Source organism: Pinus tabuliformis, chromosome 1_1 (assembly GCF_031772625.1).
Source record: "Pinus tabuliformis cultivar Carrire ecotype Pingquan chromosome 1_1, CPIR1, whole genome shotgun sequence".
Lineage (NCBI taxonomy): Eukaryota > Viridiplantae > Streptophyta > Pinopsida > Pinales > Pinaceae > Pinus > Pinus tabuliformis.
Window position 1 is genome coordinate 408,661,043 of NC_142297.1, and position 72,089 is coordinate 408,733,131.

The 72,089-nt window shown below is 38.6% G+C and overlaps 1 pseudogene; it reads left to right on the top strand.

Annotated features, from left to right (window-relative positions):
- Window positions 1–32,667: 32,667 nt before the first annotated feature.
- Window positions 32,668–33,583, top strand: LOC149213416 (toll/interleukin-1 receptor-like protein; annotated as a pseudogene).
- The last annotated feature ends 38,506 nt before the right edge of the window (window positions 33,584–72,089 follow it).

A 72,089-nucleotide genomic window follows, 5' to 3' on the forward strand; every position in this document is an offset into this window, starting at 1 on the left:
CTTTCCTATATAACAAAAGAGAGGAGGGATTGAAAGAGGCAAATAGTATCCTAGAGGCCCTCAAACTGCAAACTAGTTTTGAATGGATACCCTATGACCCCAATCATTTTGTTTCCCTCAGGAGGATAAAATACAAATTGGGTAGCTATGCACATATGAGGCTGCTTGAGATTGAACAGTATGCCAATGCATTGAGCTAGAAAAAGGGCACCCTAGAAGAAGAAATTACTAGTGAAGAGCTGCTAGAAAGAGAGGCTAGAAATATTCAAAAAGAAGCTGACTTGGAAACTTGTGGACAGGTTTCCCTCTCATATCAAAGACAACTTAGAACAGCTCCCTCATCCTCAACAACACATCAGCAAGCTGCCATGAATACTCCACAGACATCCAGCAAAGGCAAAGAAAAGCATATGGAACAGCCACCTCCTATGACTGAAGAGCAAATGGAAACACTAGTCCAACGACAAGAAGAAATGATGCAGCAGGAAGTGCAACAACAAACACAACACCAACAGCAAGAAGAAAAAATACAGGAGCAGCCTGTCCAGCAAGAGCAAACAGTGGAAGCCCCTAAATCCACTGAACAAACTGTGCCTCCAAGGCAAGAAACTTCAGCTGAGGCATCAATCCTCCAAACTCCACAAAAGGAGGATGCAAGCACGAAAAGGGACAGAGAGACTCCCCTTACAACATCAACAACTCATGGGGAGAAAAGAAAGAGAATCAATCCCTTCTCAGAGGAAGAAATGCCAATGGGACAGTCTTTTGGTATGGTCCCACCCAACAAAGAATCATCAGCAAGTTCCTTTCAACAGGAACAGGATAGAGCAATGGGAGGAGAAGTGAGTTCCTCAAATCAGCAAAGGGAAGGTGGACTCAGCATTAAACAGCAGTTCATCGACATTAAGAGGAGAAATGAGCCCATCAAAATACAGCTGTATAACCATCTGTTAAACATGGCTCCCACCAATCAACAAAGACTCATGTCTGCATATGATGTGCAGGAAGGAAAAATGATCATGAGTCATTTTATGCCAACAGCAGTGCAGCCCCAATCCGCCTACGACTACTTGAGGACCAACCTGGAGGTCCTTGCCAAGGATATCCACCCAATGGACAAAATAGAACTGCATAAGCAAACGGGTGAGATGGTCTATGTTTCCCTGGCAGACCAAACATTGGATAACTACAGGCTACAAAGTAGCCTTAACAACACAGCTGCTCAGCTTGAGTTGGAGAAAGCATCCTCTCAAGCAAAGGACAACAGAATTAGGTCCTTAGAAGACATCATCATAGAGATTGGGCATGATCCCAAAGATATCAAGGGTATACAAGAGATATTAAAGTTGAGGGATGCAGACATGGCAAATTTGAGGAGAAAGATCAAACTCCCAGCCACAATTCACCCTCAAACAGATGATGTTGCCCAGCAAAGACATGATAAAGAGGCCACAACCTTGTTGGTATCTCTGTGCAAGCAGCTAATCCAAACTCAAGAAAAGCTGGGAGAATCGGAGGCTGCAAAGGCAGCATTACAGGCAGCCTTGAAACAAAGAGAAGAAGGTCAAACATCCCAGCCTCCTCCTGAAGTAATCAATCTTGAGGAAACTGCTCCCATTATTACTCCTCCTCCTCAACAGACTGATCAAACAGCACCTTCTACGACAGCTGCACCAACAACAGAGCAGACTCATAGTCTGGATATGCAGAAGCTTCAAAATGAGATTCAAGCCCTGGAAGCTCAAATGTTAGATCTTAATCAAGCCAAAGAATCTTTGGCTAAAGTAAATGAAAGGTATGATAAGAGCAAACAGAATGTGGCTGAGAAAGAAAGAGATATAAAAGCTCTCAAAAAGAGAATAACTGAGCTTGAGAAAGAGCTCACACTAGATAAGGTGACAACAGAGCTCAAAACAGTCCTATGGGCCAATATTGGCCAGTCCATTACCGATCAGTGGCAATTCATTGAGACCATAGATGAGCAGTCAGTGCTCATTACAAAGGCAAATTGGGAGATACACAGAGCAAGAGCAAGCCTTGGCAACATGCCTGATGCTGCCAATAGGATGATCAACATATTAAATAACAGGACAAGATCTCAACTGACCACCATGGGAATTGCTCACAGGACTGAGACAATCTCAATGGTTAAAAGGGTCCTGACATTAAGAAACCTGGTTGGAACATTAGAAAGGAGAACCCAAGATATGCAGACCGAAATCAACCGGTTCATGGACAGGTTTCAGGTATTACAAAACAGAGGCCTCCCCAGCATACTAAGCAGTGTGGGAAGACTGCTTACCCATGAAAATTATGCTAAAAGGGTCAATGCCTTTGTTGCAAGTCAAATTGCAGGACAGCCCAGCACTTCAGCAGAATCAGGGCCAGCATCAGGGCAGACTCTCTACAATAGGGTGGAAAACCTGTTTTTTATCATGAACGAGATCAATCATCTGTTTGATGTGCCTCCAAATTTCTATAAATATACAGAAGCAGATGAAACCATAGAGGCAATTGTGAAGCACCAATTGCCCACACAGGAAGTCTGGAATAGATTGACACAGCTAATATTATCAAGCCAGAACCTGTAATGTTAAGTTTTTTTTTATAAGTGATCATACACATGGAAAATTTTGGTGGATAAGCATACAAAGGAAAGATAAAAGGCTAAGCCAACTCAGCAGGGCTATTCGGTCACCACAGCAGCAAGCACAGTCACAAGTGGCAAGGCCGAGAAGATACAGCGCAGCAAACGTAAAGGCACATTTTCCAGCATTAAAGCAAAGCGTTCCAACCGACTCAGTGACCTCCAAAGGTCAAAATATCCTCTGACAGACTTAAAGAGCAGTTATGTTGCATTCAAAGCTGTAATAACTTCTTTTCTACTTTTCTGTACGAAATAATGAAGATATTTCTCTCTCAGATGACTCGATGCCTGAGATATTTTGTATAAACATTTCTATAAAGTCCCCTTCGCATGAGTTTGCAAGGGGTTGTGGTTGATTTCATTTCTATATTTTTGTTGCTGTACAACTCTCAGAGAAATAATACAAAAGGTGGATGGAATTTCCAAAGCTCTGTGTTCCTTGATGCACTGTGGTGGCTGGCTGAATGTTACAGGATTCCTGCATGTTTCATAGCACAATAAGTCTTCTTTAAACCTCTGCGTTAAATGTTTTCTAGTCTTTCATTTTCTTTCATGTTTGTGAGTTTTACACTTAATGGCAAAGTAAAAGAATAGTTCCAGGATTTAATCACAGATTACCCTGAACTCAATCTAAGCTGTTATAAATGTTTTCTTCAGATAGAGTAAATAAGGTGTAATTCTTAATTGCTACACTTTTAGGCTATATCTCTCACTGTGATAAATATTTTCAGGAATTCAAGTTTGCTCCTGAAGCATCTATCTCTTTCCCACACCCCAGCTTAGTGGAAAATTCTTGAATGCTTTTCACTGGTTGTTCACATGTCACCATCATAATCTAACTTTGTTATATGAAGTATTTAAATGGCCCTGTAATTTCAGTAAATCATCACAAGGTTTCTAAAACACTTGTAGCCACAGACTCCATTGCCCAATGAAATAAACTCATCTGCAGATTGCACACTTCAAGTACAAAAAGATATCCCTCAACCAAAGCATAAAACTAAACACCCTCATTTCATAACTAGCCTAAAATCTCCACAAAATAGAGACAAAATATAAAGAGAGAGCCCTCTCTGATTACAGTGTGGCTAGGCACTGTAATCCAAAGATTGGTTAGTGGTTACCCCGGCCGTATTCCCTTAGAGTCAAAGGGAACAACCTGGGTGTTAACATAATTGGCGACTCAACTGCGGACTTCTTAGGATTTTCCAATTTCATCTCTCAAAACTACAGATCAAGCCTGAAATAGTCAGGAAGCCCTCAAAACTGTTTTTGTATCACAGTGACAGCTTTAGGGAAGAGCTTTTTCAGTAAGTCTTCATCTCAGCTTTGGAATATATATAGCCATTCCAAAATCTTTATCCAGTCCTTGCAGATATAAAAACTTCCTATAAAATCCTAAAAAACAGTTGGAAGCTGGCTCCCAAGAAAAATCCACGGCATACTAGGGCAAATCCTGACCCTAATCCACCCATCATTGTTGATAATCCAAATACCATCCCTAGAAACCTTAATAGGCAGCAAAGGCAGGAGCAGCCTGCTGATTTAACCTCAGATTCAGATCATCCCAGCCTTATCTCTACCCCATGCAAGGTCCTTTTCTGGTCCACCCCTAGTTCCCCTAGTTCACCATCCACATCTCAAAGTCCTCCTCTCACATCTTCATCCACTGCACATATCCCCTTGACCAACACTCTAGGTTCACCCCTACTTATCACCCCAGTGATACCCACTGTTCCTATTATCCCAGTTGCCCCTGTTAATCCTCAGAACCCTGTAAACATGGCTAACAGATATGCACCCTTGCAAATACCAGCTAATGCTGCAGCCCTACCTCAAGATTACCAAACCAAAATTTCATATTTTGACTCCAATGGCCCTCTGACAACTGTCCAGCATGCCAAAAGGATGCAAGACCATTTTGAGACCTATGAAATAGATGATGACAGTGTGAGAATGAGGATGTTTGTGCAAAGCCTAACAGGGGATGTAAGAACTTGGTTTAGGTCCCTGAATGCAAATTCCATCACAACTCCTGATGAACTGTATCAAGCCTTTACTAGTAGATGTGAGAAGAAGAAGGATCCTCTGCACATACTTGGGGAATATGACACTATCAAAAGAGGTCCCCAAGAGACTGTTTTGGAGTACTGTGCAAGATTTAACAATGTATATAACGCAATCCCACAAAATTTAAGACCCCCTCCTGATTTAGCTTTGTACAAATTCCTAGATGGTTTTGACCCTGACATGGCCTATCAGTTGAAGGAAAGAGATCCTCAATCCCTTGCAGAGGCCCAAAGGGTTGCTGTTACAGTGGAAGCCAACCTAATTGCCAAAAGAAACAGGGCAAGGTTGGAAAAGAGGACTGCTTTCAAAGAAGAACCCTTTGCCTTTGATCAAAAGTTAGATGCAATTCTCACTGGAATGAAAAGATTGGCTGATAGAGTGGAATCGGTTGAAAGAAAATCATCATGGGAAGCACCACAAAATAACCCTCCTAGGAATCCAAATTTTAGGAGAACTCAAAACCCAGGCATTGGGAAAGCCAGTGTTGATCAAGACATAAGACCCCCTTTCCAAGAAAATTATGCAGAAACTTCCACATCAACAGAGCCCAATGAATATCCTGAGATTAATTTAATGGGTCTAGATGGTGAAAGTCAAGTTTTCTTAACACAAGAAGATCATGAGGATGATGAAACCAAACTGTTCCAAACTAAATCAGGTGAATCCTTTGACTTTAAGCAAGGCTATGACACTGCTGTTTATGAGGTCCATAAACAATACAAGCTAAGGAGCAGAACTGTGAATGTAAACCAGCCCGAAAAGATAAAGGATAATCAGCAGCCTGAAAGAGTTACAGTCACAAAGCCTAATGACAAAACAAATTCACCTGCAGAAGAAGTGATTATTGTAGAGATCACTGAACCACTGTCCTCAAAACAGCAGCCTGTGGCCACTTCACCTTCTCAGCCTAATTTGGATGTTACTTCCCAAGAGATGAGTAAAGGAGGCAAGTCCCAAAGTCAAGGTAAAAATCAAGAAGAAGATTTAATGAACAAGGAAAGGACTGTTATCCATAACCCCAAGACCCAATCTGAAAAACCTTTTGACCTAGAAACTGAAATTGGTAAACTAAAAATAGCAATCCCTCTCTCAGAACTAGCCAAGCATGACATCTATAAACTACAAATTAAGAAGTCCCTTCAACTCACTAGCAACAAAGATGATGTCAATGTGCTGGATGACACCCCAGAACTCCTGTTTGGCCCAGAAGTGGATGGAAAAACGGTAGTCACAGGGGTATTACATTTCTATGTCAGTTTACATATTCATGATAAAATATTACATAATGCAATGTTTGACTCAGGTGCCTCTCACAATCTCATGCCAAAAGCAGTCATGGAAAGATTGAATCTAGACATAACAAGACCATACAAGGACCTGTTTTCCTTTGACTCCAGCCAAGTCAAGTGTCTAGGTCTCATAAAAGACTTATGTGTGTCTCTGGTTCAATACCCAAACAAAACAATCCTAATGGATGTGGTAGTTGCTGATATCCCACCTAAGTATGGGATGTTGTTATCAAGATCATGGGGAGCTAAACTCCAAGGTTCCCTACAATTAGACATGTCATATGCCACCATCTCTGTTTTTGGGCAACCAAAAAGACTGTACAGAGAAACACTCATGAAATATATGGTCAGCAGTGAAGAAAAGCCTCAAAACTTTCCCATATATGTTGTCCATTCAGACATAGACTCATACATTCTCTTCAATGACAGCACAACTCCCTCAGAAGGGGAGGTTGAAACCAAGATACTCATACAGGAGGAAGTCTCAAATGAAATAATTACTACCCATGAAACAATAGTCAATCAAACACTAGATACTGCTACTATTCTAAATATCAAGCATACCCAATCAAACAATGAAACTGTCCTAGAAGACAAGCTAGATGAAAAACCACAACTTCTACTCACATTGCCAGCCCATGAACGGATCATTAAATCTCCTTCCCAACAGGATATTCTATGTTTCCTTGAATTTGATGGCTCAGTCAACAAGTTAGGGGCAGGAGCTGGAGTTTGGGTACACAATAAAGAAAATAGTTATGCAGAAGGCAGAGCCTATAGATTGAACTTCAGATGTACTAATAACATGGCAGAATATGAAGCTCTTTTACTAGGCCTCAAGTTAGTAAAGTTCTTACAAGCTGCCAGGGTTTCAATCATGGGTGATTCAGATTTAGTTATTCAACAAGTGAAGGGAAACTTTGTCACCAATGACAAAAGACTAAGGACTTATAGGTCTGCTGTTGCTGAGGTACTAAACTTTTTCTCTGAATTCCAAATCACTAAAATTCCTAGAACCCATAATCTACATGCTCATAGTTTAGCCACCTTTGCAAGTACTTGCAAGCTGCCTTTCGAGCCCCATCATTGTTTTACAACTGAGGTAAAACACAGACCCTCCATTCCAAACAATGTTAATGATTGGCAAGTATTTGAGGATGACAAGCAAATAAACCATTTTTTAACTTTGCAGCAAGAATTTGCAGGATTAAATATTGACACTGATACAGAAAGTCAATCACAAATACTTGATACAGCAAGTCCATCACAAATACAGTTTCAACACATTACTCACCCAATATCACCTAGAACAGCAAAACAAATGCTAAATCCAACTATTTTCAACAAAGACAACATTCAGCAAATTCAATCAATCAAGTGTGAGGAAGTGGCCAATGCTGAAACTGAAATCATAGAGCTGAAAGACAATTTTCTACCAACAGGCCTAACTCCCCTAGAGGACATCTTTGATTCAAATGATATTCCCAGAAAACCAAAAATGCAGCCCTTAAATGCAGCCATTCAAGAATGCAACATAGGTACAATTGACAAACCCAAAATAATTAAATTGTCTGCTTCTTTACCTCCTGACCAAAAGCCTAAATACATTGACCTCTTTAAAGAGTTCCAGGATGTTTTTGCATGGAGTTATGAGGACCTAAAGTCCTATGACACCTCTGTTATCCAACATACAATCCCTCTCAAACCTGATCAAAAGCCCTTTAAACAAAAATTGAGGAGAATCAATACTATGCTTCTCTCAGCAATGGAACAAGAAGTACAAAAAATGTTCAAGGCAGGCATCATAGCAGCAATCAGATTCTCTGAATGGATCTCCAACTTAGTCCCTACAAGAAAGAAGACTGGTGAAATTAGGTTGTGTGTGGACTTAAGGAATCTGAACCAAGTATCCCTCAAAGACAACTATCCCTTACCCAAGATGGATCACATTCTCCAAAGAGTGGTAGGGGCCTCAAGGATCTCATTACTGGATGGATTTTCAGGCTTCAATCAAATCCTGGTACACCCTGATGATCAAGACAAAATAGCATTTACTACCCCATCGGGAACTTTCAAATATGTAAAGATGTCATTTGGATTGAAAAATGCAGGGGCAACTTTTCAAAGAGCAATGGATATTGCTTTTTCCAAAGAGATTCATGACTTCCTTGTCATTTACCTAGATGACCTTACACCTTTCTCAAAATCAGACCAAGAACATATAAACCATTTGAGATAGATCTTCCTAAAATGCAGAAAATATGGAATTTACTTGAATCCCAAGAAATCCCTGTTTGGTTTAGAGGAAGGTAAGCTATTGGGCCACATCATTTCTAAAGATGGCATTAGAATTGACCCAGATAGGATACAGGATATCCTACAAATGCCCCACCCAAGAAATGTCAAAGAGTTGCAAGGATTCTTGGGAAAAATCAATTTCTTGAGAAGGTTTATCCCAAACTTAGCAGAACTAATCAGATTATTAAATAACATGCTAAAGAAAGATTCAAAATTCAAATGGACTGTTGAAGCCAATCAAGCCTTTGAAGGTATAAAACTGGCCCTTACCCAAACCCCAGTGTTGACCAATCCTCAGTTTGACAGAGAATTTATCATTTTCTCTTTTGCCTCCCAGCATACTATTGTTGTTGTTTTATTGCAAAAAGATGACCAAGGAAATGAGAAGCCAATTGCTTTCTTTAGCAAAGCTCTTAGAGATGCACCTTTAAAGTATCAAATCATGGAAAAGCAAGCTTATGCTTTGGTAAAAGCCATTAAAGACTTTAGGATTTATATCCTTTATTCCCATGTTATAGCATATGTGCCAAGTCCTATTGTCAAAGACATCCTCACCCAAGAAAATTTAGAGGGCAGAAGAGGAAAGTGGATTGCCAACATCTTGGAATTTGATATTGAGATAAAACCTACAAAACTAATAAAAGGGCAAGGCTTGGCCGAATTAATGACAGAAGCAAATTTCCAAGCCTTAGACATCAACCAGCTGGACAGTGAACCGGAGCTGGTGACTCCAAAGATCAATGTAGCCTTTGAACAATCCCCTTGGTACTCTGATATATGTTATGTATTGCAAAACCTGTGTGCTCCCCCAGGATTGTCCAGAACTAAATGTAGGTTCCTAAAAATGAAAGCTTCTAAATTATGTGTTATAGATGGAAATTTATTATGGAAAAACCATGAAGGAATATTGCTAAACTGCCTAATTGAGGATGAAACTGACAATATCATAAAGGAATTTCATGCAGGTGACTGTGGTGGACACTTGTACTGGAAGTCCACTATGGATAAAATACTAAGGGTTGGGTACTACTGGCCCACCATGTTCTCTGATGTCAAGAAATTCACGATCTCATGTCATAAATGTCAAGTGTTTGAGGGAAAGAGACAGTTGCTGCCACTTCCCTTAAGACCTATTGCAACAGAGAGACCTTTTCAACAATGGGGCTTGGATTTCATTGGGGAAATTCATCCCTCGTCTTCAGGCCAACATAGATGAATCTTAACAGCTACAGACTACTTCACCAAGTGGATTTAAGTTGTTCCATGCAGACAAGCAAATGATTCCACTATCATTCAGTTCTTGGAGAACAACATATTAGCTAGATTTGGTTGTCCTGACAAAATAATAACAGACAATGTTGCTGCTTTCAGATCCAAGAAAATGGTGAACTTCTGCCATAAATTTCACATCACCTTGGGCCATTCTACTGCATACTATCCCCAAGGAAATGGCCTTGCTGAGTCATCAAATAAAAGTCTGGTAAACATCATAAAGAAAGTACTAGAAGAGAACAAAAAGAATTGGCATAAGAAGCTTGTGAATACCCTATGGGCAGATAGACTAACAACCAAAAGATCAATTGGGACCAGCCCATATGAGTTGGTTTATGGATTAGAGGCCAAATTTTCTTCATCACTAGGAGTGTCTGTTATGAAACTTCTTCAAGAAAGCCAAGCTGAACCAAATGATATGCAAAGAAGAATCGATCAGATCATATGTTTACAGCAAACTAGAGACCAAGTTTTCAGCAGAGTTCAAGTTCTACAAGAAAAATTAAAGAAGGCCTTTGATAGAAGAACTAAGGCAGAAGATTTCAACATTGGTGACAAAGTCCTCAAGTGGGATTCGAGAAGAGAGGATAAGGGAAAACATGGAAAATTTGATTCCCTTTGGAGAGGACCATTTGCTGTACAAGCAGTACAAGGAAACAACACTTATTTCCTTAAGAGTCTCAATGAAACTGATTTGGATGAAGGTCCTGTGAATGGCAGGATGCTGAAGCACTACTTTGAATATCACCCATAAGTGCAGCCTGAGTTTTCCCTTGTACATATCCAGATGTATATATTATTTTCTGTCAACATGTAAAAATGCAATTTCTCAAAGTTTTCTTAAACTGCCAGCAGAAGGTGAATAGAATCAGAGGTCTACCAAGAAGATAAGCACACAATTTTGGCATTTCAAAGTAGCAAACTTCAAGATTGGCAAGAGAAGTCAAGGAGCAAGGCAATCTGACCTGATGTTCTTGGTCTTTCAAATGAAACACCATCCCCATGTGGAGCCACTGTTAGCTACCTATACCAATAGGTTTCATATTTCATGATTGGCACTGAAAAGGTCCAAATATGCTCTGCTTTGATGATGCAAAGATCACATATTTCCATAAGAATACAATCTATGCTTATAGCTTGGTATGGACTCAAATTTTGATGGATGATCCAACAGTCTAATCTGGATCATGTCATGTTTTAAATTTTCAGTTGTAGAATAGAGAAAGAAGTCTGTCCAAACTGTTCAATCTTGGCAGACAAGTAGTTCAGGTAGAGAAGAAAAGGCTCCCAACAACTTAATCTGGGACCTTGGAAGAAATAAGGGTAGAAGTAGATAGAAAAACAAAAGAAAATCCAAAGAAAAGAAAAGGCAAGTAAGGGTCTGCAAGCCTAAGTGCACCCTCCAAGAAGAAACAAAAAATGCTAGGCAAGGTAGCTGGGTAAGTAGATGGGGTTGCAGAAGTGGTATTCATGTCAGATTTAACCTTGATGGTCAAGATGAGAAAAGGAAAACAAAGAAGCATGTCTAACTTCCCAGTTATCCCTTTTCCCATTCATTACTAACATCCCCTCATCAATTGAATTGCTTAGAAAACTTGAGGTTTGATGGTGGTTTTATTCATTGAAAAGCCACATTTCTTGTCTAAAACTTCTTTTTATTTTGATCTACTCCCTGAACTAAGTAAGTTTCAAGTAAACTTAGTGATTTTTCCCCTTCATTCACATATTCCCCCATATTAACTCTAACTCTATTATGTAATTCCCATATGTTACCCTTTCCCTAGTATTATTAACACCATGGTGTATAAAACCCCAAGCATTCTATAAATATCCTCCTTTTAGCATTATAGCTAAATATGTCTATCTAAAGGGAGACTTTAGTCCACCTGGGACTGTGGTCAACCCTGTCCTAGGGCTGCTCTAACCTCTGGTTATGAGCAACAACCTTTCCCCTAAGCTCTCACCTTCCCTCTGCTCAGAAAAAAAAAAAAAAACCCAAAAATTCCCCAAAAAACCTTGCAAAAAACCCCTCCTACCCATAACCCCCTTTGAAATTATGAAATAACCCAAAAAACCCACCTTTTGGCACCTATCCAAAGTTTCGGCGCGTATATTTGATTTTTCAAAATACATTGAAAAACCTTACAAAACACCATACCCCAATGGTCTTCTGCTAAGCACGCATCCCAAAAAATATATTTTTTAAATCCCGCCCCCCTTCCGTATCGCTCGATCATTTCATCAACCCGTCAGCCGTCCGATCGAGCGCCTCTGATCGGACGGCCCTTATGCATATTGGGTTGGTCCCCACGCCCGACAGCTAGCGCCCGAGAAAATGACGAAGGGTTACGTCAGTCCTCGGCCACGCGTCACCTTCTTAGTCTCTCGGAGCACCCTCTGACAAAACCAGGGCCGTATTGTAAGCGGTCCGAGAAAACCGTCACCACTATTGCACTTACCGCTCGGTTTTGCTGGTCCCATGTCATGCCCACGTCAGAGCCACGTCGTTGCCACCCCGCCGTCGCATCACCTCATTCGTCCGTCCCTTCGCTGACATGTCCGCCACTTCAGCATATCCATGGACCAACCAGGACCTGCCACATCACCCGGTGACGTCATGCTGACGTCATTGGACTCCGACCCCACCCGATGACGTCATCCCAAAAAGGCGCCAATATTGCCAAAAATCTATTTTTAGGCCAAAATTTCGTCTTTTTTCTACTTTTGCCGAAAGAGACTGTTGTTGTTCCTGCATGTATTTGACAACCATACCAGCGCCAACCTGCACCGTTCGACTCTGAAACTGCGGGCGCCTCCATCGTACCTGCATTTGCAACTGTCAGTGGCAATCCGCAAGGTATTTCTCGAAATTATTCTCTGCACCTGGTTTTCATCCAAATTTCTACAAACAAACTGTTAAGGGAGTGTTAAAACACTGAGTTCACCGTCTAGTATCCAGTAACCTGTACCTATTCCCCTCTGGCAAGGCAACAAACAGTTTACGAAACCTGCATTTGACTGAATCAACCTGAATTCACAGGTAGCTCGCGCAATCGTGAGCTAGAAACCTCTGCTGGCTAAACTCACCTTAGAAAAGTTCTGGTCATCCCTGCTATTTATTTTTATCAAGCCGTTAAACAGTATTTCAATTGTTGTGTGCTCGATTCACCCTCTGGTCCTTGAAATTCACACTTCCATTGTAAGGAATCACCTCTTTGTTGTTTCGCTTACTTCAACCAGTTCACCTGCAAGACAGAAGCTTAATAGACCATGGAAACTCCAATTGCACTGAACATCAAGCCTCTCAACACCCCTCAAAGGGAGTTAGAATGGAAAGCTCTGGGAGATGTGGATTATCAGATGTTAGACTATTTTCCATTAGGCTCTAAATATAATATTCAGATGCTAAATGAGTTGAAAGCCCAGCACCTTAGTGGAGCTGATATCCTACGCATTTGGGACTCAAACTTGCCCATCTACAACCTCCCCCAGGTAAATCCTATGCCAGAATTGATCCACAGATGCCAGGAGTGCTATGATCCATGCCAAAGAGATGTTCTCAACCCCACAGGCTCAATTCTGTTCCATATCACCCCAGAGAGCATAAATGAGATGCTGCATTTCCACACTGCAAAACCATTGACCCCCCTCTACATGCAGAACTTGATAAAGAAGGGGACTAAGTTGTCAAATGACCAGATCATCAAAATCAATCAGCTGTTCATACAACCAAGCTCTGAAGCCATCAGAACTCCTCCTATTGGATATGCATACTTAAATGAATTGGGCAGAATGCTAGTGGATTTGATCAGCTATGTCCTAGGGTTCAGGGGAGTGGAGGATGTGGATGATAGTATAATGGCAATGCTGTCTATATTCTCTCCTGGAAAGCCTCCAGCTGTACATTATGACTATGCCACATATGTTGCAGATAGGATCCATGATGAGCTAATGAATATGCAAAGGGAAAGAATGTTCAGATACACTTCATACATTTACCATCTATTCTTGTTTTATCAACCAGGCAGCTTCCTCATTCCCTTGAAGCAAGTTAATGCCCAGGGGAATCCAAGGTCAGTTGTGTTTTGGACCTCAGTTTTTCATTGCACCTCTGTATCACCATACACATACTGTGAGTTCATAGACTTGTTCATTCATCCAGCTATGACATTATTGTATGGTGTTTCTCCTCCAAGGTTAACTGATGACATGAAGAGAGTTCTCCATCTCTCCAAAACCTACAGCATTGGTAATTGGTACTTTTACCAACACCACACAGTGATCAGAGTATATGGCTGTGAGTTGAAGCCTTATAGGCTGCCAAGGTATGTCCCTATGAGACTTTTTGCCCTAGAATACTTCAGGCAATTTTGGAATGCCGACTACCTCCACTTCCAAAGCAAGAAAAAGAAGGCACAGTTGAAGGTAAGGAGCCAGCTGGGCCCTTTCCTGTATAACAAAAGAGAGGAGGGATGGAAAGAGGCAAATAGTATCCTAGAGGCCCTCAAACTGCAAACTAGTTTTGAATGGATACCCTATGACCCCAATCATTTTGTTTCCCTCAGGAGGATAAAATACAAATTGGGTAGCTACGCACATATGAGGCTACCTGAGATTGAACAGTATGCCAATGCATTGAGATGGAAAAAGGGCACCCTAGAAGAAGAAATTACTAGTGAAGAGCTGCTAGAAAGAGAGGCTAGAAATATTCAAAAAGAAGTTGACTTGGAAACTTGTGGACAGGTTCCCCTCTCATATCAAAGACAACTTGGAGCAGCTGCCTCATCCTCAACAACACATCAGCAAGCTGCCATGAATACTCCACAGACATCCAGCAAAGGCAAAGAAAAGCAGATGGAACAGCCACCTCCTATGACTGAAGAGAAAATGGAAACACTAGTCCAACAACAAGAAGAAATGATGCAGCAGGAAGTGCAGCAACAAACACAACACCAACAGCAAGAAGAACAAAGACAGGAGCAGCCTGTCCAGCAATAGCAAATAGTGGAAGCCCCTAAATCCGCTGAACAAACTGTGCCTCCAAGGCAAGAAACTTCAGCTGAGGCATCAATCCTCCAAACTCCACAAAAGGAGGATACAAGCAGGAAAAGGGACAGAGAGACTCCCCTTACAACATCAACAACTCATGGGGAGAAAAGACAGAGAATCAATCCCTTCTCAGAGGAAGAAATGCCAATGGGACAGTCTTTTGGTATGGTCCCACCGAGCAGAGAAGCATCAGAAAGTTCCTTTCAACAGGAACAAGATAGAGCAATGGGAGGAGAAGTGAGTTCCTCAAATCAGCAAAGGGAAGGTGGACTCAGCATTAAACAGCAGTTCATCGACATTAAGAGGAGAAATGAGCCCATCAAAATACAGTTGTATAACCATCTGTTAAACATGGCTCCCACCAATCAACAAAGACTCATGTCTGCATATGATGTGCAGGAAGGCAAAATGATCCTGAGTCATTTTATGCCAACAGCAGTGCAGCCCCAATCTGCCTCTGACTACTTGAGGACCAACCTGGAGGTCCTTGCCAAGGATATCCACCCAATGGACAAAATAGAACTGCATAAGCAAACGGGTGAGATGGTCTATGCTTCCCTGGCAGACCAAACATTGGATAATTACAGGCTACAAAGTAGCCTTAACAACACAGCTGCTCATCTTGAGTTGGAGAAAGCATCCTCTCAAGCAAAGGACAACAGGATTAGGTCCTTAGAAGACATCATCATAGAGATTGGGCATGATCCCAAAGATATCAAGGGTATAAAAGAGATATTAAAGTTGAGGGATGCAGACATGGCAGCTTTGAGGAGAAAGATCAAACTCCCAGCCACAATTCACCCTCAAACAGATGATGTTGCCCAGCAAAGACATGATCAAGAGGCCACAACCTTGTTGGTATCTCTGTACAAGCAGCTAATCCAAACTCAAGAAAAGCTGGGAGAATCGGAGGCTACAAAGGCAGCATTACAGGCAGCCTTGAAACAAAGAGAAGAAGGTCAAACATCCCAGCCTCCTCCTGAAGTAATCAATCTTGAGGAAACTGCTCCCATTATTACTCCTCCTCCTCAACAGACTGATCAAACAGCACCTTCTACGACAGTTGCACCAAAAACAGAGCAGACTCATAGTCTGGATATGCAGAAGCTTCAAAATGAGATTCAAGTCCTGGAAGCTCAAATGTTAGAGCTTAATCAAGCCAAGGAATCTTTGGCTAAAGTAAATGAAAGGTATGATAAGAGCAAACAGAATGTGGCTGAGAAAGAAAGAGATATAAAAGCTCTCAAAAAGAGAATAACTGAGCTTGAGAAAGAGCTCACACTAGATAAGGTGACAACAGAGCTCAAAACAGTCCTATGGGCCAATATTGGCCAGTCCATTACTGATCAGTGGCACTTCATTTAGACCATTGATGAGCAGTCAGCGCTCATTACAAAGGCAAATAGGGAGATACACAGAGCAAGAGAAAGCCTTGGCAACATGCCTGATGCTACCAATAGGATGATCAAGATATTAAATAACAGGACAAGCTCTGAACTGACCACCATGGGAATTGCTCACAGGACTGAGACAATCTCAATGGTTAAAAGGGTCCTGACATTAAGAAACCTGGTTGGAACATTAGAAAGGAGAACCCAAGATATGCAGACCGAAATCAACCGGTTCATGGACAGGTTTCAGGTATTACAAAACAGAGGCCTCCCCAGCATACTAAGCAGTGTGGGAAGACTGCTTACCCATGAAAATTATGCTAAAAGGGTCAATGCCTTTGCTGCAAGTCAAATTGCAGGACAGCCCAGCACTTTAGCAGAATCAGGGCCAGCATCAGGGCAGACTCTCTACAATAGGGTGGAAAACCTGTTTTTTATCATGAACGATAACAATCATCTGTTCGATGTGCCTCCAAATCTCTATAAATATACAGAAGCAGATGAAACCATAGAGTCAATTATGAAGCACCAATTGCCCACACAGGAAGTCTGGAATAGATTGACACAGCTAATATTATCAAGCTAGAACCTGTAATGTTAAGTTTTTTTTATAACTGATCATACACACGGAAAATTTTGGTAGATAAGCATACAAAGGAAAGATAAAAGGCTGAGCCAACTCAGCAGGGCTATTCGGTCACCACAGCAGCAAGCACAGTCACAAGTGGCAAGGCCGAGAAGATACAGTGCAACAAATGTAAAGGCACATTTTCCAGCATTAAAGCAAAGCGTTTCAACCGACTCAGTGACCTCCAAAGGTCAAAATATCCTCTGACAGACTTAAAGAGCAGTTATGTTGCATTCAAAGCTGTAATAACTTCTTTTCTACTTTTCTGTACGAAGTAATGAAGATATTTCTCTCTCAGATGACTCAATGCCTGAGATATTTTGTATAAATATTTCTATAAAGTCCCCTTCGCATGAGTTTGCAAGGGGTTGTGGTTGATTTCATTTCTATATTTCTATTGCTGTACAACTCTCAGAGAAATAATACAAAAGGTGGATGGAATTTCCAAAGCTCTGTGTTCCTTGATGCACTGTGGTGGCTGGCTGAATGTTACAGGATTCCTGCATGTTTCATAGCACAATAAGTCTTCTTTAAACCTCTGCTTTAAATGTTTTCTAGTCTTTCATTTTCTTTCATGTTTGTGAGTTTTACACTTAATGGCAAAGTAAAAGAATAGTTCCAGGATTTAATCACAGATTACCCTGAAACTCAATCTAAGCTGTTATAAATGTTTTCTTCAGATAGAGTAAATAAGGTGTAATTCTTAATTGCTACACTTTTAGACTATATCTCTCACTGTGATAAATATTTTCAGGAATTCAAGTTTGCTCCTGAAGCATCTATCTCTTTCCCACACCCCAGCTTAGTGGAAAATTCTTGAATGCTTTTCACTAGTTGTTCACATGTCACCGTCATAATCTAACATTGTTATATGAAGTATTTAAATGGCCCTGTAATTTCAGTAAATCATCACAAGGTTTCTAAAACACTTGTAGCCACAGACTCCATTGCCCAATGAAATAAACTCATCTGCAGATTGCACACTTCAAGTACAGAAATATATCCCTCAACCAAAGCATAAAACTAAACACCCTCATTTCATAACTAGCCTAAAATCTCCACAGAATAGAGACAAATTATAAAGAGAGAGCCCTCTCTGATTACAGTGTGGCTAGGCACTGTAATCCAAAGATTGGTTAGTGGTTACCCCGGCCGTATTCCCTTAGAGTCAAAGGGAACAACCTGGGTGTTAACACCATATATACCCGAAAGTACGTGGAGGCTGAATCTTTGTTAGTGTTGTCTAATGCAAAACCTCACAGTGAGAGAATTCCTTTATACTGTTCCTACTATAACACCGCCCTATATACGTGAAGGTATGTGGAAAAGCTACGATATACTTACGTATGTGGAATGAGGTATCACACTCATAATGTATTGCGGACAATTAAAGACAATTGCTATTATTAACAATGTTGGAACATGTCTCTAGCCTAGAACCTCTAAATGTTATGCGTTAAGTTACAATGCTCAATTATGTTAATTGAGATAATTCTTAAGTTGATCTTGTTTAAGAGTTTGTCTTTCAAGTTCACCATGTGGTGATTCTGAAACTCCTATAATGCAACTAATATGAGAAACATTCTTTTCATTTGATTTCAACAATGAAAACCGTAACTGGTAGGGATAGAGAAATCAAAATCTTTTAACAGAGAGCATAGAGCACATCTAATGAAACTTTCCCTAAACCACTCCTACAAGCACACAAAAACTTCTAAATGCACGATGCATGTTTTTCTTTTCGTTTCCTTAATGTTTATATTAACATAAAAGAAACTAAACAGACAAACAATCAATCAATGCTTTTCATAAGAAAAGAAGACTTTACGACAATTTCTTTTTTAAAGAAATTAAGACTTTATGACACTTCCTTTTCAGAAAAGACCAATTGATATAAACTAACTTTGACACTGAATTAATAATGATAAAGAAATCCCTTAAAAAACACTAAACAATCAAGGTCAAACTAGGGCTAGGAGAGGAAATTAAAAATGATTTCAGAAACATAGAAAACATTGATCTTTCATCAAACAACTTCAGAAGCAAATTTTGAAAAATCAAGCAAAAAGGTGGGTTTTTTGCCTAATAGCAATCAACGCAGGCTAGAGTGGGAAACAACACGCTGCAGAGAACTATCTCTAAGCTAAGGTTGCTCTGCAATGCACTATGTCAAGACCAACACTGTGTTGGTGCCAGAGAGCACAATCAAGAGACATTTAAACACACCTTTTTGACCAAAAGCACTTCAAAATGACTGAAAAGAGATCAATGAAGTCAAGTAAAGTCCACTAGGTTGTAATATGATGAGGTTAAACTACCAAGAATGACAGTCGTTCCCCAGTATGGTCTCCAAATTGTTATATGGAATTTGTATCTACGGATAAACGCATTTTCCCTATGTGGGTAGTTTCACTTAGTACAACAAAAAGAAAGTAGTTTAACCTTTTCCTATAATAGATAGATGAGATGAAGGAACTTACTTGTAATCTTCCACTTCCTTGATCTCCTTTGCATTTTTCTCGTCACTCCCACTTGAACTGAATCTACTCAATTGGTACCTATATTCAGAAACAAAAGATGACAATGATCAAAGTACATGATCTATCTACTCTAAACCAATGGAATTGACAACATTGAAACATATATGCATCATAGATATGAACAAGAATATGGGAAAGGGAACAAACAACTTTATTGATGTAGAAGGAAGAGTTACAACCAATGTAGTTCAATCCTTTGTCACTCATCTAGCTTCAGTCCAACCCGCGTCATACCAAAAGCACAACAATCCAGAAGCATAACATTCCTTGTCATGAACTCAAATCTCAAACCAACATTATTTCTTTACAATCTTCAAATTCTAACCCCTAATCACTGTTATAAAACCAGCTCACAAAAGATAGAAAATATAGATAAACGCCTTCAAAATAAGCCTCTTCGAGGGGGCAACCTCCTTTACATTACACAAATGAACAATTCTTGGATGATACAAATGACAAGACCTCCTTTCTATATATAGGAGTCTAAGGGGTCATAATGTAATCAAATCCGACATAACAATAATAATATAAGGTCACAATAATAATAATAGTGGGCTTCTATGGGGCACAATGATAACAATATAGGGACTACATGGGCACAACAATATAATGAGGCGGTTTTACCAATAACAATAAGGGGTTACACTAGTAGTATAAGGACCTAACATGCCCCTCTCCATCAAAAAGTGGTGTATTCAATGCTTGAGTAGTTCTTGATGCTTCTGTATAAAATTCTTGTCCTCCCATGTGGAATCTTCAGCGGGTAAGTTATTACAGTTGATGAGATACTTTGAAATTGATCGATTTTGTAGTTGTCGGGTTCTTGTTTCTGTGACTGCTCTAGATTCCAATATGATTTGTCCTTACTCATCAACTTCTGGCAGTATTGTTTGAATTGCGATCTTATTCAATTTTTGAATGAGTGGCCACACTTCTTCATCCTTCTTCCATTCATCCCTTGCTTCGTTTATCCAATATGGTTGGATAATAGAAATAGCACAAAACAATGCTTCCACATCCTCATCCTTTCTTGAGAGTGCATCTGCAACATAATTTTTCTTCCCTTTTTTGTAGATGATTTCAAAGTCATAACCCAACATATTTTTGGCCCATTTTTCTATTCTTCTAAAGATAATATCTGTTCAAAATGTATTTAAGACTATCATGATCCTTTTTTACCTTGAAGTATCTTCCCATTAGGTAAGGTCGTCATTTCTTAAGTGCATGTAGTATTGCCAACATTTCCTTCTCATAAATAGATTGCTTGAGATGTAGTCATAAAAATGCCTAATCACCTACATCAAAACTTCTTTCACTACAATGTTGATATGCCTGTTGTTTCATTCAATTCTACACCAAAGTGGCATTATCATTTAAAAGTTGGAGAACTTTTTGTTGATGCTCGATGTGATCTTTCACTGCTTGAATATTTTTCTTCTTGATATGTCCTTCTATATTGAGAGTTTGAGGAGTGGTAATTTCTTCCAATGAATTACAAGATATGGTCAAATTCATTTTTTGATGCTCGATGTGATCTTTCACTTTTTGAACATTTTTCTTCTTGATATTTCCATCTATCTTGAGAGTTTGAGGAATGGTAAATTCTCCCAATGCATTACAAGATATGGTCAGATTCATTTCTTGATGCTCGATGTGATCTTTCACTTCTTTAACATTTTTCTTCTTGATATGTCCTTCTCTCCTGAGAGTTTGAGGAGTGGTAATTCTTGCCAATGGTTAACAAGATATAGGCAGATTAATTTCTTCTTTCCTCGGGGTTGGTTCCTGGTGTATGTCCTCTTCTTTTGATGTTTCTTGATCCTTTTCTTCCTCCTCTCCACAGTCAATGTAAAATAATTTCTTCTCAACACACTTATGACCTTTAATGTATTTGTTATCACAATTGTCACAAAGCCCCTTTTCTCATTTTTATTCCAACTGTTGTGGTGTCAGCATTGTAGGTTGTGGAGGCTAAGAGAAGCAACACTTCCATCTTTATAGTTGTGAGGGGTAGACTTCCTTCTTGCCATAATTTTTCTTTCCTATTTTGTTGCCAACCTAAATGCCCTCTCTAATGAATCAGGTTCTTAAAGATGAACCTCATGTTGAGTGTTATCCTTTAAATTCCCTATGGAGACATCAATCCTCTGCTTCTCTGGAATATCATTTTCCCTTATATTCAATTTTTGAAAGTCCTCAATGTGCTCCATCATTGAACCCTTTTGTTTGAGATTTATCAATTGGCTAATAAAAGTGTTGCTTTTTGTATCCTCATAATCTGCTATCATTTCATCCATAAAAATAGCTCAAGTGACAATTTATTTACGAGAGCAAAGCCATCAATACCATACAAACTGATTTGATTCCAAATATAAGGTTGCAATACGTACTTTTTGTGTGTTTTGCACATTATGGAGATTGAAAAATTACTCCATCTGTAGTATCCATGTTACGGGATCCTTGCCATCAAACTTCTTCATATCAATTTTTGGAACCTGGTGGTTCTTCGATCCAATATTAGAGTCTATGAAATCATGATTAACATTTATTTTTTTCTCATCATGAGTTTCATTTACTACACTTTGGCCATTAGTAAGCATTTCTTGTAGAAACTTTGTCAAACCACTGTACCCAAAGGTGTTGCTTTTCTAAAGTGAAACACCTAAGGTAGGTTTCTAGACATTTGTTGACGGCTTCGGTTTGACCATCTGTTTGCGGATGATATGAAGTACTGAGTTTGAGTTGAGTGCCTTGTATTTTGAAGAGCTCCTGCCAAAAATTACTGGTGAAGATTGGGTCGCGGTCGGACACAATAGAAGTGGGCATGCCATGCAATTTGAAGATCTGATCCATGAAAGTTTGAGCAACCAAAGTTGGTGTAAATGGTTGGGGTAGGGCATAGAAATGAGCATACTTCGACAGTCGGTCCACAACCACCATGATGACTGACTTGTTCCCAGACTTTGGAGGACCTGTAATGAAATCCATGGAGACCTCCATCCAAATTGACGCCGGAATGGGCAATGGTTGTAATGTGCCTGGTGTGTTGACGATTTCCCCTTTGTGGCATTGACAGACGTCACATTTTGCTACGAAAGTAAGGATGTCCTGTTTCATGCCGGCCCAAAAAAATGATCTTCTGGTGCGAGCATACGTCTTCTGAAAGCCCGAATGTCCTGCAATGGGAGATGAGTGCAATTCTACCAAAATGCGACTTTTGAGGGTGGATGTTGGTGGTATTACGACTCTGTCCTTGTAGCAAAGAATATCATTCTGCCACGAGTAGCCCTTGCTGGAATTAGGATCTACCTGCAATTTAGAAATGAGTTGGGAGATCCCGGGATGTGAAAACCATTCCATGCGAGCCTCTTCAATCCAGTCTGGAATGGGGAGGGAAATTGCGAGCAGAGTACTTTCCTCCTCAAATTGGCGCGACAATGCATCTGCTACCCTGTTGTCTTTCCCTTTCTTGTAAATGATCTCATAATCATATCCCAGCATTTTGGCTAACCATTTATTTTGTTGTGGGGAAGATAGGCGTTGCTCCAAAAAATATTCAAGACTGTGATGATCTTTGCGGATTTGGAAACGTCGCCCCAACAAGTAAGGTCGCCAGGTCTCGACTGCATGTAAGATGGCCATCATTTCCTTCTCGTAGGTAGATTGGCCCAGATTCCTCCCACTTAGTTGTTGGCTGGTGAAGGCCAATGGTCGCCCTTCCTGCATTAAGACCGCTCCAATACCTGTTCCCGAAGCATTACATTCAATGACAAATGATTTGGTGAAGTCCGGTAGTCTAAGACAGGAGTGGAACACATGGCGGTTTTGAGAGCGGTAAATGCCTGTTGTGCTTGCTCGTTCCAGAAGAAGGAATTTTTCTTTAGGAGTTGCGTTAGGGGCTTCGCTATGCGGCCATAGTTGCGGACAAATTTACGATAATAGCCTGTGAGACCCAAAAATCCTCTCAAGATTTTCAAGGTCTTAGGTTGAGGCCATTCTTGCATTGCCTGGATCTTTTTCGGGTCCACCTTGACACCTTCACGCCCCACAATGTGGCCCAAATACTCAACTTCTACCATGCCAAACGAACACTTAGACATCTTGACAAATAATTTATGCATGCGGAGCAGTTGCAAGAGTAGATCTACATGCTGAAGATGTGCTGCCCAAGTGCCACTATAGATGAGGATGTCATCGAAGAAGACAAGGACAAATTTTCTGAGATATGGTTTGAGGAGGTGATTCATAAGGCTCTGAAAAGTAGAGGGGGCATTACAGAGACCAAATGGCATGACCAGGAACTCATAATGGCCTTCATGAGTTCTGAAAGCTGTCTTGGGAATGTCGACTTCCTTCATGCGAATTTGGTGGTAGCCTGAGCGAAGATCCAACTTAGTGAAGAATTGAGCCCCATTGAGTTCGTCCAACAAATCATCAACCACTGGGATGGGAAATTTATCTTTGACTGTTAACTTACTGAGGGCCCTGAAGTCGGGACACATCCGCCACTCCCCATATTTCTTGAGGAACATGACCACTGGGGATGAATAAGGACTAATGTTGGGACGAATGACACCTGCTTCCAACAATTCCTTGATGATTTTTTCTATTTCATTCTTTTGGGTGAACGGATATCTGTATGGCCGCACATTTGGGGGTTGGGCCCCTGGAACCAATGTGATGCTATGATCATGTTCCCCTTGCGAGGTTGGAAGCTCATGAGGCTTGTCAAAGACCGTCCAATGTTTATTTAAAATCTGCTACATCTCAGGATGAATTGGCGGAGACATGGTGTCTACTACCTGGATGGCATTAAATTGAGCTACCACTCCATGATGGCCCTTTTTTAACAATTTTTCCATCCTATGCGAGCTGATGATAGAAGGGGCTCCCGCGTGTAGTCCACGAAGGGTATGTGTGGAGTTGTTCTGCTTAAAACTCATATATAACTCCTGGAAATCCATTGTGATTGGACCAAGAGTGCGGAGCCATTCTGCGCCTAGGATAATGTCGCAACCCCCCATGTGTATTGCAAACATGTGGGTTTTCAATTGATAATCTCCCATTTGAATTTTGACATTTTCACAGCGACCTTCACATTTCATTGTGCCCCCATCTGCAATCTGGACTTGGAAGTTAGAAACTGCCCGGACGAAACAATGTGCTGCTTCAGCGATCTTTTGATGGATGAAGTTATGGGTACTTCCACTATCAATCAAGACTACTACTGGGCGATGTTTAAGAAAACCCCTGATTTTGAGAGTTTGAGGGGAAGAAATTCCTGCCAATGCATTTAGCGAAATAATTGGTTCATCAGATACAATCTCCTTTTGGTTATCTTCTTCGATCACCTCCGGTTCCTCAAGTGGTGGATCTTCCTCGGTGGAGCTATAGTCAATGGAATCTATTTGAAAAAACTTGTGCTCTTTGCATTTATGATCCGGGGAATATTTTTCATCACAGTAGTAACATAGTCCTTGCTTCCTTCTTTCGGCCATTTCCACAGGTGACACCTTTTGAATCTTAGGTGTCTGAGTCGTATTGGGAGCCTGTGAGGGACGACCTTTAGCGGGGAAGTTGGGGCGGCTGGATTGGGCTGTTAATGCACATTCCACCTTACGGGCTACCTGGCAAGCCTCTGTCCATGTGGGAGGGTGGTGGAGTAGAACCTGAGCTTTAATGGCTTCTTTAAGACCGATGATAAAGCATTCCATGTAGAACTCATCTGTGAGACCCCTAGTGCGGAAGGCTAAGGCTTCAAAAGAAGTAATATATTCCTACACTGTACCCGTCTGTCGGAGCTTAGTGAGACGCCCCAAAAAAGAGTCTTCCTGTTCAAAGCGACTACGAAGAGTTTTGGCAAATTGGGCCCAATTCTGAAAATTTCCATTGCAACGCTGATGCCATTCCTTCCATTGCCATCATTCATTGTCCAAGTACATGGTGCCCACCATAAGCTTAGTCCCCTCATCTATGATATGATTCAATTGGAAATACTGCTCCATTTGTGCTAGCCATGCGAATGTGTGAGAACCATCAAATTTATGCATATCCAACTTGGGAGGTCGCTGACTGGGTGGTGGATGGGTGTGCCAGACGTGATGAGAGTGTCTAGACTCACCCTCATGGTATTCATGGCCATTATACGCCTCCTCGTGGGTTGGCTCCTTGCCCTTTGGGAGTTCAACATTCTTCACCGCAATTTGGAGGGAGTTCACATGGTCTTCAATTTTGTCGATCCTTTCATTGGCCATCGCTTGAGCGCGAGTTTCTACCATACACCAACCTGATGAAAAATTGGGACCGCCTAAAAATTTTTTACTAAGAAATTGAATGGTACCACCTTGCTCAGCTCGTCGTCCTGATTCTGATGGGCTAGGTCACCAATAAGCGCCCCGGAAGATCTCAGACATTTTTTCTTTTTTTTTGGAAAACTCCTAACGAAGTTTTACTCCTTCCTGATCAATACTGCAGTCGCCAAATCCTCAGAATGTCAATGCCGCCAAAAGTCCTGCGAAAATTATATCCAGGGACAGGAACCCTTCACAACTACTCCGATCTGGTGGATCTGAGAGATCTGAATGGTGGAACAACTGCTGCTGCTAATCTAATGGAGCTGCGGGACTGATGTCGACTGCTGCTGCACTTGCTGATCTGGAATAGGTGATGTGTGATCCCCCGATAGAAAGGGAACTATGGTCTTGAGGAGTGTCAGGTGCTACAGATTGCAATATACATAAGGGTCTGACAGTAGTACTCGGCCCAATGTTTCAGGGCTCTAACTAAGGAGGATCGACCGTACCCTTAGCCGTACAACCTGACTACCCTATCGTACAGGCGAGTAATCTCTCAGAGTGCTGTTCTCGGTGTACTGTAGCCACAAGACGGCCGAAGGTTTATCTATGGCGAGGTTTCAAGGGAGCTAGGGGGCTTCTTATATACCTAGAGGGTACGTGGAAGACAGTCTGTGCATGGTTCTGTCTAATGCGCTACTACTCGAAGGGGTACCCACAGGGGTTACAAGGGATTCCAACAGACGTGACCACCTCTTCTATTTCCTGCGTGCATGCCTCCCCAAATCCGCAGGTTTATGCGCTTAACGACAGATCCCGTGGTTTAAAGACGCCGAAACACGTCTCTAGCCAAAAAAAAATTTGCTAAAATTTGGAGATCCCACCGAGCCCTGGAAAGTGCTCTGATACCACTTGTTATGCTCTTAACCTGCAAAGTAATACAAAACATAGAATATGCGAAGAAAAGATACCCAGAACACAGAATATGCAAAGAAAATATACCCAGAACACAGAATAGCAATGATTTTATTACTCAGAGAGAAATGTTCATAGGCCTCTTCGAGGGGGCAACCTCCAATAGAGCAGAGCTCGATTACAAAACAAGACACGATACTCCTCGCAGGGAGTCTCTATCCTTTATATATGACTCATACATGCAATGCCACGGGCCAATATCGTGGGTTTTATTAATACCATCTATCTAATACTACCGCCAATTTACCATCTATCTAATACTACCGCCCATTTGCAACTAACTGTGGTCCCATCATTAATTGCTGGTTAACCGCTTACAAATATTAATATGGGCTTTATTGACTCTTGACTATGACGTGATCCCATGACATAAATAAGGGGGTTAGGGTGGGACCCTAACATTTTTCACCTCCAAGGTCTGAAATTTCTTCCTCTGGTAAACCTCTGAGTAATATTTCTAATCCTACAAGTTTGATCAATATTGGATTCTCCAATGAAGAGTTATGCCAAATCTCCCACAATGACTTGAGTATATACTAGTTCAGTAGAGTGAACTTGTATGATGTGCCACGAGTCACTGTTTCAACCTTAGGTTCTGAAAATGATGCTCACAAGACTACAGTCCATACTCTTTCTGTAACTTCTTATGAAAATTCAATCTAATGCTTAGAGAAAAAGTTATGATAGTTTTCCCAAGGTCACATATTTGGAATGTAATTTGGGGGTCTGCAGAAACCCTAAATTCCTCAAATTATATCTCCAAAAATATACCGAGACAAGATCTGAAATTCATAGCCGAGGTTCAGACCGATTGCTTCACAAATGGGTTTTTGTTTTAGATTCTGAAACTTCGTAGTGAAAGAGGTATAGCAAAAATTCCACGATGACCTGTTTTAGATGAAATTTTGGAGCGTGCAAGAACCCTAACTTCCTCAGATCATATATCCGAAAATATAGCGAGACAAGAACTGAAATTCAGACCCGAGGTTTAGCGAGATTTCTTCTCATTTTTATTTTTTTTTAGCTTCTGAAATGTTGCAGAAAAAAGATATAGTGAAAATTCCACGATGACCTGTTTGGAGCAGCAAAACCCTAGAATCGAAAGCTCTGATACCAACTGTTATGGAACCAGCTTCACAAAAAGATAGAAAAGATAGATAAGCACCTTCAAAATAAGCCTCCTCAAGGGGGGGAACCTCCTTTACATTACAAAAATGAACAATTCTTGGATGATACAAATGACAAGACCTCCTTTCTATATATAGGAGTCTAAGGGGTCATAATATAATCAGAGCCGACAAAAAAATAATAATGGAATGGCACAATAATAACAATAATGAGCTTCTATGGGGCACAATAATAACAATATGGGGGCTAAATGGGCACAAAAATATAATAAGGCGATTGTACTAATAACATTAATGGGTTACACTAGTAGTATAGGGACCTAACAATCACTATGACGAGTTGTCAATTTATAGGGAAATGGAGGTGGTTTTGTCATAAATGAGGGTATTGAATGGTTTTTCAAAATTGGAGTTAGTTTCCATGGAGCAAGATATGAGAAAATAAGATGTTAGTTGATCCATAGCCTGTCTGAATTCAAGCTCATATGATGGGATGAGAGCTGGGATCCTTCTAGAATGATCTAGAACCAAGGAATATTCTCAGAACCCTATGCAAATTTCGCTCATTCTCGCCCAGTGCAGGTGTAAGTGGGCCTAAGTGCTTTGCAGAGCGGGTCTGAATGGGCCCACCTACTCTGTTGCACAGTTACCCCTAACCAAGGTTGTGCTAGTGTGAGAAGGAGGCATTTCAGGAGGGCTTCAAGCCAGGAAACTTTCATGGATGGAAGCATTCAATGTGATGACTTGTTTAGGGCATGTAGCAACTGAATTAGGGTTTGATGAGCACTAATTGTATTGATCTGAATGTCGTGAGTGATGTGCCCAAATAGACCTGTAAAACTAAGCCATTATAGACTCATTATCATCTACATCTAGGTTTCCATTATTTGTGGAGACAATAGGTGAATGTTAGCTTTTAGTATAACAAGATCCAATTTTTTGGGTATTAAATTTCAAAACCAAAAGCCATGGTTGACAATGCATCCAATTTTCCATGTCTTTTTTTCTTCACCAAGGCCATTTCACTATCTCATAATTTCAAACAAAACTTGAATTTCACACATTTGAGGAAGCACAACCCAAAGGCATAGCAGGCAGGAGAGGAGTTCAAAAAAATAAACTACAAACTGCTACCTGTATATTGGATTTTGTTTGATGGTGAGCTAGAATTTCTAATATCCTTCTCCTTGCTAACTTCTAAATCCAAAATGGAGAGCTTGAAAAACATTTCAGTCTGATGTGAAATTTCTACCATGGATGGCCACTGATAATGCGTTGTCGGAGCAGTCAACAATTCCAGATAGTTTTCAGAATATACTCTTCCTATCGAATTGAAAATAACAGGGGACTGGATCTGATCACCCTCAAAAACCTTTGGTGAACTGAATTGTGTATATTCACTTTCACTGGGATCTCCTATCATTTTTCTTTTGATGGAAATTGCTTTCTCTTCCATATTTGTGGAAAAAGTCTCTAATCTGGAATTATGTTTATTAAGTTGAAAATATAAGCCTGATTGATCCTTATTCATAACTTCACTCTTATTGGAAAGAACTGCATCTCTGAGAAGAAAAATATTTTTATTAAGATTTGGAACATAGATAATTGGTGGAATATTTGAAGTCTTTGTTGAGTCCTGTAATCTTGTCCTGCAATCAAAATATATTCTTGTCTCTATATCCAACATTCTAATAGATTGATATTACTCATTCATAGTACCTAACTTTCTTATCAATAGAGATGTATATTTGAATAATTTTGTTATAATGGGCACAATTGGTGAATATTTTTTCTTAAACATTGAACTTTCACACATGCCAACTTTTTGAGGAAGTGTTTTCCTTTGCAAGATTTGCTCTTTAGTATAGGTATTTTATAACCCATTGAAATGTTGACATCCAATAGTCCATGTTGGAGAATGGTGCTTAAAGTTAAGAGAATGACATCACTTGTGAGATTCCTGGTGTTTTTTTTACTAGATGCATGTCAAATGACACATGGGAATTTTTCGTAGCGTTGTTGGTAGATTGGCAGATTTCTCATGTGATATCATTTGTAGGTTCATATTTTTTCATGTAGAAGATGGTGATTAGTCAATTTCCCTCATATTTTCTTCTTTTGGCTACTAAAGATTGCTTAATTGTTTTAGACTTGAACATGAAATGTTGATTCAACCATGGCCCATCTAGGTTTTCCTTTTAGCAAGTCACAAAACATCTGGTGGCATGTCTTTCTATTGAGAAAGGAAAAGAATTTTCCAGTTTATAAAAGTCATGCTTGACAATGCACCTAATTTACCATCTCTGTGTTTTCACCAAAACCAAGTTACTATCCCATAAATTCAGACAACACTTGAATTTCAAACATTTGATAAAGCACAACCCAAATAAATAAGAGGTTGGAGAAGAGTTCAAAGAAATCAACTACAAAACACTGCCTCTATTTTGGCTTTTGTTTGATGGTGAACTGGAGTTGCTAATATCCCACACCTTACTAGCTTCTAAATGCAAAATGGAGAGCTTGAAAAACAATACATTTTGATGTGAATTTTTTTGCAATGGATGGCCACTGACAATGCCTTATAGGAGAAGTCAAAAATTCCATATTATATTCGGAATATCCTCTTCCTTCAGAATTGAAAATAACACAAGAATGTAGTTCATAACCCTTATAAACCTTTGGTGAACTAAATTGTGTATATTCACTTTCACTGGGATCTCCTATAATTTTCCTTTTCATGGAAATTGTGTTATCTTCTGTCTTTGTGGCAAAAGAATCTAATCTGGAATTTTGTTTATCATGTTGAAAATTTGAGCTTAATTGATCCTTTTTCATAACTTCAATCTTATTGGAAATAATTGTATCTCTAAGAAGAAAAATCTCGTTATCAGGATTTGGAACATCTATAGTTGGTGGAAGCTTTGAAATTATTGTTGAGGCTTGTAATCATGTCTTGCAATCATAATATATTATTATCTCCATATCCAACATGTTGATAGATTGAGATTCCTCATTCACGTTACCTATATTTCTTATGAATAGAGATCTTGATTTGAGTAATTTAGTTATAGTGGGCATAATTGGTGAACATTTTTCCTCAGAAGTTGAAATTTCACATACGCCAACTTTTCAAGGATGTTTTCTTTGTCTCTGCAAGATTTCTTCTTTAGTATAGGTATTTCAGGACCTGTTGAAAATCTAGACATTACATTCCATGTTGGAGAACAATGCTTCAAATTAAGTGAATGACATCACTTGTGAGATATATATATATATATATATATATATATATTTTATAACATATGCATGTCAAATGACAAATGGGAATTCTTTGCAGCATTGGTGGCGAATGGGCATATTTTTCACATGTCACATTCATTATAGTGTCGGATTTTGTATAAAGTAGAAGACGGTGGTTAGTCAAATTGATGCAAGAGAATTCGAGCTTCCAAGTCACCAAGCATTTTTCTTTTTGTGGATAAAGCTCCAAACCAGGTTTTAACATTGAATATTATTTATTTTTCCTTATTGTAAATAGTTTTAATTTCTTTATTTCTTAGAGAACTATAGATAGGGATAAGGTTTAGTAGATAATATTTTTTAGAATAAGACTATGCGTTTAAGGCATGAAAAATCTATGAGATAAATCATGAGAGGTTGTAGGAGAAAAAATCTTGTTAGCAATGAGAAAGTTGTTGGGATAAGAAAATGTTTAGTAATCTATTGGGGGTGCTTTTAGGATTTAGAAAAGCTATAGATAGGCAAGATTTTGTCAATAAGGCAAAAGCAAGTCATTTGTGGATTGATTTATGGATATACGAAAATTTATTATGTTTGTATATGTTATTATAATTGTTGTAAACCTAAAGGGAAAACAAATGGACAAATGAATATAGAATGGCCAATAGTTTATGCATGATTATGAGTTTACACATGTATATTTTTCCTTTATTTAATGGAAACATAGATTCACCAAAGTCACTATGTATGACTCTTTGTATTATTGTGAGTTATTTTAAATGCTTTGAGATGTGCTGAATAATAGTTAATTGACTAAATAACAAAATCTAGGCATGTAATGTAGAGTGAGAAGTTGAACTTAGCAAGAAAATTCATTTTTTCTTGCATCACAAATGCCTTCAAATTTTCTTTTTTCTGGTCGATGAAGATTTCTTAGCTCTTTTGGGGCTAAACATGAAATGTTGCTTCAACCATGACCCATCTAGGTTTTCTTTTAGCATGGCACAAAACAACTGGTGGCATGTCTTTCTATTGAAAAGGGTAAGGATTTCTCTAGTTTAGAAATCTTTGCTTCTAGGATCTCTTTTAAAGAAATCATTTCAATCTCAATGTCATCACCAAAAAAATAGAGTATTTAAATAGAATAATTATAATCTCTTTGGAGGAATCCCCAAATCCATTTGCCACTTCCATTAACTAGAAAATCAAATCTTGCTCTCAACCAATTCTCGTGTAGTATACCTATAACTTTGGGGAAGTGTTCGATGTTAGTTCAACTAGACATATCATACAAATAATGATCATAGGGAACATACCTCATGAAATTGGGGTGTCCATTCATGTAGGACCAAGTAAACTTGTTGTAATGTTAAGTTAATTTATTTGCTATTATTAGAGATAGTAATTTAAGTTGCAAAAGAAATAGTTGCAAGTTAGGCAACATCTTCATCCCATAACATATCACTTCTCTTTTCAGCTATTTTTCCATATGCTAGCTATTCTCTTCTTTCATATGCTACCCACTTAGAGCATTTTCTTTTCAACATCTACTGCAATTGCTACTTAAAAATGTTATATATAAATTTTACTCCGTTTAAAAATTTTACATTCTTATAAAATTATTTTTGAGAAAAAATTTAGCAATATAATTTTCAATAAAATTAAAATTTCACATTTTTTAAATATATAAATAAATTTAACAACCCAAAAAAACAAACAACAAACAATGAGAGACCTAATATTTAACATTAAAGAACTTAAATTTTTAACTTTTAAAAATCTATTAGTTAAACTATGCGTTTTTTTGGGTAATAAATTACAAAAACTGATTCTGCGTTTAGTTAACACATGTCATTTCATTGTACGGAGGACATTCCTCTAACAAAATTATTTGTTGTAAAAAAATTTAGTGATGAGGGACGGCTGGTGCATGATGTGGTTAAACATGTGTTGAGCATTAAACGTGTGGGCAGTATTGAAGAACAGAAAACACCCATCCAGTACGATGTTTTCCTGAATCATCGTGGCATGGATGTTAAGAACACTCTGGCCAGCCATCTGTACTATCGTCTCCGTCATCACGAGTTGCAAGTCTCTTTTGACAAGGAGGAGATGCAGAAGGGAAGCCGAATAAATTCTGTGCTAGAAAACGCCATTAACGTCGCCTCTATTCATATCGTCATTTTCTCTGCAGGCTATGCACAATCAAGATGGTGTATGGATGAGCTTCTACTTATGATCGAATCTGGGTCGATCATTATTCCAGTTTTCTACAATTTGAACCCTACAGAGATGTGGTCGAATCCTGTGGACGGCACGAACGGTGTATACGCTGAAGCCTTGCGGTTGAAAAACATTTGACCCTCAAAATCATCGAGAGAGGTAGCGATACAAGTCGTCGACCATTGAAAAATGGAAAAAGGCTCTGATGGAAGTTACAGGGAGAGAGGGTTTCAAGCTGGAGACATATGATGGGTGAGACCTCCACCTCCCTCTTCGTTTTATCTCTTTCAATTTGTTGGAACGAGTGGTATACCACAATTTATCTTGGTAAACGTTTCTCACTGTAATTTCTGTCAATATTTCTTTTTTCAGCGACGAGGGGCGATTGGTCGACAATATCGTGCAAGAAGTTATTAAAACAAAAGTAAAGGATGATGAACCAAAAATTTCGAGAGAACAATGTCAGATGAAGAATGTTAGCAGCAGCAAATGGGAATGCTATATAGTTGTGGATGATAGCAACGCCATGTCCAGTTATTAATTACAAATAAAAAAGCATTTTTTTGTTATTTATGGAAGAGATTTGTACAAAAACACAGTTTTAGCGGTTTTTTATTTTTTATTTTTAAAATTAAATTTATTGGGGTGTCTCCTAACATACTGGGTTAGACTGGGCGGTTCCCAATATAACATTCTTGTTTTTATGGAAAATCCACCGGGTTTCCAATTTCTGATTCTGATTATTAATGGGAGAGCTCATTATGTTATAAAAGCTTTTATGGTAATGATTTCTTTGTCAAGTAATGCTTCTGCACTTTAGGGGAATGTTTCTCTGTGTCTTTCATTTTCGGGTCTGCTCCATTGGCCGGATGCATGTGTTAAACACACATGGACAACAAAGAAAGATATGAAAGATAAATCATGCAGTACAATTTTTATTGACAAATGATTTACATTTATAGTACATTATGTGACTCTTGGGTTTCAGATCCCAAGTTCTCTTGGACTGCTTTTGTCCATTCGACTTCCACACTAACCCATTAGGATTAGGTGTCCAACATTCCCCCCCTTAATCCGAAGGGTTATGTATGAGTCCAAGAAGAGAGCTGTAATACAAAATGTGCAAAAAATGCATGGCAGCACTAGGTTGAATGTGCTCTATGAAATGTTGGTAAAAAAGGGCGGTGGTTTAAGGATGACCACCAACACTGGAACGCTTAGTGCAGTTCCAGGAACTCTTCCAAAACTGGCAAGAAGATGGAGTCTTCTGCTAGAGGAAGTGTTCTTAATCTGTGATGGTTTAAGGATGACCAACAACTCTGGAATTCTTAATGCAATTCCTGGAACTCTTCCAAAACTGGCAAGAAGCTGAAGCCTTCTGTTAGAGGAAGTGTCCTAGATTGCCAGCTGAAGGCATGTTCAGGGGCATCTTTGTCGCTGGCTACAACTCTGAAACTGGTGTGGCAGGTTGTGGCTCAGGCTCGCTTGATGTGGCTTTGAAGCTTGTATATGACCATCTTTTCCCCCCCTGTCAGATACAAGGTGAGAAGATGGAGAAAACTCAACTGCAAGACTGTTCAATATTCTAGAACAAGTTCTGATATGTGTTCGGAATATCTTCTTGGTTGTTGATGCCCATTTCCAAGAAGCGATCCATCCAAGATGAATCTTTGTTCTTGCAGGACGTTTGTTTTTGAAGCATCTGTGTGAAGAATGGCTAGTTTTATGACAATGCTTACATGGATGAAGATCAAAACAATGATCTTTCAAATGGCCAACTCGGTCACAGTGTTGGCATTTCACGATCTGTTGTTTTTGTTGTTGTTGTTGCTGTGGAAGAGGGGCAGAATCTGGAACAGCTGAAGCTGAACTGTCATGAGGAGCAGGTGAACAGTCATAAATGAATCCAGCACTCTGAAACTGAATGGGCTTGGCATAGTCTGGAATATGAAAGGCCAAGTCCTTGTCATATCCAAGACCAGTTCTGTGCTTGTTGTGGACAATCTGTTCCCAAGGTCTGATGATGGGCTTGGGAAGTGCAGACTGAGTTTCTGCTTCTGCATGTACAACTGCTGCTTTATTTGAATGAATTATAACATTATTAACATGCTGCTGATGGGTGGTTGTCTCAATGTTCTGAACAAAAACAGGTTCAGAATGGTGTCTATTTTGATGTAGCTCTTCTTGCTGTAGCTGTGATTCAAGCTGCAAAAAATCAATTTTCTCTTGTGCATATTGTAGACATGTCTGAATTTCTGAGAGAGGGCCTTTGCTGACTTGGAATGTTTCATGATTAGAGGAATACATCAGAGTTTTTAAGAACTATAATATTTCAGTAATTCGAGGCATATTCTTCATTGTCAAAATTACAACCCTTTAAAATACTCATTACAACTATGACCCAATGAGTAAAAGTAACACCCACTCACAGTACAAAGACACAGAAAAATCCTTTGTAAATGTGCAGCAAATGAATCAAGGAACAGAAACTATAATGAGTTTTAAATACAGTTCCACAACTGGGGCAGTAGCAACTGCAACATTGGCAACTGAGAGTCTTTTTGCTTGAGCAAGAGGCTAGAGATGCACATCAACCACTGGCAGAAATTGGTAGCACTGCTTTTCTGCTCTATCAGCTCTAGGTTGATATTTATGTGTTTCTGCTGAAAGTTGACCCAAAGTTTTGATTCCAGTTCCAGAAGAGGTGTCAACACATGCTTTTGATAATGATCCAAATCGCCTGAAATTAGCTAGACTTTACAATGAGATGTGTAAGGTGATTAATGAAAATGAGCAAGAATCATTTCAAACATATACAGGAAATAAGTCAGCTGATCTTCGCCCCCTTGACAGCTTGTGCGAAGGAGTTTGGAAAAATCTCAAAGTCCAGTATAATTCCACAAAGTTTCGAATCCAACAGTTCTAAAAAACGAACAATAATACCCTATATATATGCTATAAATCAGTCAATTTGAGCACCTGAATCTTCTGCATTTAAAGCTAGCTGTGTGTCCTTTTCTTCTTTTTCTGCTCTGTCATTGCTATTTGACAGTGTATAACAGTTAATAGTAAACCAAGAAGGCCGCTCTTCTTGAAACAACGGGTGGCTGCAAAGCTTCGGACATTGAACTATCAATGCATATTTGCATGTGGACACTTCTTTAAAGGAATTTATTGATGGATGATCAAAGTCTGCACACATAAATCTCACCTCCGTCTCTCTTGGCTCGTTTGTAAGGTCACAAATTGTGCCATTCCTATATAAATGTGCATGATACCTTTGAGCAACAGTTTTGGAACGGGGATCTTTCTGAAGGGACACATCTGGTGAATTCCGATGGAAAACTGCAGTAAAGCTGAAGATTTCTACCCCTGGAATCGGCCCTTGAAAATCCTTACCAGGGCCTCATGAAGCACTGCACATCCCCAACACCGTCGCACGAACAAGAGATAATTATCGGCCTTCAATAAAAAATTCAACGCACAAGATATCCTCGCCTCATATATCGACAACGAAACCAGATACTAACACACTTTCCAACATTTAACCATTTAAGAATTTTACGGTGCCCTAGAGACGGAACCAAAGTTTAATGCACCATTAAATGCAACAACGACCTCAATAGCTGAACTGACCCATTTAATTGTCTAAATTTTATAGAGGTACACACCATTGAAAGTAATAGTCATGGGCCTTTCAATGCAACAACCAACTAGTTTGTAGGCAGAGATTCAATGCTTCAGGGATCGACGCAGAAGGAGAGAGCCCTTTTTTCTCATACCAAACTCATGTTTACTGCCTTCACAATTATTCAACGCAAGAAAAAAGTGTATGATGGAGACCAAAAAACACCACAACGTGCAAAGATGATTACAATATATCGATTCAATGCATCATGTGAATGACGGTTCAGTGCACCACACACTCACTATTCAATAAATAAGTCACGACCTTGAGAAAAAATGGCTAGTGTTGATTCATCCGGGATGTGTTATAACAAGCCCAATAGCCCAGGCGGTGGGTATGAGTGCTCGGTGGTTTAGGCCTGTTTGGTATCATAACGAAGGCCAGGATCGAACTCGAATCCGCACCACAGCGAGTGAGATGGATCAGAGTTTTGTACTCAGACTTTGCGGCATTCACCAGGGATCAAGAATATCTGATATCCTTACCCAAGAACAACACCTTCGATTACGTCGAACGCTTTGTGATTGTCAACAACGAAGGCCTGCTGAGCAACTGGAGATCCTCCTACTTCTCGCCTCAAAATCCCGTGAAGGTCAGCTCTCTGGACACCAAGGGTCGGGTTTTGTATTGCCTAGAGATGACCAAAAACTACAATGAGCACGATCCTCTTCATGTGATCGACGAGAAAGTGGAGTCTTTGCTGGGGCCTGGAGAATATATTGAATATGAAAAAGGTAGCTAACAGAACCGGCGAGCGAGAGTGAAATAGCCTTTTGACGAGGCGATCAACTTCCCTTCTCTAGCCTCTGTCTCCAACGGTTATGTTAGCCATGGTCGTGGTTCCAAGGAGAAGTATCTTCGCTTGTTCATCATCATATCTACCATTAGATTCCACCAACACATTGCGTTCTAGGGCTAGACATTCATGCAGGCTAAATATGAATGGTTTTCGGTGCAATTTTCCCCAAAGTAATAAAAGACGGACACCAGCGGGTATAAACCAGCTAGGATTTAGCAACTCACGTCGAGTTATCAGGTCTGCAGTTGCAACGGAAGAGGAGCGGAAAAAGGATTCAATGCCCATGAAGGGTATAGATAATTTAGTAATAATTGGTTCAGGCCCTGCTGGATACATGGCAGCAATCTATGCAGGAATCAATAAAGAGCCGAGGTCACAATCCGAACCACCCGGCCACTGCATGCTAAAAGACACCACACAGCCATGGGATTCGAATCTGTTCTCAGTGCAGCACCTCCTCTCGATCTATAATCTTTTTTTTTTCTCAAGGTGGATTCTCAGTCCGTTTCTTAAGAGCGAAGCCATTTGGAGCTGACCCGTCGCAAACCGTAGCAACTTAATATTTTGTCAGACCCGTGGCACCAGAACAGCCAGATTCATTCTGTACCAAGGCCCAGTTACATAAATAAAACCTCTGCGACATTATTTGACACCCATTGAATGTTTCTCGGACCAAACAAGGACAGTGCAAACGTTTCAAATCAGGTCAGGATGACAGCGTTCAGTGAGAACAGTGCTCGCGCATGGTCTCATATTCATTACAATGCAGCCAACGCTCCAATTTCTCGCAGAGGGACAGGGAATAATGAGGCGACATGTATATAGATACCACAAAACAAGTGGGTCAAATTGGAGCAGGACCAGCAATCGCCTGCTCTTATACCATGTTAAACACACATGGACACCAAAGAAAGATATGAAAGATAAATCATGCAGTACAATTTTTATTGACAAATGATTTACATTTATAGTACATTATGTGACTCTTGGGTTTCAGATCCCAAGGTCTCTTGGACTGCTTTTGTCCATTCGACTTCCAAAATAACCCATTAGGATTAGGTGTCCAACATCATGCAACATGCACCTCTTGTACAACTCTTCAACGTTTTCAGTATCTCCCTCAATATATTCAGAAAAGTATGGCTTCTGGTTCATTTTCTCTCAGTGTATTCATGTCTGAAGCTACATGAACTTCAAATATATCAAATATATAGTTTAGATGAGGTTCAGCATCGAAGTTTTAGTTTTCTTCCAGTTTTCTGTATTGTAATCATAGTTACAGTTTTCTTTGGGTTTTCTGTGTTGTAATCGTATTTGAGATTTCTGTGTTGTAATCATAGTTACAGTTTTCTTTGAGTTTTATGTGTTGTAAGTTACCAAGTTTGAATCAGAATTTTTATTTTATATGAAAAAATGAAAAAAATATGTTCCGAGTAGCTAGCAGATATCCGAATTTATATGAAGAAATTTTTATTTTATATGAAAATATTATGTTCCGAGTAGCTCGGAGACATCAGAATTTTATACGAAGAAATCATGTTTAGACGATTTTATATGAAAAAATTATGTTCCGAGTAACTTGGAGACATCATAATTTTATATGAAGAAATCAGGCTTAGAATTTTATGTGAAGAAATCATGTTTAGAGGAAGCTGAGCCTCAAAGCTTTAGTTTGTTTTTTTGTTGTAATCATAGTTACAAAATTCAAATCGAAATTTTATATGCAAAAATCATGTTTTTGAGTAATTTTTATATGAAAAAAATCATGTTTTGAGTAGTTTTTATATGAAAAAAGTCATGTTTTCAGTAATTTTTATATGAAAAAATCATGTTTTTAGTTTTTATATGAAAAAAATCATGTTTTGAGTAATTTTTATATGAAAAATTCATGTTTTGAGTAGCTCGCAGACATCAGCATCAGAATTTTTTTTTTTTGGTTGTAATCATAGCTACGAAATTCGAATTAAAATTTTATATGAAAAAATAATGTTTTGAGTAGCTCGCAGACATCAGCATCAGAATTTTATTTCGAATTAAAATTTTAGATGAAAATATCATGTTTGAACAAATGAAGACATCATGTTTAGAATTTTATATGAAGAAATGAAGAAATCATGTTTTGAGTAGCTCGCAGACCTACATAATCCTGTTCAGACACAATTGGACCACATTACCTGTTCCTTCAATAAACATATTTTGCGTTTAGAAAGTCATGGATGTGCAAAAAGAAAATAATGTTGATAGCAAGATAATCAACATATTTGGTAGCAACCGGAGATGCCGGAGATGAAATTGTTGAAAATGTAATTTCAACGCGCACGTACTACTCCAAAACCACCGAACAAAACCATAAAACCGGCCAGGATCATATCGCACCGCCATCCATGAAAAGTGGTTTCCGTATTGTTGAGCTCCGATGCAATTTGGAGGCGACGCGTGTCACCCGCATGACATCAGCAAACGAAACCCATCGGAAGTTAAAGCTCGGTGAAAATCTGCCTTCCGATATCCTCTCCATCGTCCGATCTGGTTGCGTGTTCTCCGCCGTTGATCGATTGAAGCTGCATACCAACAAACGTCAAATCAATGCATTGCGTGGATTAAACTTTCCGTTGACCGCCGTAGTGGAGTTAATGAATTTAATGTTTGTTCGTAGTTTTTTGGTAAGGCTTTTTAATATGTTATGGGCACGTTACGATATATATTTTTTTATATAGCTCGTAGGTTTCTTTAAGTAATAGGCAGGTAGCATTTAAAGGTAGGTATGGTCGTTTTTTTAATGCAATGTAATACAAGAAGAGTAGCTTGTATTTTTTTGTGTGTGTTGACTTTTTTTTTATAATGTATCGCACATGGGAGGATATATAGTGTGTTCACAGTAGCGTAAACATACGAGGGTGCAGTAAAAGAAAAACACACAGCAGTGTGTAAAATGTGAAGAACCAGAGGGTGAATGCACAGCAGTGCACAAAATATGTTGTAATGTTTTTGTCTGGAGCATTGTAATACAAACATGCAGTAAAAACCGAAAAACCATGTGTGGTTTTGGACAAGTAGTGGATAAAGAAAATGGTGGAGCGTGAAATTTTGTAAGCCTGTGTAATTTTGTTTTTCACAGCAGTAAACTTATGTAAATCCTTTTATTACAGCAGTAAGTTGTTTTTCACACCAGTGAATGTAAAAAGGATTTTACAGTGGTAAATCTTTGCATCAGATTTTAATGAATAGAATGTTCTTATGGTAGTGAAATACTTTGTCTCTGAGTGAAATTTTTTTTAAGCTGTCTGTGCATAAAAAATCCTGTGGAGGTAAAACAGAGCATTGCCTCTGTGTTTAGTTTGAATCTTGGTTTTGGGGTATTTTCCCTAGTAAAAATATCCAACAGTGGTATCAGAGCAGGCTTAGGATCTTGAAGGTGTTCAAGAAGCTGAAGGGAGAAGGTTGTTGCTGCAGCAAAACCTCTCAAGCAGACAGAAGACTCAGACATCAAAGGATTCAGGTATTTCAAAGTTTTTTTTGTGTTGCTGAAGAAACAGTCAGCTGTTTTAAACACACAGTCAAGGATTTAGAGGCATAGATCAGAATACAAGGAATGACCAGCACAAGCACTGGTATGGGTTTGTTTAACACCCAGCTCCCACAGTTTAATGGGAAGAACTATGACTACTGGTCAATAACTATGAGAGCCCTGTTTGCCTCTCAAGATTTATGGGAAATAGTTGAAGAAGGTTTTGAAGAAGTAGCAGATGAAAATGAGTTCAATGCACTAACTCAGGGAGAGAGAGATCAGCTGAAGAGCAATAGGAAGAAGGATGCAAAGGCCATTTTATTGTTGCATCTAGCAGTAGACCAGAGTATATTTCCAAGGATAGCAGCAGCTAAAACATCAAATGAAGCATGGCAAACCCTTAAGACAGCCTATCAAGGCATGGAGAGAGTGAAGACAGCAAAACTACAATTGCTGAGAAAGGATTTTGAGAACTTGAACATGAAGGAGTCAGATAACATTGACTCATTCTTCACTCATGTGATTGGAGTAATCACACAAATGAGAACTCATGGAGAAACCATTGAAGATAGAAGGATTGTGGAGAAAATATTGAGGGTCTTACCCTCAAGGTTTGATGCCATAGTCACCACCATTGAAGAGACAAAGGATCTCTCAAACTATTCAGTTGATGAGCTACATGCATCACTGATAACACATGAACAGAGGTTGAGTAGGAATGAAAACTCATCTCTTGAGCAAGCCTTCAAGACCCAGATGTCCTTTGGAAGAGGAAGAGGTCGAGGAAGAGGAAACAAGAGAGGAAGAGGCAGAAGCCAGAACAGAGGTGGAAGGAACAACCCATCAAATGCACAAGGAAGAGGCAGCAATCCAAATCAGAACCAAGCTCAGGGCAGCAGCCAACAAGGAGGACAACATCAGGCTCAAGAACAAAGGTATGATAAATCTAATGTTCAATGCTATTATTGCAAAAAGTATGGACATTATGCAAGTGATTGTAGAAAGAAACAACATGATATGAACAGTAGACAAAATGCAAATGTTACAAGAGAAAACAACAGTCAAGAAAATGTCCTGTTAGCTTGTAACATGGCTGAAACACATAGTGAGGACATATGGTTTTTAGACTCAGGTTGCAGCAACCATATGACCGGAAACATAGCCTTCTTTTCTGCCCTAGATAAAAATGTGAAATCAGAAGTCACACTAGGAACTGATAGTAAAGTGTCTGTTATGGGAAAAGGAGAAATAAAAATACTTTCAAAGCAAGGAGAAAGGAAAACCATAGCAGATGTCTACTATGTCCCCGGAATGAGATGTAACCTATTGAGTATTGGACAGCTTGTCCATAAGGGGTACAATGTTTTCTTTAAGAATGATGTATGCACCATCATGGATATACCACCCAGCAAAAGATGCATTGCTGAAGTGAAGATGACAAGGAACAGGATGTTCCCTCTCCGGATCAGGGCAGACATGAAGAACAAAAGGGAAATGGCAGCAGTCACCCAAGAGGCCTTCCAAAGCGTGCCAAAGGATGAGAACTGGTTATGGCACTTGAGATTCGGGCATCTAAACTTTGGAGGTCTAAACTTATTGAGCAGGAAAGGAATGGTAAAGGGATTACCATTGATAGAGAAGCCGGACAGCCTTTGTGAAGGTTGTATTTTGGGAAAACAACACAGAGAAAGTTTTCCATCAGGGAAAAGCATAAGGGCAAAGACACCCTTAGAGATTATCCACTCAGATTTGTGTGGACCAATGCAAGCTCCATCATTAGCTGGCAGCCAATATTTCCTAACATTCATTGATGACTGTACAAGAAAGACTTGGATATATTTCCTTAAAAACAAAAGTGAAGTGTTTGAGAAATTCCAAAAATTTAAGGCATTTGTGGAGAACCAAAGCGGGCTGCATATAAAAGTTTTGAGAACTGATAGAGGAGGTGAGTATATCTCCAAGGAATTCCTAAGATTCTGTAGAGAAAATGGAATTCATAAACAGTTTACAACTCGGTACACCCCACAGCAAAATGGAGTTGCTGAAAGGAAGAACAGGACCATCATGGATATGGCGAGGAGCATGCTGAAGGCAAAGCATTTGCCAAATGAGTATTGGGCTGAAGTTGTACATTGTGCAGTTTATATATTGAACAGGTGTCCTACAAAAGCAGTGATGAACAAAGTGCCAGAAGAGGCATGGAGTGGAAGAAAGCAAGGAGTTACCCACATGAGAGTTTTTGGGTGTGTGGCCTATGCACACATACCAGATCAGCTAAGGAGGAAGTTGGACAGCAAAGGGGAGAAATGCATCTTCATTGGATACAGTGATGAATCCAAAGCCTACAGGCTGTACATTCCATCTACCAAGAAGTTCTTTGTCAGCAGGGATGTTCAATTCATTGAAGAGGAAGCTTGGGATGGAAGCATAGAGAAAACAGTGAATGTCAAAAACTGTTTGTCTCATGATGAAGATGATGAGGAGGTGGCTGAAATACATCCCCAAACAGCAGCGCCAACACAAGGACAGAAAGGGACACCATTGAGGACAACACAAGGACAGCAAGGTACACCATTGAGGATCAATGAGAGTGCTTCTCCAAGCACACCACAAGGAGGAAATTCAAGTGCATCTTCAAGCACTTGCACACCAAGTGAAAGAGGTAAGAAATTTAGAAATCTAAGTGACATTTATGATGAAGGAATGAATTCCTTATTTGCCTTGTATTGCCATGTTGATGATCCTATTCATTTCGAGGAAGCAATCAAAAATGGGAAATGGATAGAAGCTATGGATGAGGAAATTAATGCCATAGAGAGAAACAAAACATGGGATTTGGTTGAGTTACCAAAAGGCAAAGAAGTCATTGGTGTGAAATGGGTCTACAAGACCAAGAGCAATGCTGAAGGTAAGATTGAAAGGCATAAAGCAAGGCTGGTTGTCAAAGGCTACAAGCAGCAGTATGGGAGAGATTATGAGGAGACTTTCGCACCGGTTGCAAGAATGGAAACCGTGAGAGCAGTGTTGTCCATAGCAGCACAAAACAAATGGAAAGTCTACCAAATGGATGTGAAATCAGCATTCCTAAATGGAGTGTTAATGGAAGAGGTCTATGTGGAACAGCCTCTCGAATATGAGAAGAAAGGTGAAGAGCACAAAGTGTGCAAATTGAAGAAAGCTCTTTATGGGCTGAAGCAAGCGCCAAGAGCATGGTACAGCAGGATAGATTCATATCTATTAGATAATGAATTTGACAAATGTGAAGGAGAACCCACAGTATACATCAAGGAAAAGGATGGTAAAATTTTAATTGTTGTCTTGTATGTTGATGATGTGATTTTCACAGGTAATGATGATCAGCTCATTAAGAATTTTAAATCAGTCATGAAGGATGAATTTGAAATGACTGATATGGGTTTCTTGAGATACTTCTTAGGCATAGAAGTAGAGCAAAATGAAAAAGGAATTTTTATATCTCAAGCAAGATATGTAAATCAAATTTTGAGCAGATTTAAGATGGAAGAATGCAAGGCAGCAATCACTCCCACAGTGATGGGATTAAAGCTCAGCAGAGAGGACAACAGCAAGGATTTTGATCCTAGTTTGTATAAAAGCATTGTGGGCAGCCTTATGTATTTAACAGCAACTAGGCCTGATTTAATGTATGCTGTTAGTTTAATTTCCAGGTTCATGGAGAGACCAAAGGAGGCACATTGGCAGGCAGCAAAGAGAATTTTGAGGTATGTCAAAGGTACCAAGATGTTTGGCATATTATATAGTGTCTCAGAAAGTCCAGATTTAATTGGTTACACTGATAGCGATTGGGCTGGAAGTGTAGATGATCGGAAGAGCACTTCCGGTTATGTTTTTCATATGGGTTCAGGAGCCATTTCATGGGCTTCTAAGAAGCAGTCCATTGTAGCATTGTCTACAGCAGAGGCTGAATATGTGGCAGCTACAGCAGCAGCATGTCAAGCAGTGTGGATGAGAAGAATGTTGAGAAGCTTAGGCCAAGAGCAGGCAAAAGCGACAGTGATATTTTGTGACAATAGCTCAGCTATTGCATTGTCAAAGAATTCAGTGTTTCACAAGAGAACGAAGCACATTGATACAAGGTTTCACTACATCAGAGAATTGGTGAACAATGGAGAAATTGTCCTAGAACACTGCAGGACTCAAGAACAGGTTGCGGACATCTTGACAAAGCCGTTGGATCAGAAAAGCTTTGAATTTTTGAGGAAGTGTTTGGGTATGACCGAATGCCCAGCAGTTGAAATTAAAGGGGAGTGTTGAAAATGTAATTTCAACGCGCACGTACTACTCCAAAACCACCGAACAAAACCATAAAACCGGCCAGGATCATATCGCACCGCCATCCATGAAAAGTGGTTTCCGTATTGTTGAGCTCCGATGCGATTTGGAGGCGACGCGTGTCACCCGCATGACATCAGCAAACGAAACCCATCGGAAGTTAAAGCTCGGTGAAAATCTGCCTTCCGATATCCTCTCCATCGTCCGATCTGGTTGCGTGTTCTCCGCCGTTGATCGATTGAAGCTGCATACCAACAAACGTCAAATCAATGCATTGCGTGGATTAAACTTTCCGTTGACCGCCGTAGTGGAGTTAATGAATTTAATGTTTGTTCGTAGTTTTTTGGTAAGGCTTTTTAATATGTTATGGGCACGTTACGATATATATTTTTTTATATAGCTCGTAGGTTTCTTTAAGTAATAGGCAGGTAGCATTTAAAGGTAGGTATGGTCGTTTTTTTAATGCAATGTAATACAAGAAGAGTAGCTTGTATTTTTTTGTGTGTTGACTTTTTTTTTATAATGTATCGCACATGGGAGGATATATAGTGTGTTCACAGTAGCGTAAACATACGAGGGTGCAGTAAAAGAAAAACACACAGTAGTGTGTAAAATGTGAAGAACCAGAGGGTGAATGCACAGCAGTGCACAAAATATGTTGTAATGTTTTTGTCTGGACCATTGTAATACAAAGATGCAGTAAAAACCGAAAAACCATGTGTGGTTTTGGACAAGTAGTGGATAAAGAAAATGGTGGAGCGTGAAATTTTGTAAGCCTGTGTAATTTTGTTTTTCACAACAGTAAACTTATGTAAATCCTTTTATTACAGCAGTAAGTTGTTTTTCACACCAGTGAATGTAAAAAGGATTTTACAGTGGTAAATCTTTGCATCAGATTTTAATGAATAGAATGTTCTTATGGTAGTGAAATACTTTGTCTCTGACTGAAATTTTTTTTAAGCTGTCTGTGCATAAAAAATCCTGTGGAGGTAAAACAGAGCATTGCATTGCCTCTGTGTTTAGTTTGAATCTTGGTTTTGGGGTATTTTCCCCAGTAAAAATATCCAACAGAAATGGCTCGTGACGTAGTGCTGAACGGCTACCATGGGAGACGGGGCACAGGAATGTCTGCACACGCTTGTGTAAATGGAGCATTCTTCGGGCACCCCACGTAAACACGAGACAATCTGGACGAAACGTCCATGATTACCAGCTGATTCCTTGGTGCCCGACGAAATTCCAAACGAAAATGGCATGCCCGACGAAATTCCAAACGAAAATGGCAGGCAATTGAATTGAATTGAATTCATTGAAGATGTGTGAAGATATTTGAAGATGTGTGAGGATATTGTTTAGTATGGCGGTAACGTTCAACCTGAAGCATGGAGGGAGGCTGTGCAATGCTCTCACAGTATGTCGACGTCTAGTTGACATAGCTTTCACTCAAAATGAATAAACTTGGAAGGGAATAATAAATTACAGATCTTGGCATGTAGCATAAACCGATATCAACTGTCACTCAAAATGAATAAGCTTTTGAAGAGAATATATTACAGATCTTGACATGTAAAATAAACCTTTAGCAGAAGATAATGCAATCCATTTCCGTTAGCAGAAGATAATGCAATCCATAATAAAAATGGAAGACAGAGATTTTATTCATCAAACTGAGCAGTATCTTGACATGTAAAACCAACTGAGCAGTATCTTGCCATGTAAAATAAACCGTTAGCAGAAGATAATGCAATACATAATAAAAATGAAAATGGAAGATAGAGATTTTATTAATGGTAAAAATAGGGTACTATTCATTGTTAATGGCTATAAATAAAGCAATGGCTATGAATGAAGCAAATATAGAGGTTAGGATAGAACAACCATTCAGAAAATATGATCCTAATCCAACTCTCACACGTAACTAATGAAGTGACTCATTCTAAATAATACATTTTTCTTTTAACTTTAACTTATTAAATGACTCGTTCCCAATAATACATGTTTCTCTTAACTTTAACTTATTAATAATTTAACAACTAATAAACTAACTCATTCTAAGAATACATTTCTCCATTAACTTTAACTTATTAATAATTTAACTATAGAATAAAAATATTAATAATTTAACAACTAATAAACTAACTCATTCCCAGAATACATTTCCCTTAACTTATTAATAAACTAACTCATTCCCAGAATACATTTCCCTTAACTTATTAATAATTTAACTACAGAATAAAAATTTATAAATTAATAAAGTAAGTCACTCCAAAAATACATTTTCCATTAATTTTAACGATTATAATTTATAACTGCAGAATAAGAATTCATAAATGCATCAGAGTAATTATTGTGGATGCCCCTATATATAATAATACTATCTAGGTAGGACAAAAATAAAATCCTTACTATGAGGATATGGAGATATATTGGAGGACATGGAGATATATGAAGATACATGGATATCCCTGCCTTTATTCTTTCACCAACATCAAACTATGCACCATCTACCGTTATACAAACTATGCACCATCTACTGTTATACAAACTATTTTTAAGGATTGTTTCATGACTCCTTGAGCTTTCCCTTTCTATAAATAAATGGCTCTAACGTAGTACACAGCTATATAAGATACTAGAAGTAGTTACGTCTACCGTCATTTTTTATTATCTCTGCTAAATAATGCTGGAATATCATCTCTTAGATCGACAAATCTATTAACTATTGTCATTTTTTTATTATCTCTGCTAAATAATGCTGAATATCATCTCTTAGATCGAGAAATCTATTTCTTCTGGATTCAATTTTTTTTGAAATTTTTTTTGATGAATTCATTTCTCATATGAAATTTTATTATATGGGAAGTAATTTTCAACCCAAGGATAATGAATCTGCTAAGATAATCATATAAATTAAATTAGTAATTGCACTAAAAGTTGTAAAGCCGTAGGTTAAGAAATAGCAATATTAAATTGTTACTCTTCCATAATGATATCACCAAATGTTGATTTGAATACACCAATGTTATTTGGGATTAAAGATTTCTTGCAATTGATATAACTATTTTGGCTTTCATTTAGCATTGTTCCCCAACTCAAACTCATTTAAACACAAACTCATTTAAACACTCTATAGGATCATAGTATATTATGTATAATAAAATTAATGATTTTTGTTTTCCAAAATATCAAACAATATCCCATTTCTATATTCTTTGTAATTCTCTATTGGTTGTAACTACCTCTTCATTGATTAACATTTATAATCAAATTCAAAAAAGGTACAACAATGGCTATATATAGTAAATGATTGTGATTATCTATGTGGAAAAAAGATATAAATGTAAAATCATATGATTGAAATCTTCATTTCCAATATTGGATGTAACTATCTCTTGATTGATTGACAATTATAATGAAATTAAAAAAACCACAACAATCACTATTTATAGTAAATTATTTTCACTTTCCATAATATCAATATTTATAATGAATAGAATATCTATTCAATAAAATTATAAAATTATGATATTTTTGCAATAAATTTAGTGATTGACATTTATAATTAAATTAATAAATAATAAAATCACCATATATAATAAAATTAATGATTTTCATTTTCCAAAATATCAAACAATATTCCATTTCCATCTTGGGTAGAATTCTCTATGTGAAAGAAGGGTATAAATGTAAAATCATAATTTCATATTAGGTGTAACTATCCCTTGATTGGTTGACATTTATAATGAAACTCAACAATTATTATATATAGTAAATGGTTTTCACTTTCCAAAATATCAAACATCTGAGATTACTCTATAATAATGAATATAATATTTATGCAATAAACATAAAATATTATAATTACAATTAATAAAATATTCTTACAATAAATTTATAGAATTATAATTACAATCCTACATTTTTTACTCAGTTTGTTTCATGCCAAGAGGTCTTGTTAAGGAATATTAATGCAATAAACATAGTAAATTATGATTACAATTAATAAAATATTCTTGCAATAAATTTATAGAATTATAATTACACTGTTATATTGTTTACTCGTTCATGCCAAGAGATTACCTGATTCAAATCCCCATGGATATTTATTCCAAAGCAAAAAAACAAAAAAAATAAGAAAATAATAATACAAATTGAAGATAATGACTTGTTCAAAGTAAAAATTGATCATAATTTATCACACCTACGTGTGAATATTTTTATTTAAAACTAAGATCATCACCATTTCCAGCTAAAAACTACGAAAGAAACCCCTTAAAGCCATATGCACTAGAGAATTAACATACCCACTTTAAAGTTGACCCTCTTAATCCGTAGCTAACTAATCTCTTCTTTAGAAGCCTTCATTCTTTTACGAACCTTTTTTAAAAAGAACCAAACAAGTTGACCCTCTTAATCCGTCGCTAACTAATCTCTTCTTTAGAAGCCTTCATTCTTTTGCGAACCTTTTTTAAAAAGAACCAAACTTTACTACATTAACTAAGTTTTTAGCAGGGAGAACCATAAATCCCATAAACCATCCGTAGCTAATCTGTGTAACACCCCAAAATGCATAAAATTACTAAGGTTACTAAGTTAATTTTATTATCTATTACTTTAAGTTTTATTACATTATGTTGTTAAACAATAAGTGAGTGAGGTTGGAAAGCTCAGAAAAATAGATCGTGGTTACCTAAATGATTGGTAATGATATTTTAACAAAAAAAATAGAAACTATTTACATTAATTAAAAGAAACAATTGCAAAGACAGTTAGAAGGGAGTGATAGATCCTTGAGCCCGGAGAAATCTCAATAAAAGAGTCAGAAAAGATTAGAAGACTTGGGGGCAGGATAGGAGTCCAGAGACCCAAGGTACTTGAGTGTGAGAGGAGAGACTTTCCAAAAAAGATTATTTACTACTGGTTTTATTAAACATATAACGTTTTATTAAAAGTTAGCACTGTACTATAGAATAATGACTTAATTGACAAAGTAGGAAATCTTATTCGATGCAGAACGATTGAGCAAAGGAATTCTTTAAAAATACATTAAAAACAACGGTTTTATTTATTTTCTCATTATAAAAAAGAATAGAAAATATCTGATGATAATATGCAAAAGACACAACAAGTATTTTAGAATAAAGTAGGACCTGACATAGTACATAAATAAGCCTATGCTCTTAAATATTCAACATATTTTTCATTCCATAAACAATAGAATGAACTGTGCAAAACCCTTTCGAAATGCCACCCAAATTCATTTGTGTATTATGCTTTTCAAATTAAACATATATCGATTAACGCACAATAACATAGCTACACTGTATATAACCTTCAAACATAATAAGAATCTGTTCAGAAATGTCGAACAAGCATAGGTTCATCCTCATCTATCATCCATGCAAAAATTACAAGTCTATGGTAGGGATAGAAGGCACAAGGACTATAAGCCTATCTAAGGACAAACTCATGGTATAAACCCTCACTAAACCAATTATTCTTCAAGGACCAAGTAACAATTGATAAATCTTAATACTCTAAGATTTAGAACAGAGACATTCTAGCCCATTACTAAATATGAAACAACATAACCAGAATATCAGTTAAAATTGGAAATGCACTATTTATAACTATGTATGTTCTACTGCGAAAACAGTTATAGTTCCAGAATGACGCTATTGGGTAGATATGACCAAAACCACAGAGTCCTTTTAACTGATAACTTGATCAAAACAAAGAGAAAGATACAACAAAAATATGTTCATAAAACCTCGACTCAGGAACTGGTATTTTTTCCCCCAAATTTCTCAAAGCATGCACCAAGGATGCCGACGGTCATAAATGACCAACTAAATAAGAAGTAAAAGAAATCTAAGTAACATATTGAGCTCGGCTCCATGGAGCATTAAACCCTTCATAAACTAAACTATTGTGGGTCAGAATGCCAACCTGGAAACGACCATTAAAATCGTAGGACATTGAACTTCGAAGGGTATCTTCCAAACTTGCGCAAGGAGAGCAGAGAGGGGAATGTATCTGCCATTAACCGCAATCAGGTATGGAATTATTACAAGGCTATATAATAGAGAGAAAATTACCAAAACATGTAAATCAGTAATAGGAAGGTGTTATACCTAAACCTGGAGGGTTTCCTTTCCAAACGACCACCTGCAAATACATCAAAACCCTTAATAAATAGTTCTAAGCTCATAAATTTATCAACGACTCATGAATATCTCCAAGTTTATGAGCTTACCTTCTGAATCCTAGAGTAGGCATTTTCCCATCGTTTTGAGATACTCTCGATATATCCTGGACAGAGGCGACAGCCTGTGAGTCTCGACATCAAACAATATTTCCACATTCACATAGAAATAGGAGAAACTATCGACCTTACTTGAATAGAAACAGGAGAAACTATCGACCTTACTTGAATTCATATGACTAATAATACTTGCCTTCTCCAGAATAAACATCATAACCAGGGTAAGCCCCAGGAGGAGTAACTACCATACTACAACCTTCAACAAATCAAACCGCCATTGCAAGGCATCAAGAAGCCTCGAGTCGATGGTAACACTGAACTCACCGATTGTTGGGCATGAGAAAGTGGTTAGATGGTAAAACCCTAGACCCACACCACTGTTGGATCGACGGACAAGAATCGTCGGAGATAAGGTGAGACAAATGGCACAGGAATGCAGAACGAGATGGAATTTGCATCCAACATCCTCGGTTGAGATCAGACCGCGTGTCCCAGCATACGAGGATCAGCTAAGCCAAGGTTGGGAAGTAAATGCTAAAGAACCGGAGGCCATGTGAAAAATTAACTCTAACCACCATAGAAGCATTTTCAACTGTGCAGATATTAAGCATATATGAGTTATACCTGTGAGTTGTCCGGTATTATGATAGCGTTAATCCATACTAATGATTGTATGCAGAATAATATATATATGTCCATAACCGAGTTTCATATTAAATAAAAATTTTCTTTCTATATGTATTATGTTATTTTAAATTTATAAAAAGTGACTGTTACATAATCTCTTTGTTAGAAGCCTTCATTCTTTTGAGAACCTTTTTAAAAAGAATCAATCTTTACTACATTAACTAAGTTCTTACCAGGGAGAACTGTAAACCAATGAAACAGTGTTGTAAGCCACAAAAAAGGAACTTGTGTCCAAAAATCAATTTAAAGCAGCAATCTACTACTACTTGAGCCGAGAAAATACGCATGGACTATTGGCACAATAGTTTTTATACACATGAAGTATCTAATGTTGATTTTTAGTAAAAGTAAATGAAGCCCACTTTATCAATTACACAAAAGAGCTAACCAATGACTACTTGAGCCAAGAAAATACGCATGGACTATTGGCACAATAGTTTTTATACACATGAAGTATCTAATGTTGATTTTTAGTAAAAGTAAATGAAGCCCACTTTATCAATTACACAAAAGAGCTAACCAATGATTGTATGGAATTCAACCAATCATTCGTGTATATGAACCAACCCTATGAGGAGACAAACTTGGGCACAAACAAATCCTCTGAGGAGACAAAGTTGGGCAACAACAAATATGTAGAGACATGGCTTCAGTACTTCCAAGATTGAGATACAATATTATTGAAAGTAAGCTAACAATTTTTTTCAAGCACAATATATCCTTTACGATTTTCAACATTTTGTATCCTTGCAACTATAATTCGTGTATATGAAAGGAATATAGAGTAGGGCATACAATTACAGGTAGAAACAAACAAAACTCTAATTTTGTAGAATATTGTGTGTAGAAACAAAAGAAGCACAAATTATAATGTGAAAAAAAGTTGGATATAAAGGGAGGAGGCATTAAGAAATGTTGGATTATACATGCTGGAGAACATACTTTTCAGCTCTATAACTTTCTCTATAGCCGTATGAACAAATTTAATGATAAAGCAAGGAAAGCATTGTAATAAGTTCATCATAAGACCATCACCCAACTGTTTTCGATGAGCATTCTTGGAAGAACTCGACAACCTGTACTCTGCACCAAGAATGGGTACTACAAAACATCAAAGAAATGGACAACCCTGCATCTCATATACACAATGATCGTAACATGGTTAAGATTATCTGAAGCTATCTGTTGGGTTCAGACAAGAGACCAAATAGTTCCTCATTTGCAGTAATACCCATTTCCTTTAATCTTTGTAATGGGGTTTTACCATCTCCATCCAAAACTATTGTACTGGCACCCGTACAAAACAAACAAGATTGTAACTAAAATTTAGAGAGAAATAAATCATACAAAACCTTAACACAACCAAAGGTAGATATATAACACAAAAAGAAACTCGGAAAAATATTTGAGCACCTAGAGAACAACAATTTTGCAAATGGGATCATCCTACTAGAGATACAAAGATGAAGTGCAGTTCTTCCACAATAGTCGGGAGTATTCAGAATGGCACCATACCACAATAGTAGCTCTACCATGCCTAGATCACTAGTATAACATGCTAGATGTAGCAACGAGCATCGTTGTAGACCCTCCTCTACTTCACTTAAATCCTCACTGTCAGTCATGGAGCTTGGGCTAGATGTTGCCGAATCAGGTAGTTGTATGTTGCCACTACAACCAGAATTATTTTGCATTGTGTTTCAATTCCTTCTCGTGATTACTGTTTTTGCTAAAAGCAAGGAAAAATTGGCCTTTTCCTGCTCATATTTTGTATTAACATCAACACTGGAATTCACAATAAGAAGGTATGCTAACTGCTTGTTATTTTTATGCATTCCATCAAGAACTACTCTCTGCTGAAGCTATTCAACCAATGTTTGAATTGACAAATAATACAAAGGTCAAAATGACACCATACCGAGAAAAGAAACAACATACGAATATAAAATATATGGTAGTCCGAAAATGATTAATTATTCTACTTCATCTCGATCTTTATCAATATCATCCTCAAAAGCCACAACTTCTAAACCAAATGATGGCATATCCATTAATCCCTCTGAAATCTTGAAGCCTGGAGTAATGAAATTCAGTGTTTCAGTTGTTGTGTCGTTCATTGTTATGTGGTCGAGTGCAAAAGTCGATTCCAGCGCCTCAAATTGTTGTAACTAATTGCTGTAACTGCCCCACCTCAGCGAAAACTGGAAAAAATAATGAAGGAACCAGGCTTATAGCCATATTTAAATTGCAGCAAGGGGAAGATGGTATGTTCATAAAGGGGCAGGTATAGTCGTTTCAAACCGTAACATAATCATCGGAGGCAGTTTGTGCCTAATTCTTGTGGGAGGTTCCATGGCTTGTGATGATCCAACGACGCAAAGTTTTCTAATCATCTAACACAAAGATTGACGGCCCACAATGAGACACGATGACACTGGAGGGAGTCGGTTTGAGAGGGAAACGCCGCCTTATGGCGTAGTAATTGATAAGTGTTGATTTACATGAAAGCACTTAGTTCATGATACACTTTATATTAGCAAAGAAAAAAATCATAATAATTAACTAAATTTTAACTTTATTATTACTATTATAAATGAATTAATATATGAATTAAACATATATACATTTAAATAAACATGTAATGAGATTTTTAATAATGAAGATTCATTCCCAATTTATTATGGAGATTTTTCACATGTAAAGAGACAATGTTACACTATCATGGTTTACCAATACCACATGCCCAAAAACTATTACAAATATTGATATTACATTTCTTTTATTAATTAATTTAATTAAAAATATAGAAATGACATAACTATTTTTTTAGATAAATATCCATCTTTGATATGTAACTACTACTAAAATTATTCCAATTTTTTTTGTGAAAGTTAAATCACTACCATCCACTTAATATTTATTAATAATTAAATTAAATCTATAAAAATCTGATTCCAAAATAAACACATTTATTGATATAATTATGTTATTAATTACATTAACATAATTTTATATTACCACTTTTAATTTTTGTAAAAAAACTAAAATAAATTACAATTTCTTATTTTCAAGATAAAGTGCATTAATTAATTTTTAACTTTTAAAATAATTGTTATTTGATTATTTAAAAGATTTTATATTTTTATTTTCAATAGGATTATATTTATGAATTTAATTTTTAAAATGGAAATAATAATTCTATTTTTTTAAATATAAAGTTTTATTTTTTTTGAAAAGAAATAAAAATACATTTAAATATAAATATAAAATATGATTTCTTAATTATATGTAAAAAATATATTTAAATAAAAAAATCAGATATATTGATTTTTTTACTTCACAAATAAAATTGAATGTCGAATTTTAATATTAAAACATTGTTTAGAATTTTTTTTACTTGCATTCCCAATGTATCTTAGACTTATAATTTTTCCGTAGGCCCGATGCTATAAGGAATTTTCCTCTATGATAATTCCAACTCTATATTTAAGGTAGATTTAACCTATCTTCTTCAATGTCAAACAGACGTCAAGGTAAATTTTAATATAGCATGTGTAATATCCGTACTGTAAATACTCCTGTAAAAATTTAAGTAAAATAAAATATTTTTATTTGCAATTTCGATATAGATAAAATGTTATTAATAAAGTTCATCGTTAGGTTTCATTTCCTAATAACCGCCCTTAACATTCTTTATTTATCTTACATCTCTTACGGGAAAAAAGAGGAAGAGGAAAAACCGTTGGAGAATTAGACTTATCTCTGTCATTCACTCGACAATCATTGGAGAAGAGGTTTGTCTGACACTGAAAATTGTGACACTGAAAATAAACACCAGGCAGGCGACTGTTTGCTGGGGGACTTTGAACAAACACCAACCGTGGGACTGAAAACAAACGAAAACAAACGCCACAGAGAAAAAAATGATGTGTTGTGGTTGTTCACAATGGTGCATTGTAATTGGAGGTGCTGCATTATGACAATTTATGATACAGAATTAAGTTTTTATGCTTTTATTTTTTAATGATTTAAATTACTGTAAACCAAATAATGAGTATTTGACCTTTTTCAATTTCTAGTTTTCGGATGAACAGCGGGGTTTTTACTTGAATAATTTCAGTATGGGTAATTTAATATATTACTATATGTAAATAAAGATTGATTTTTATATATTTTTTTGGGTCAAGAAAATATACTACATATATTACTATATGTAAATAAAGATTGATTTTTATATATTTTTTTGGGTAAGAAAATATACTACATATATTACTATATGTAAATAAAGATTGATTTTTATATATTTTTTTGGGTTAAGAAACTATACTACATTTAGATAAAGATTGTCAATCATATATTTTTATTGGTAAATAAATATATTTTAAAGATTTTTATTATATATATTTTTGGCAAATATAATATATTACTGCACGTACTAAAGATTGTGATCATATATTTTTTTGGTAAAGAAAATATGTTATTGCATGTAGATAAAGATTGTTATTATATATTTTTATTGGTAGAGAAAATATATTACTACATATAGATAAAGATTGCTATTAATATACATAGAAAAAAATTGTTATTATATATATTTGCAACATCAAAAGATAAGTAATTTTTCTTGTCTTTATATAACATCACATATGTCTTTTATGTAAGAAAAAATAGGATGCATGCACTTTTATTAAAAAAGGATTTAGTACTCTGTTTCCTAGAAGTGAATCCTCGAAGTGAATATAGATTAAAGAGGGTAATTTGTATGAGACGATATAAAAACCTATGCCTAGATGAAATGAACAAAGATAATATAAGTCATAGGAATCTTTTTTGGAAAAAATGTGTTTTTCTTGTGAGTGAAAGATAAGTTAATGTTGTTAATTCCTTTGCAAGATTTGCAAAAGTTACATGTTTTGGTGAGAAAAAAGGTAAATGAATTGTGTGTTGCATATTGGATAGTGTGATTTAATTGCATGGTTTAATGCATAAAAGGTTATCATTATTATTATCTTAGTTCCTATGCCCAAAAGAATAGTTTTTTCTCTATAAGTAAGAGTGGAGCATTCCATTAATCAAGAAAAAATATATATTTTACAATAGCAACATCAGCTCTGTGAACACTCAACAGATAGTTTGGTTGACTAAACCCGGAGCATAACTCAAACAAAACTACAATAGGACTGTTGTCAAAACATTTTGTCCAATAGAGAGTACAAAGAATCAGCCCCGTCTATCTAACTTTCCTCAAAGCGGCGCTTTGGATAACCAGCGCACATGAAACCTGCTTTCCGAACCCGAAATAGAGATTAAAATGTTCAGAGGCTCTCTCGGGTTTGCTAAATGTCATAAGTCTCACTCATCAATGAACCCAAAAGCCCTTGATGTCGAGGGCCCACATAACCGGAAGCCTACAATGCATTCGTCTGTGTGTTTAACACAATCCTTAACCTTTGGTTGTCTTTACAACCTGAAAACCATGCGATCCTACCCTCGGAGATCCGACAGTCAATAGCTAATTTCGGGCCATCAACATTCCCACTCTTTAATTTATCTTACGAACCCAATGAGAAACAAAACCTTCGCTCTGTATATTTTTTAGGGTCTGCGTGAGGATTAACATTCGATCAGATTTTCACCCCGATCACCGTGCGATCCTACCCTCAAAGAACTGAAGATTAATAGCTAATTTTGGGCCATCAACTTGCCCACGCTTTATTTTATCTTACGAATCCGATGAGTATCATAAATTGCCTCACTATTGTTTTTTGGGTCCGTTTGAAGTTTTAATCTCCGTGCGGTTTTCCTCCCGAAATCCATAGGATGGTGGAGCTAAAGGCAATCTATGGTCAGCTGCCTGCCAACTAGCCCGCTATTTACACCTTGTGATAGATCCATTTTCTATTGTTTCCATCAGTCTCCTGACCGCTTAATTTTCATACTTTGAGAATACTCCCTATCTTTAATCTCCTATCTATGACAGTCCTCATGCAATTTCTCTGAGAGTGTCGATGCCCAAGCATATCTTTTATTGCTTCATGAATATATCACTCCTTCATTCGCCAAGTGATTTGCTAACCTGTTGGTTGTTCTGCATACATGAACAAATTTGAGTGTTCTCAGGGCTTTCAGGTGGGATTGTATACATTGAGACCTGCAATAACTGCTAGCGTTTTGACACTTTTTATGGTGTTGTACCATTGCATATCTTCTTGACTGAATTAATTATCAATTCAGAGTCTGCTTCTATGATAACATTGTGTAAATCTGACTTAATCAAGATTTCTAGGCATTGCTCTAAGGCCATGAGTTCCACCATATTATTAGTAGCATTCCCCGAATGACTATCAAAGATGGCTTGAATGTATCCTTGGTCATCTCTTATGGCTCCGCCATAACCAGCCACTCGTGGGTTTCCTTTAGAGGTTCCATCTATATTAAATTTCAGAAAACCATGAGGAGGAAGTTGCAAAAATTCATTACCCATTGTTGTGTGGCTTACAATCTTGCTTATGCCTTGGGGGAATCGGTCACTAGAGACCCAATTGAAAAAGTATATGTGTATCCTAGTTTAGAGGAGGGTTTTCGGGGGGTTTCTTTAGAAAGGTACTCACAATTTCTTTGAGCTGTCTTATAATTTGAGCTATGATGCTCTAGGTTGAGCCAATTTTTTTCTTGAAAATGTTGTTGTTGCGTTCTTTTCAAACATCCCAAATCAAAAAACCTAGAACCAGAGCCTAAGCTTTGTTGACTATTTCATTTTCTGAGAAGTCTTTACACCAATTCTTTAAAGTGCCAGTAAGAATGGATGCGTCCTTGTCAATTTTCATGAAGATTGAGGCTACCCAATTCCACAAGGTAGAGGTGAATGGGCAGAGGTTGAGTAGGTGATCCATCGTTTCTTCTTGTAGACCACATAACTGGCATCTAGATGGACCAACTAAACCTCTTTTCCGAAGATTTTCCCAAGTCAGAATTTTTTTATGTTGCACCAACCACATGAATAGTTTGATTTTCATCGAGTGCGAGTTCTGCCATAGGTCCTTCCATACCTTATCACGGTTTGGAAAGTCAAGCCCAATGGAAATTCTTTTGGCTTATTTGAGGTTAAAGTTGCCTTCATTCTTTCTTCCCCATCTTAGTTGGTTAGAGGATGTAGATGTTAACATCTTTCTTTGTTCCAAGATAACTGCAAGAGCTTCTGCTTGGGCCTTCAAAGGGGTCTCTTCACTATATACTAGGTTCTTCCATGTTCTCCATTTTCCCTTGTTCCTTGTTTGATCCTAGAAGTCTCTTACCCTGAGTAAACCTTTATTGTCAGTGTCATTCTTAAGATTGGCTAATTCTTCTCTACATAGGTTAGGTTCCTGCTGCCACTTATCCTCCCAAAACTAGGCTAGGTTTCCATCTTTGATCTTCTAGAAACTGTGCTTTTGAACTATGGCTCTATTCTCCCAAGCACTATTCCAAATGTGGGAGCCCTTGATGCACCCAAACATCCGAATATGATCCATTTCTTGCCAATTATTTGCATACTTTTGTTTCCAGAGCTTGGCGTATTAGGTTGCCGATTCCTTTATCCATCTCCACCAAAGTTTCACCCCCAAGACTTTGCTAAGGGTTTTAGGGTCATGAATTCTGAAACCCCCATGGGTCTTAGGTTTACAGAGCTTATCCCAAGCTACCAAACCCCATTTTTTTTTCTCTTCCCCTTTGCCCCAAAGAAAATATCTTTGAACATTCTTGATGAGTTGCAAAAGTCCTTTAGCAGTAGGAAGCGCTGAAAACATGAAGGTGAGAATAGTTTGCAAGACAGTCTTTGTAAGCACTAGCCGTCTTGCTAAATTCAAAGACCTGCTTTTCCATTTTCTAATTTTGTCCTACAGTCTATTAGTCACTAGCTCCCAAACTTCCTTGCTCAGAGATTTGTGAGTGAGAGGTATTCCCATATATTTGGATGGTAACTGATCTCTTTGAAAGCCGAGAATTCTAGAGAGGTTTCTTTGAATAGCAATGTCAGTATTAAAAAAGAATTTTTTTGATTTGGTGAGGCTTACCTCTGTATGAGCGGCCATAGAAAAGTCATTCAGGATTTGTTTGAACGCTTTAGCTTCCTTGACCGTGGGTGTACCCTGCAGCATAGTGTCATCCACAAATTGTTGATGAGTCAAGGCATCCCCATTCGGGGTGAGTTTGAGAGGTTTCTCTGAATATAAATGTCAGTATTAAAAAATAATTTTTTTGATTTGGTGAGGCTTACCTCTTTACGAGCAGCCATATAAAAGTCATTCAAGATTTGTTTGAACGCTTTAGCTTCCTTGACCGTGGGTGTACCCTGCAGCATAGTGTCATCCACAAATTGTTGATGAGTCAAGGCATCCCCATTCAGGGTGAGTTTGAGACCCTGGATTCTTCCTTCTATATTGGCGGATTTAATTGCTTTGTCTAATCCTCCCATCATGAGAATAAAGAGGAAGGGGGAGAGCGGATCTCCTTGTTGGAGGCCTCTCGAAGGCCTAAAGGTTATGGATGAAGAGCCATTAAGCAGGATTGAAAAATTAGTTGTAGTAACAAGGGCCATTACCCATCTTATCCAGTTGTGGTCGAAGCCATACGCTTTTACTACTTCCCTGATGTACGACCAGTTTAGCTTGTCATAAGCTTTCGCTAGGTCAAGCTGTATGATTATACCCACTTGCTTATTTCTCTTAAGAGAATGAACCACCTCATGAGCTTGAATGATGTTGTTTAGAATTTTCCTTCCTTCCACATATCCAGTCTTCTCCTCAAACATAAGCATTGGAAGAAGGGGCTTGAGTCTGTTTTCACTTACATTGGAAATAATTTTGTACACAACATTGCATAAAGCTGTGGGCCTAAATCTATCTGGTGTCATAGCTTTTTCCTCCTCTGGAATCAAAGCTATGAAAGAAGCATTAAGCACACTCAAAACTGTTTTGGATCTTCTCGAGTCCTCCACAACATCAAGGATATCTTGTTTGACTATTTCCCAACATGATTTGAAGAAGTCTACATTGAACCCATCTAGTCCTAGAGCTTTCCCATTTTGCATTTCTTTGAGGACTTCATTAACTTCCTCTTCAGTCACTCGTCTGTTAAGATTGTGATTGTCTTCCCTGGTTACAAGCTTTGGAATATACTTTGTGAAGTTGTTGATAAATTGTGATCTATCTATGAGAGGCTCCTCTGCTATGCTTTGGAATTTTTGTACCAGAGCACATTCCATTTATTTTTGGGTACTGAGCTCTTTGCCTTCAGTATCTCTGAGTTTTGAAATCCTATTATGTGACCTGTGATCCACGGTTGACTTGTGAAAAATATTTGTGTTTCTTTCCCCTTCTTTAAGCCATTGCACTCTTGATTTCTGTCTCCAGAAGATATCATCTTGCTAGCATTTGTCTTCCCATTCCCGTTGAAGAGAGTCAACTTGCATTTTTCTTTCCTCAGTAAAGCCATCTATGATGAGGATTTGATTAATTCCTTGTAGTTTTTGTTCAACTTTTCTTTTGGCTTTGAAAATATTGCTAAACTGCTTTTTGTTCCATTCTTTAAGCCCGATTTTGATGTGTTTTAGCCTCTGTTGTAGTAGGAACATATTAGTTCCTTGAACAGGCAAATATTCCACCCACCATTTACCAATATTACTGATGAAGTCAGGGTGGGTGAGCTAGACATTTTCAAACCTAGAAGGTCTGTTCCTTGGACTACCTATAAAAGAAGCTTCAAGTTGGATAGGCCAGTGATATGAGCCTCCAAAAGGAAGGATTAATGCAGTCAAGTCAAGGGCAGTGAGAAGGATGTCCTCCAAGATTATAAATCAATCTAGTTTAGAAGCAACTTGAGAAGCCCCTCCCCTCTTATTGCTCCAAGTGAAGGTGCCATTTCTTGTCTCCGTGTCCACTAGTCTCATGTCGTTTAGGAAGTTCTAGAAGGCAATGGAGTCTCTGCCTAGTGTTTTGGTCCCGCCTTTTTTTTGTAAGAGATCTGATCATATTAAAGTCCCCTCCCAGAATCCTGGGCATAACAGGATGTCTTTCTCTCAGCTCCTCCAGTGGGGTGAGAAGCCTGAGTTTGTCTTCAATTTTTTGAGGACCATAGACATTTGTGATCATATATATCTCCTTATCACCAAAGGTTGGATCACCATTGAAAGGTAGTTCCTGGATGCTTCGACATCCAAGATTCCAAGTTTCTGTGGATTCCAGAGTGTGAGAATCCCTCCTGCTGTGTTGTCTTCTTTAACTTCTAGATACTCATACTTAATGAGCCATTTTCTATGTATCTCTCTGATTTTATCTATTGAACATTTTGTTTCCTGGATAAACACCATATCTGGTTTTTCTTCTTTTATTCTATTGCTAAGATTTCTTTGTTTCCTTTTACTTCCTAGACCCCTAATGTTCTATGTCGTGAGCTTCATTATGAAAGATGTGTAAATGCGTAACTAGTAAGATCTTTCATCTTACCTGAGTTAATAATGAGTTTCCCACACTCTGTCGGTAGGTCATTCTGTCTTTTCCTTCCTCGTTTCCTGCCTGGGTCCTTGGAAGAGTGTCCTAACGTTACCTCCATCATTTTAACCCCTATATTTTCCTGGTTGTCATGGTTTCTATTGACTCCAGAACCCTTTGCTTGAGATCTCTAGAGGAAGAGATGTTGCACTCTGTCAAACTCCTCTTGTGGTAGACAATCAACCCCTTTGGTGGTTCCCTACTCCAGGGACTTTTCTAGATCGAGATTCTTCCTCTCAAGAGTCTCCTGTAGTTCGTGGTCCTCCATTCGAAGTTCACTTGGGGTCGTCTCATGGTCCTAGAGAAGTTCCATGATGCTTGGCAGATCTTCCTTTAGTTTGTTTTTCTCGGGTACATCCTCCATGCTAGCATTTTTTTCCTTCTCTGCAGGATTATCCTGCGATGCTTGGTTCATCCCATTGTTCCCACCTTCTTCTTCTAAAATCTTGAAACTATTATGACTTGGTTGTTTATCTTGATTAGTTTTCCTTTGGTACTTTTTTCCTACTTTCCCTTTGCCTCCCATCTTGGTAAAGCCTTTGGGGTCTTTGCCTGTGTTAGTTTTCATATTGTCCTCCAGTTTGTTTAAAGGGCATTCTTTGAAGAGGTGCCCGTGTTCATGACATTTACGGAATCTAAATGGGACATGTTCATAGTCCACCGCCTGCACCCATTCTTCATCATATACTTCTAGAATGATTTCATCTATAAGCGCTCTCGATAGGTTCATTTCTACACATATGCGGGCAAAGGAGGTGTATTTTCCTCGCAAAGTCGCCACTGATATTTTTAAAAAATGATCTAATTTATTGCCTATGGCTTTTAAGGATTATGGCAGCCAGTAATATAAAGGTAGGGAGTAGAGTCTTATCCATACTAGTACTGATCTAAATGTTTCTCATTCCAGGACAAAATTCATCACCCATGGTCGCATGTAGAGGCCTACCGCAACATAAAAATATGGTCCTCCTTCGAACACTCTATCTTTGTCCTCTAGGTTTGTGAACACCACTATGAAGAATCCCTTGGACACAAGGTGAAGGTTTATTCCCCCCTTTGGTTTCCAGAGGTCTCTTATCCATATGTGCAAAGCCTTATCTGTTGGCCATATCCCCATAAATTACATATAACTGCGTATGCTGCCATGTGATCATTGTGCTACTATAGTGCTGGATTATTTAAAACAACTTGAGGTTTAATGGCTGACCTGGGTTTATAGAGTCCTGTCACACTCTTGTGCTTAGTTCTCTGACTGCTACCTCTTGTTCTCTTCTCTCCTCTGACTTCCTCATGATTCTCTTCCTATTCATGAGAACTGGTGTTTTCCAGCTTTTTTGTGCTAATACTCTTCGGTTCTGCCTCCATTGGTTTCTTGAAGCGATTCGAACTAGATTCCTTGCTTCTATTCGCAACTACATGATTGTGGGAGGGAGTGGAACTCCCCCATCCTCGCCCCTCCATGGTTATGAGAAATAATCCCCTGTGTTTTCAAACCCTCATTCAGCTCGCTCCCCCGCAGCTCCCATGTTGTGGGGAAAAGTATCCGACTCGGAATGACCCTATCCCTACTCTAAGGGTGATAGTTCCTTAGCAACAACTGAAAGTAAAGCTTTGATATTTTCCTTTATGAAAGTACAGAGAAGGAAGAAAAGATTGACCAACCGGTGTCTTTCGCTTTTGTCGATCCCGTCTTCTCTCTTCGTCCCTTGCTCCCAGCTCCTTGTTCTCTTGTCGGCCTAGCTACACAAAGATCCTGCACAAACAAGAGAGGGAAACTACAAGAAACATGTACTCATAACTGATGCATGGGTTAGAGTGAATCAGATATACAAGTAAATACAATACATCAATGCCATACAAGTATATAGGAGAACATTCAAAGCTTTATTGATAGAAGTAAAAGGGTTCTGAGAAGGTTACAACCATCAATGGCTCCAACCCAGCAGCACCTCCCCAGCAGCAAGAAATCTCCTCTTCACCTCTATAAAAGCAATCACCCAATAGCTCTAACTGTAAACCAACAGCACTTCCTTGCTTTGCACAAAATTCCAGCCCCTCTAGACCTCATAGAAGAGCTCTATATATAGGAGATTTGGAGAAAGGATGAGTCAGCTTGAGACTGACCTAAAGCTGCCTTGTGTCCTCTCCCTCTTCAGTTAAACTTCAGTTCTTGAGTCCACTTGGAGATCCTTGCTTCCACATGGAGATCAAGTACCTCTTACTCATCATAGGGCGAATTCCTTGAACCAAGTGTCAGTTTGGAAGCTTCCTGGGCAGTTGACACCTTGCAGAATGACTGTGCCACTTGGCCAATCTCGTCCAGCGCAGGTAGCCTTCATTGGTTTTGACTTTCAGCGCAGGTACAAGGAGGAGCAGTTGACATTCAGCGCAGATGCTCAGTGGAGCACCTGACATGATCCAAAAATAGCCTGTTTTTGAGTGTTTTCAGGTGGAGAACTGATAGGAAGTGTTGTGGTTTGCTGACCTTGTTCCTCTAGGGGTAAGAACAACATGTTTAGGGACTGAGGATCCCTGTAATTATTGACATTTCATGCTCCATACTGCGAGGCACAAAAATGTCTATAACAGTTGCCCCCTAAAGTATGAGGTCGTTTATCGGGTGAAATGCTTTATCCAGAGGGTGCGAAGTTCATTCAAGTGCTGAGAGGTGCCCTGTAATACAATACAATACAATATATTATTTTTCATTATGTTTTCATGATCTAGCTGAGGCGGGCATTCCCATGCTCAGCTTTATAAATGCATTTTGGTACATAGAACAGACGATCGTCTTATGGTAGACTGATAATTTTCTGCTGAAATTATCATCCTTTGAATAGGATGATCATCTGCTGCAATGATGTACATGACAAATGCTTTTATATTTCCTGAATATGTATCGCAGCCCGGATGGATGAAACTAGATCCGGGGTCTTCAAACTCGTTCGATCTTCACTCTAAGTACAAGTCGATCCATGTGAGAATTTCGCTGAAGTCGAACATGGAAAGACATCGCTTGATTACCGGTCAATGATGAAAAACCGTTAACAAGCGCGAGAGGAATCACCGATAATGATAATGACCCTCAAGGTACTGCAGTACAATTCACGTGGCGTGAATAAAGGACTTGGCGTCGAACGCCACGCAAAATCTTCTGGTCGAAGGTCATTGATGTATACCTGTCGCCGGAAGTGAGAAACTTGCCATTGAGGCATGCAAGCTTCAAAGTACTGATGGGGTTGTTCCTAGATCAACTTCTTGGATAATGAGCTGAAGTCGACAAGAAGCGATCCGTCAAAGGAGGGCCTTAATGAATCCCACATCAATGACACGGAACGGAGCTAATGATTTTAGTGGAGGTGAAAACAAACTGTGACATATGATTCAGGGTGGCGATCATGAATGGATGAAGGATAATGTATGGCAGTGGATGGGACACGGTTGACACTTTCAGAATGACCTCTCTTGAACATATAACGACACTGATGCGATGGATCGGTAGCATTACCCCAAAATGTGGATGGTTTGGCGAAGACCATGGTGATGAGACCGGTGAATGAAACAACCCAACCCGATGTGGCACGGAAGAAAAGTGTCATGTTCAAGAGCGACTTGCTACCATTAAGCTTTGATGTTCTCCCAATTTTTCCCCAGTCATTTCTGACCAGTACCTCTTTATTTTTGTCAAGCTTGAGGAGGATAACATATGCTTGTTCTATAACTTGCCCTTCGGGCAAGCCCATCCCTATGATTTAACGAGCTTAGCGATAGGGAAACTCGTTCTCGTCTAAAGACAAGTTTGTCGCTATTTAATCATTTTAACGAGTCTAACGACAAGGAAAACTCGGTCCTTTTCATTTTTAGAGAGTCTGAAAAGGTACAGAAAGTTAACTCCATAATTCCTTTTTCGTCATCTAATCCCTTAAGTCCGAAAAAGTATAAAACAATACAGAAGGGATGGGTGTTCGGTACTTTTAACGAGCCGAACAAGACAAGCGCTCGATCTTTTTGTGTAATAATCCCTCAGGTCCAAAAAAGATTAAAGTCTAAAAGAGGGATATCTCTTCCGGTCCCTTTAACGAGCTGGAAGGCCAGAACTCGGCAAACTTTTCATATTTTACGAGTCAGAAAAGAGCTCAAAGATGACTCGTCTTTTGAGGAACGAGTGATAAACAGGGATAACAACTGATTCCAGGTACAAATTGGAATTTTCCAATCACGGCAGTGTCACAAGGATGGCTAGGTGAAATCACTCTTCGCAGATGTTCCTCAAAATGGGTAAACACACAAATGGAAGTGAATGATCGGCCAAATGACGGTGGAGGTGACGGTGCACAAACACGACCAAGGCTTTTATGGCTGATGAATTTACGATCTCATAAGGTTATTTACCGGGATAGGTTCTTTTTTAAGATAAAAATGAGCTTAAACTCTGGAGGGAACATTGCTCACTGCTTTTATTTATTTTTTAACGAGCATGAAGACCACGTTAAAACTGCTCGGATCTTGCGTTTATTTTTTAACGAGCATGAACCATGTGCTAAAACTGCTCGAAATACCAGTCATAAAATAAGAATGCCTCCTCTAAGGTTCCATTTTTTATAGAGCTTGCGCCTTACCAAAGCTATGCTCCAACTCATCCTTCCTTTATGTAAGTTCGGAAAACGGTTAATCTTAAAACCAGATAAATAACCGCCCCTAGCTTACACTCCAAAAGGTTTGCATGCCCCCAGGTATAGGATAGAATTTCGAGGCTGCCCCTCTTCTCCCCCACTTCTGCTCTTCTTTGGGTGTTCCCAGCTACTTGTCACCTTGCTAATCTAATGTTTAACGATACTAGTCTTCTCGTTATTTTAAGGGGTCTTACGCGGTACTTGTCTTCCCGTCGGCCCAACTTTTAACGAATAGCTGTTTGTGACAAGAGAAGAACACTTCTCAAAGACAAAACATTGGTGTTATTGAAGGAGGCTTGCCTCTTTCTTATTATCCAAAGACGGTTCTATTTGCTGCCGCAAATCAATCTCTTTCTTTGGCGATGTCTATCATTAGGTTACTCAAAGATGGTTACCCTATGTCACAACAATAGAATCTCTTTCTTTGGAGGCTGCCCCTACTTATCCTTCAAAACATTTGTTTTAATGGGTGAGGCTTGCTTTTCCCCAAAGATGGTTACTGCTTGTCGCAATAAGGGAATTCCTACTTGGGCATTGCCCACTTCTTTAGACAAAGGTGAATGACTCTTTTGCCAAACACATAACTTTAACAAAAGAATACTATTCCAGAACAACCCCTCTTCCATCCACGGACGGGGTACGGACTAGTCATATTCTTCTACGGAAATTCTACCTTATACCCAGGGTTTCTTCTGCCCGAAGCAGACCAGGGTGCATGCCCCCTGGGTTCCAGTCTTTCTTTCCGAATCACTCGCACTCATCGGGAAGGAGGACTGGGGGTGGAGGCATATCTTGAGTGAACAGACCATTTAGGATTGGTATTTGACTATTTGCGATGCGAGATCCTGGAAATGAAATTTGGTCTACGAGCTTGACCATCCTTCCTTCGTGTGGAAAACACATTACTCTAAAGAGTGAGGAGACTATCGCTCCCATGCAATAAATATAGTCACGTCCAAGGAGTAGGTTATAATCCAAGGGTCCTTGGACGACCATCATGTTCAAATTAACGGTCTTCCCTTTCAATGTAACAGGCACATTGGGGAGGATTCCTAATGGTCGACTGGTTCCTTTATCAAAACCTAAGAGATTTCTTAACTCAGGTAAAAGCGCTGGGGAACCCAGTGCTTTCCAAGCAACAGAGGAAAGGATACTCACAGACGCCCCTTCATCAATGATAGTACCAGCCATAATCATTCTATAGATCTGGACAATGATTCTGAATGGTATATTGGCTGGTAACCGGGGTCTGCCTAGTTGATTCCAATCAAAGGATACAACCAGGTTGCTTGGTGGTGGGACCGAATATACGGCCGGGTATGACCCTGATGATGTTCCTTCCTGCGATAAAGGAATGGGCGCATTGCCCTGACGCTCATCAGAGTCGGTGCTAATGAAAAGAACCTGGATGGTGTCATCTTTATTCTCTTCAGTGAGGGTGTCGCATGAAGATGACTCTTCGGCGACGGTGTCATTTGAAGATGAAACTTCTGAAGGTAGAACCGGGTCAACTGCCGTATCGACCTTTGGACTTTCGTCCGGTCTGGATTCAGTAGGTTCATTTTCAGTGACTGACGCTTCAGCCGACCACTTGAGCGGTCCAGCTGTATTTTCAACCAACGAAGGACTTGGCACGAGTTTTTTGTATCCAGGAGGAAGTTTTACCGGTGAAACCGGACGATCTTCCAAAACTTTCTTCGCTTCGTCTAAGAAGGGACAACGGTGGATGGCATGACTGCCTTCACACAACTTACAGGGGAATCTTACTCCCCCTTTTTGTCTTGATCCTTCACTTTCGCTGGTTGACGGAAAGCAATCAACCTGATTGTCAGAGGTTGATGCCCCCGAATTGTGCAGACGAGGGGTCCAGTCCCTTAGTATCCGGGGAATACAGGGACAATCTCTGTGGAAATGGTCTCCTCTACATATGACACATGGCGATTTAGGCCCGGTCTGTGCAGTGGGTGGGTTTTTGTCAGATGTCTTTTGCTTGCCCCCAGTCGCCTTAGGCTCCTTCTTCTTCTTTTCTTTCTTCTTCTTTTCCTTCTTCTCCTTGGGAGGCTGACTTTTGCCGGCTCTACCTTGCGAAGACGAAGGATCGGAGGAAGAACTTTTGGAAGTAGAAGGCTGGTGGGTAGCTCTAGACTGATCTAACTGTTGACTCGATTGATCAAGAACCATGGTGGCCTGAACTACATTGGTTGAGAACAGCCAAACTGGCAGGCCTATTGTCAGTCCTAGAAGCGACAATGTGGCCATATGGGGCGCACCAACTTCTCCCCAAGAGGAGAAAGGACTAGGACTTCCATCTTGTGGACTTCCTTGGTTGGGGCGTTCCATGTTCTCAACTTGCAGATCAACGCGGGAATGAGAGGTGATTATGTTCCGTTTAAAATGAATTTTATAACGACGCTTTATTAGACACAACTTTGCTTTTTCATGTTTTAAGAGTCGAGAAAAAGCTAAAGATGACTCTAGTCGCCTTCGATGTATTAACGAGCCCGAAGTGACAAATGCTCGGTTGGACTTTTTTAGTTATAGAGTTTGAAAAAGGCCAAAAGAAACTGCTCTGGAGATCTAGGCAGAGGGTGTGCCAAACCTTTCGCGAAACCACAGAATACATTTTACGGTACGGGTGGTCAATCTTCGTGAATGTTGTGTTCACTGCATCGCGATCAGTAGGGCGGCTGACACGGCTTCCTAAGGATAAAGGCTTTATTCCTATAGGGGTCTCCCAATATACTCGACGGTACGCGGGAGCACAAGTCCGTATTGATACTTATCGCTTCACCGTGGAGGAATCACCCAACCACTCAACGCTAAGATATCACGTTTAACGACGCCGGAACACGTCTCTAGCTTAGACCTCTATGTGTTTGCGTTATGTTTCAATGCGTTGTTATGTAAATTCAATTCATTTTAATGTTGATCTTGCTTAGCAGTTTGCCTTTAAGGATCACCACGAGATGTATATATACAACTTCCTAAATGCAATCTAAGATGAGAAGCAAAACTTTTCAATCTTTCAACTTTGAAAACCTTAATCTACTGAGGGAAAAGAAAGACATCAACTTTTCACACAGATCATAGAACACACACTAAATGCATTTTTTCCTAAATCAACATGCAAACTGTCAATAATGCACATGCACAATGCAGATATTTCTTTTCTTTATCCTTAATGTTGATGTAAGACAAAAAGGAAACTGTTGTATAACTTTGAATCTAATTTCAAGCGAAAGTAAACAAGCTTGTCCAAAATCAAAAGACACCTTAAGATCGACTTGTTTAGACACTAGAAATGTATAGATTCAAACCACAAAATGAAAAACAAACAAACTCAAACAGCCATGAACAGTAATAAAACTAGCTCTTAAGATCACAAAGACACTTTTACAGTTCAGGATCTAAGAGGCCATAGCTATACTGGTTTGCTTTTCACAATGGGAAACTGTAACTGAAACAAGAAATACTAAAAGAACAATCACAGTTTCATCACACAACTGAGGCGGAATAATGTCAAGGAAAGTTGGTTTACAGCAAGTACAAATGACAAGCAATCAGCAGCAAAACAACAGTGAAAACAGGGCCAAGACTCAGTAGGAAACCTCAACAAGACACTAGCTAACTGGTCCAGCGCAGGCTCTGGTCTGTCAAACTGACTTTCAGCGCAGTTCCCGAAGGGAGTACCTGCGCTGAAATGCAGACTGCCTTTGGGCAGCCTGCACTGAGACACGAGAGTTGCGTTTACAAGGGTTTCCGGGTCATAAAAAGCTCAAAAATTCACTGTTTTTGCTGAAATAAAAAGCTATAGGTCAAGTACAAGCTAAGGGATGATCAAGAGGATGAAAATCTATCACAAAGAGCACAAGAGTCCTTGTGGATCAGCTCTTCAAATCATAAGCTTGCTCAGAAACTGAGCCAGAGCAGCTGCCCTCTACTTTGCAATTGAAGGACTCAATTGCAGTTCGATTTGGAGCTCTCCTTGTTTATGAGATGAATAGCAAGAAACACAATAAACCAACAAGATACTAGGTCCCCAGTGGAGTCGCCAGTTTGTTGTGGGGAAAAGTATCCGACTCGGAATGACCCTATCCCTACTCTAAGGGTGATAGTTCCTTAGCAACAACTGAAAGTAAAGCTTTGATATTTTTCCTTTATGAAAGTACAGAGAAGGAAGAAAAGATTGACCAACCGATGTCTTTCTCTTTTTTCGATCCTGTCTTCTCTCTTTGCCTCTTGTTCCCAGCTCCTTGCTCCCTTTGCCGGCCCAGCTACACAAAGATCCTGCAAAAACAAGAGAGGGAAACTACAAGAAACATGTACTCATAACTGATGCATGGATTAGAATGAATCAAATATACAAATAAAAACAATACATCATTGCAATACAAGTATATAGGAGAACATCAAAGCTTTATTGATAGAAGAAAAAGGTTCTGAGAAGGTTACAACCATAAATGGCTCCAATCCAGCAGCACCTCCCCAGCAGCAAGAAATCTCCTCTTCCCCTCTATAAAAGCAATCACCCAATAGCTCTAACTGTAAACCAACAGCACTTCCTTGCTTTGCACAAAATTCCAGCCT